Source organism: Capra hircus, unplaced genomic scaffold, assembly GCF_001704415.2.
Source record: "Capra hircus breed San Clemente unplaced genomic scaffold, ASM170441v1, whole genome shotgun sequence".
In the NCBI taxonomy this organism is placed as follows: domain Eukaryota; kingdom Metazoa; phylum Chordata; class Mammalia; order Artiodactyla; family Bovidae; genus Capra; species Capra hircus.
In genome coordinates this window covers 165,509-231,175 of record NW_017189829.1, presented here as the reverse complement: position 1 = coordinate 231,175, position 65,667 = coordinate 165,509, and the positions used below count along the sequence as shown (strand labels likewise).

Genomic DNA, 65,667 nt, shown 5'->3' with positions numbered 1-65,667 from the left:
ACTATTACAGGTAACAGGTGCTTATGCTGAAGTGCTCATGCCATCTCTGCAACCTCACAAAAAGGCAAGGGCTGCTCCTGCTCATGGCAAGGTCAGGGAAAGATGCCCAGCACTCAGAAGGATAGAAAGGCCTCTTGTAGCTGGGTGTTCACATAAACGGGGATTGGTACCCTGGCTCTGTGCCTCTGGTGGCTAGAGTCTATGTACCTTCCCTATGACCTTCTTGTTTTTGCTATCCNTTCCAGCTTGAAACATCACTCTTTGTACTCTTTGCAAAATGCATATATTTGGTATCAGGTCTAGAGGATGGATGGCTTAGTTTGATCCTCTAGCTACTCTCAGACCCACAGGCTTGGGGGACTGGGCAGGTTGGGATGTATTCTCACATGGAAAACAGAATCACGCTTCGATAGGGTAAATGAGCAGACATGCATGTCTCCAGTACCAGTGAGTCTTGGAACTTAACGGGTTCTTAGCATCTCACTGGCAAGCATTCGAATAAGTTTCAGGGACTTTCCTCATGCCAGCCAAGCAGCCCCTGTTTTCCATCTGTGCAAAGTGTGGCCGAGCCACCACATGAGTAATGGCCCTTGTATCTGAGTGTCCAATGTGCTGTGGGTCACCCACCGTGGGTCTGTGTCTGGGATTGCAGCCTGTGCAGCATTCACGTTTGATCAGAGAAGAAGGGAGGGTAACCTGTCCCCTTTTGTGGTTCAGCAGCAGCCACCCTCTTTTGGCTTTCAAGTGTGAGAAAGCACTCTCCAAACGTGTGGACTAAAAAGTCTGAACTGCCGTTGGTGCAACTCACTCAGGAGAAGAACGGCTTGCCTCCTCGCCAAGGATAAGAGTCTCGTATGATCTCTCATGTCCAGATAGTGGTTAACAGCAACAGCACCACTTCGGGAGAGACAGAGACACACAGACACAAACCTCTAATACACACACAGAAGTATTGCCCAAACAGTGCTTTGGCAGAAGCAAATAGACATAGAGCAAGCTCTGTACCCTAAGGCTCTGGTGTCCCTGAACAGTGGAGATCAACTGTAGCAAACGGTGGGTTTTTTCCTACTCCTCTAGTATCCGGACAGTAACAGTGTCTCATACCACGGAGAAAATTATCCAGCCTCTTGGCCCCTGCATATCCTTTGGATACTCAGAAAGAGCTCTGAGTTATTGACGGTCCCATGCGACACAGGAGTGTGCTGTTCGGATTGTGGAGCTGGAAACCATGGATGGAATTTTCAGAGCCATGTCAATGACGGCGCCTGGGGTGGTGGCAGATGTAAAACCCACTGTCTCCCTGGAGCAAAATCTAGCCACGTGGGGCTCTGGAGCCCAGGAACCCTGGGAGAGACCCTCCGGTCTAGGGGCGTGTCCATAAGAGTGCCGCCCACTACCCTCTTGACCATTGGTCTAGATTTGGGCTAGCAGCCTGTAAATGGCTCACAGTCTATGGCCCCGCCTGTTGGGCTGATCTTCCAGGGCCCATTCACCCTGTCCTGCACTGTCTGCCACCGCTTCTTAAGCCTCAGGCTACCCCCACACACAGCAGCCCTGCCTCCTGACCATCCTCCTCTCTCCCCACCCCCATAGAGCACCTGGCCCTGGCTGTCTCCTCACCCACTTCCGTCTTCACTCCAGCTCCTAGTCCTGATAACTTGTTTTAGGGCAGCAAATAGAATTGCAGGTGCGTGGGGGTGAAACAGGGAATAGCTCAATGTCACCTTGTTGGAATGCGGGGTACCCAAGATGGAACTTACCGTTTGTGCTGCTGCGCTTAGACACATGGTCCCTGCTGCATGCTGAGGCGAGATAAGTGGTGACTGAATGCTGAGGGAAGATAAGTGGTGACTCAGCATTGTCCAGAAAACACGAGGCACAACCAATTCCAGTTCCTGCTTTCTCACAGAGCAAATGTCACCAGATTTGGGATCTGGAGTGGGATTCCTGCCAGGAGTCCAAAAGGGGCTCATTTTAAGAGTCAGGGGAGGAACATTAGGGTGGGGATGGGTGGATGGGGGGGTGGGATGTGGTAGGGTAGTGGGATGGGGGTGGGGTGGGGGAAGTGGGAAGAGTCCCTGGTAGCTGCGTGTCCAAGGGGTGCCCGGGACACAGGTAGACAGGTGCACACAGGAAGCCACAAAGACAGTCTGAACTGCAGTACTTGGATGCAATCTCAAAAATGACAGAATGATCTCTGTTCGTCTCCAAGGCAAACCATTCAATACACAGTAATCCAAGTCTATGCCCCAACCAGTAATGCTGAAGAAGCTGAAGTTGAATGATTTTATGAAGACCTACAAGACCTTGTAGAACTAACACCAAGAGAAGACATCCTTTTCATTATAGGGGACTGGAACACAAAACTAGGAAGTCAAGAAACACCTGGAAAACAGGCAAATTTGGCTTCAGAGTTTTGCCAAGAAAATTCACTGGTCCTAGCAAACACCCTCTTCCAACAACACAACAGAAGACTCTGCACATGGACATCACCAGATGGTCAACACAAAAATCAGATTGATTATATTCTTAGCAGCGAAAGATGGAGAAGCCCTATACTGTTAACAAAAACAAGACCAGGAGCTGACTATGGCTCAGATCATGAACTCCATATTACAAAATTCAGACTCAAATTGAAGAAAGTAGAGAAAACACCTAGACCATTCAGGTATGACCTAAATCATATCTCTTCTGATTATACAGTGGAAGTGAGAAATAGATTTAAGGGCCTAGATCTGGTAGAAGAGTGCCTGATGAACTATGGAATGAGGTTCGTGACATTGTACAAGAGACAGGGATCAAGACCATCCCCATGGAAAACAAATGCAAAAAAGCAAAATGGCTGTCTGGGGAGGACTTACAAATACCTGTGATAAGAACAGAGGCAAAAAGCAAAGGAGAAAAGGGAGGATATAAATATCTGAATGCAGAGTTCCAGAGAATAACAAGAAGAGATAAGAAAGCCTTCTTCAGTGATCATTGCAAAGAAATGGAGAAAAATAACAGAATGGGAAAGACTAGAGATCTCTTCAAGAAAATTAGAGATACCAAGGGAACATTTCATGCAAAGATGGGCTCGGTAAAGGACAGAAATGATCTGGACCTAAGAGAAGCAGAAGATATTAAGAAGAGGTGGCAAGAATACACAGAAGAACTGTAAAAAAGAGATCTTCATGACCCAGATAATCATGATGGTGTGATCACTCATCTAGAGCCAGACATCCTGGAATGTGAAGTCAACTGGGCCTTAGAAAGCATCACTACGAACAAAGCTAGTGAAGATGATGGAATTCCAGTTGAGCTATTTCAAATTCTGAAAGATGATTCTGTAAAAGTGCTGTACTCAGTATGCTAGCAAATTTGGAATACTCAGCAGTGGCCACAGGGCTGGAAAAGGTCAGTTTTCATTCCAATTCCAAAGAAAGGCAAGGCCAAAGAATGCTCAAACTACTGAACAGTTGCACTCATCTCACATGCTAGTAAAGTAATGCTCAAAATTCTCCAAGCCAGGCTTCAGCAATATGTGAACTGTGAACTCCCTGTTGTTCAAGCTGGTTTTAGGAAAGGCAGAGGAACCAGAGATCAAATTGCCAACATCCACTGGATCATGGTAAAGTCAAGAAAGTTCGAGAAAATTGATCTATTTCTGCTTTGTTGACTATGTTAAAGCCTTTGACTGTGTGGATAACAAACACAGTTTACTGTGGAAAATTCTGAAAGTGATGGGAATACCAGACCACCTGACCTGCCTCTTGTGAAATCTGTATGCAGTTCAAGAAGCAATAGTTAAAGCTGGACATGGAACAACAGACAGTTTCCAAATAGGAAAAGGAGTAATTCAAGTCTGTATATTGTCACCCTGCTTATTTAACTTAAATGTACATAATGAGATTACATATGAGTATATCATGGACTGGAAGAAGTACAATCTAGAATCAAGATTGCCTGGAGGAATATCAATAACCTCATATATACAGATGACACCACACTTATGGCAGAAAGTGAAGAGGAAATAAAAAGCCTCTTGATGAAAGTGAAAGAGGAAAGTGAAAAAGCTGACTTAAAGCTCAACATTCAGAAAACGAAGATCATGGCATCCAGAACCATCACTTCACGGGAAATAGATGAGGAGATAGTGGAAACAGTGCCAGACTTTATTTTTTTGCACTCCAAAATCACTGCAGATGGTGATTGCAGCAATGAAATTAAAAGATGGTTACTCCTTGAAAGAAAAGTTATATGCAACTTAGATAGTATATTCAAAAGCAGAAACATTACTTTGCCGAATAAGATCCGTCTAGTCAATACTATAATTTTTCCCGTGGTCATGTATCGATGTGAGAATTGGACTGTGAAGAAGGCTGAGTGCCGAGGAATTGATGCTTTTGAACTGTGGTGTTGAAGAAGACTTTTGAGAGCCCCTTGGACTACAAGGAGATCCAACCAGTCCATTCTGAAGGAGATTAATCCTGGGATTTCTTTGAAAGGAATGATGTTAAAGCTGAAGCTCCAGTACTTTGGCCACCTCATGTGAAGTGGAAAAGACTCATTGGAAAAGACTCATTGGAAAAGACTCTGATATCGGGAGAGATTGGGGCAGGAGGAGAAGGGTAAAACTGAGGATGCAATGGCTGGATGGCATCACTGACTCAATGGACATGAGTCTGAGTGAACTCCAGGAGTTGGTGATGGACAGGGAGGCCTGGCGTGCTGAGATTCATGGGGTCACAGAGAGTTGAACATGACTGAGCGACTGAAGTCAGCTGAACTCATACCATAGTTAGGCTCAGTTCAAAAAGGAGGGCTTGAACACAGCCACATCCATCAAGAATAAATCTATTAAAGGTTTATTGAATAAGGCCCCATATATCAGAACAAGACCCTGATTCACTTACAGTCTGTCTATCCCATCAAGAAGTTTCCATAAGCATCTTATCCTTATCCAACAAATGGCAGACAGAATTAAGTCCACAATCACAGAAAACTGACCAAACTAATCAAATAAATTACAACTTTCTCTACCTCAAGGGAAATATGAGATGTGCAATGGTGGGTTACCAAGTATGGATTGGACATGGTGGAGATTTCTGGCAAAATGTGATCCACTGGAGAAGGGAAATGGAAAACCCCTTCAGTATTCTTTCTTTGAAAACCCCATGAACAATATGAAAAACTAAAAAAATAGGACACTGAAAGGTGAATTCTCCAGGTTGGTTTATGCCATATGTGCTTCAGGAAATCATTAAAAAGGAAGAGAAGGAGCCAAAGAAAAACAACACCTAATTGTGGATATGACTATGTATAGAAGTAAAGTTTGATGCTGTAAAGAACATTATTTCATAGGAACCCAGAATGTTAGGTTCATGAATGAAGGTAAATTGAGAGTTGTCAAACAGAAGATGACAAGTGTGAACATCAGACTTTCAGGAGTCAGTGAATTAAAATTCACTGGAATGGGCTAATTTAATTCAGATGACCATTCAAAAGCCAAGTGTGTACAATGAAATAGACAGGCATTGAGATAAAGCTTCATGTTCCTCTTAATTATTTCAGAATATAAAATGCAACTGTCAAGGTGAACATGAAAATTTAATATTGAAATAAGGGAAATGTAGGAATTTGTTGGCATCACCAACATAAATTGTAATCTTCATTATCCTTCATGGTCAGGCTCCTATTTGGTAGATCAGTTGTAATTAGTATGACTTTCATATAACGAAGGTGGTTGATGGGTGGACCTTGAAAGAGAGGTAGAAGATACATCAGTGATTGTTGACACTGGGAACCATGCCTGCCAGTTGCAGTTCAGGAAATATTGATCCTTTCAAACACACAAAGGTAATAGCCTCAAGTAATACACCTCCTCTAATACTTACTACTCGAATTTATTTTGCTCCTCACGTAACAATATATTGTACATCGATACCAAATACCCCTTCAAGTGGCTTCAGGATTTCTCTCTCGTTCCAAGTTGCTAGGAGAACTTAAAACTTAAATTTGTTACACTTAAAATGTCTTAGTATCCAGCTGTTCTCAACTTGAAAAAAATAGAAAAATATTTCAGCAGCATATTATCTCAATTTTAAAGTCAGTTTTAGCTACCTATGTTAACACAGTTAAATGGTCACTATATTAAAATATATGTATTTCCCATAATAATGGAAATTTATGGAATACCATGTTCAAAACACAGACTTCGTTTTCTCCTGCCAGATGGTCAGCTAGTGAAGCAGATCTTTGAAAAAGCCATTGCATTTTACAGGTACTTGGGGTGTTGGAACCCTGGTGGGGTCAGTTTTGCCGAGAAGCCAGCAATCACAGGGCAGAAAAGTTATGTCCCGAATGGGATCATCTTCTAGCTTGTGACGGCAGAAGCTTGAGTGGTTGTTCTGGCTAGTCTTTTTCTATTGCCTTATAGTAGGTCTTAGCATGTGGCAAGAGGGGAAAATTCAATACTGTCACCAATTCGCTGTTGACTGGGCCCTAAGGTCTTGCTTCTTTGTTAGTTTGGGATTTTTCAAAAGGCATTCCTTTCTACACTCTTGGTCATCACAGATCCATCATTCTATCTCCACAGAGTCAAAAGCAGTTTCCTCTGTGGTTGGCTTTCTAACCTCATGTTTCATCTTTCAGGTCATATGCACACTAGTTCACCTGCACTGCAGTATGGGGGATGCAAGACCACACCACACATTCTCTGATTCTCACTCTAGACAAACTAAATATTATCAGCTTCTTCACCTTGCTTCCTTTCAGTCGAAAGTAATTTAAGTTTAGTGAGGTGACTTACCTGAATCCTCAGTCTATTCCTTGCTTCTCCATCTCCCACCTCACGTCACAGGCTTGGTTCGATTCTTCTCGTTCTCCTTCTCCAGTCTTCCCTCCATTCTTCCCAGTTATGTCTACTTTTTATAAAGTCTCCTCTGTTGAGCAAGGTCTTCTGTTAATATACTTTTGATGCTCGGAAGGAATGTTCCCTTTATAGAAGGATTGTGATTCCTCCATGGAGAGAGTTGTACTCAATGTGCTCTTTTATTTTCTGCCAAATCGAAAGTACTGATTTTCTTTCTAGGCAAACTAGGTAATTCCTTTAGACATGCTGGTGAAACAACAAACATTACTTGACATGAATTAACCTGTTTGATGGAAGGTTACATATGTACTCACACAATTGGTACATCACTGACTTGAAAATGCAAATAAGCACATTTATTTTTCCTGAAATTTCTGCTAATGAGGAATTGTCATTAGCTTGAGGAAACATAGTTCTTTTCCAGATAAGAAATGGCGCAGGAATTGGGGTCAAAATCAGTTCCTGTAAATATCTTGCTATTTGTCCTGACATTTTTCTCAGAGCACAGATTCTTTATTTCTGTCCTGAAAATATAATTGTTTTAAGTAGCAGTCAAAGGTCAGAGACTGGCATGGGCATAATTTAATTCTTGTAAAAGAAGATGGCAAGTGTCCAGGAATGTAACAGTAAGTAGATGGTAGCTTGAAAAAGAGAAACTGAGGATAAATAAATAAATAAATAAATAATAACAGGCAGGTATATTTAGTCATACTCATGTAATAGGTAAACCTTAATTGGAGTTTAGATCATAGAAAAAACAAGGGGGTTTCATCAAGTCATCTACATCTACTTAATTGTCTCTGTTACTGGCTTAGACTATGTGTGAAAATGAGGTCATTCAGTTGTGTCTGACTATTTGTGATCCATGGAGTATAGCCTACCATTTCCTTCTCCTGGGGATCTTCCAGACCCGAGTACCAAATGATTCTGCCCCATTGCAGGCATATGTTTTATCATCTGAGCCACCAGGGAAGCCCTTTGACTGTGAGGGTCATAATATATTGTGAAAAATTCTTAAAGAGATAAAAATACCAGACCACCGTACCTGTTTCCAGGGAAGCATGCAGCCAGGTCAAGACGCAGCAGTTGGAATTGGACAAGGAATAATAAACTGGTATAAAATAGGGAAGGAAATACATCAAGGCCATATATCCATATATTGTCATCCAGCTTATTTGACTTTTGTTCAGAGTAATTCATGGAAAGTAACTTGCTGAAAGAAATTCAAGCTGGAAACAAAATTACTCTGAAAAGTATGAATAACTTTAGTTATAAGATGACAACACACAAATGGCTGAAAAACACTAGGAACTACAGAGACTTCTGATGAAGGGGAGATTGAAAAAGCTGGATTAAAACTCAATATATAAACAAACACACAGACACAAAAGCCATGGAATTTGTTCCCATCAGTTTGAGATATTTAAATTGTATACAGTTGAAATAGCGGCAGGTTTCACTTTCTTAACCTCCGGTATGACTGTGCGATGCGACAGCAGCCATGAAATTAAAGGCACTTGCCCCTTGGATGAAAATCTATGACCAAACTAGAAACCATATTACAAAACTGAGAGATTATTGAACAAGACCTGAATAGTCAAAGTTGAATTTCAGGAATAATGTATGGAGGAGTGAGCAGGAATACAAGATCTGACTGCCAAGATATGATGCTTTACAACAGTAGGGTTGGAGAAGACGTGTGAGAGATCTATGGTGAGCATGGAGTTCAAACAAGTAAAGCATGAAGGAAATCATTTCTCAGTATTTTCAGAAGGACTGATGCTGCACATGAAGAGCCAATATATTTCTCTCCTGAGACCAAGAGCAAAACCGCTGGGAGGAAACTGATACTGGGAAAAATTGGGTGCAGGAGAGGAAGGGAACAACAGAGGACAAGATGGCTGCAAAGCATCACTGACTCAAAGGTCTTGGGTTTGAATAAAAATCTGGGATATTTGAAGGGCAGGTGAGCCCAGGGTTCTTGTTATACATGAAGTCAGAAGAGTCTGACAAGTCTGAGTGACTGAACAATATAAAAAAATTAGGACTGGCATGCTTGGGAGATGGTTTGAATTGCATGTAATGTCTGTCATTTGAAATGTAATGATAAGTGAGATTCAGGACAATTGAAATAACACAGCTCCTGTCAGTTTCCTTGTTTTCCTCCCTCATATTGTACTTCCCCCAATGTCTTTTTAAAGCTTCCTAGAGAAGAAGAACACCTGCAGTGTCGTATGGTATCCTGAGATGGGACTCTTATCCCACCTGTCACGTCAATCTACATCCTTAGCCTTAGGTACAAAGAGGCATTGTCTATAAACATCTGCTAGAGCTGCCCATCTTCTCATGTGTTAACAGACATGGTATGTGATCTTAAGGATGAGGTGACAGTTAAACTTATAGCTTCTCAATCAACCTCTCTAATCCAGGGAGAAGCATCTTTGAGTTTTTTCTCCTTGTTGCCCTTAGGAATGCTTACAAGGGGTTCTATTACTGAGCATGGATGTATGTAGGAGACTGTATCCATTTTGACATTTCCGCTTGCCCCCTGTGTGAATAGACCATTCTTCTATTCTTAATGTCAGATGTTGACTTCAGATAAAGGTTAAGGATTGCGGAAATGTGTGAATGTGTAAAAGGGTTAAGGATTGTGGAACTGTGTTAATGTGTGAAAGTCCCATAAAACTGAGGACATGGAGTACACAGCTTTTCTCTTTGAACCAGATCTCAAGGCTTTTGGCTTTATAGATTTACACTATCAGTGCATCTCAAACGTTCATAAAATTCTTATATGATGATTGTCACACAGAGTTGAAGCCAGAAGTTCTGTATTGCCATCATCTTAGCAGTGTGGGGGGACTTGGAAACTTAAGATATTATGTAAGAAGTATGTGGGCCATATTATAACTTGCTTCTATTTTAACTGTCTGTCTGATACTCTTGGGAAGGGGGGAAACAAGGTCAACCATGTGGGAACAGAATTAGAAATTCCATCCTTAGGTTTTTTGATTCCTAAGAGTGTTTTTTGTTATCAGTTAGTGTGCAGCCTCCCGTAGGAAGATAGTATCCTATTATAGGGAGGCCTGGTTGAAACTCCAGGAGTCTAGTTAGCCTTCTCTGGTACCACCATATTAGCAGGTGGGTGTTTTGTTATTGCCAGACATAATTTACATCTAAGAGTACAATGTGAGAAATGCTAGACTGGAAGAAATATAAGCTGGAATCAAGATTGCCGGGAGAAATATCAATAATCTCAGAAATGCAGATGACACCACCCTAAAGGCAGAAAATGAAGAGGAAATAAAGTGAAAGTGGAGAGTGAAAAAGTTGGCTTAAAGCTTGACATTCAGAAAATAAAGATCATGGCATCCAGTTCCAACACTTCATGGGAAATAGATGGAGAGACAGTGGAAACAGTATCAGAGTTTGTTTTTTGGGTCTCCAAGATCACTGAAGATGGTGACTGCAGCCATGAAATTAGGACGCTTACTGCTTGGAAGAAAATTTATGACCAATCTAGATAGCATATTCAAAAGCAGAGACATTGCTTTGCCGACTAAGGTCCGTCTAGTCAGGGCTGTGGTTTTTCCTGTGGACATGTATGGATGTGAGAATTGGACTGTGAAGAAGGCTGAGCACTGAAGAATTGATGCTTTTGAACTGTGCTATTGGAGCAGACTCTTGAGAGTGACTTGGACTGCAAGGAGATCCAACCAGTCCATTCTGAAGGAGATCAACCCTGGGATTTCTTTGGAAGGAATGATGCTCAAGTTGAAATTCCAGGACTTTGGCCACCTCACGCGAAGAGCTGACTCATTGGAAAAAAAACTCTGATGCTGGGAGTAATTGGGCACAGGAGGAGAAGGGGACGACAGAGGATGAGATGGCTGGATGGCATCACTGACTTGATGAACATGAGTCTGTGTAAATTTCAGGAGGTGGTGATGGACATGGAGGCCTGGCATGCTGCAATTCATGGGGTTGCAGAGAGTCAGACATGACTGAGGGACTGAACTGAACTGAACTGAACTGAACTGAACTGAAGGTCCCACTTAATTTTTACTGAGTGGTTGGGAGTATACCATATTTTGTAACAATGTTAGGGTGGAGTAGCTTGGTTATTATCAAAACACTTTAAACGTCTTTAACTCATCCAGTTGTCTTTCACTTTGCAAAATGAAAGTAGACATTTGTGGGTGTTTATATGTTTGAATTAGCCAATTCTTCAGCCGAAGTCTCTCGCATAAAAGTCCAAAGCAGAACTTAGATGTAAACTCACAAACACATTCTTTATCTGATGTGCACACCCACACAAGCACAGTCTCAGTCTTATATGCTCAAAACACAATTGTAAAAGGAAAAGAAAACCCAAGGACTCACAGAAGGACACCTATGAACTTCACAGGGTACTGTTATTTTTTTTAGGCTTAAGGCAGGAAATTATTTTGTATTTGAATGATTTCACTCCAGTTCATTTTAAGTCAGAATGTTTTAAAATATATAACTTTGTTCTGCCTCTCATGGGATCTTAGAATATTTTTTCATGTAAGACTATTCTGTGATTTTCTAAAATGAAAACAATGCAGGGTAACAATATTGAAGTCACATTGACCTCATTAGGCCCTGAAGTTACACTTTTGTTTGTTATATTTTAAGCATCCAATTTCATCCTCTAACTTTCTACCATAAATATTTCTACTTTTTCCCCCAATTTGCTTCATTTACCTCACTTAAAGTTTTGTTTTTACTCTTACAGTTTTCAGTTCAGTTCAGTTCAGTCACTCAGTCGTGTCAGAGTCTTTGTGACCCCATGAACCGCAGCAAGCGAGGTCTCTCTGTCCATCACCAACTCCCGGAATTCACTCAAACTCATGCCCGTTCAGTCGTGATGCCATCCAGCTATCTCACCCTCTGTCACTCCCCTTTCCTCCTGCCCCCAATGTCTTTCAGATGTCTTTTCCAATAAGTCAACTTTTCTCATGAGATGGCCAAAGTACTAGAGTATCAGCTTCAGCATCATTCCTTCCAAAGTATACCCAGGGCTGATCTCTTTAGAATGGACTGGTTCGGTCTCCTTGCAGTCCAAGTCACTCTCAAAAGTCTTCTCCAGCACCTCAGTTCAAAAGCATCAATTCTTCTCTGCTCATCTTTCTTCACAGTCCAACTCTCACATCCATACATGACCACAGGAAAAACCATAGCCTTGACTAGCAGACCTTAGTCGGCAAAGTAATGTGTCTGCTTTTGAATATGCTATCTAGGGTGGTCAGAACTTTTATTCCAAGGAGTATTCGTCTTTTAATTTCATGGCTGCTGTCACCATCTGCAGTGATTTTGGAGACCACACCCCCACCGAAAGAAAAAAAAAAATGTCTCACACTGTTTCCATTGAACCACTTTGCATTATTTTACAATCAAAGTTTGAAACTGTTTCCATTACTTTACAATTTTAGGCATGAATTATATAGTAAATACATAAAGGACAGAAAATCTGAATTCATATACAATGTTTCCCTAATATATCGAGGTATATTCTTTATACTTTCAAGAATTAAAATTACCAATATGTTGAAGCCCTCTGGGAATTGATCACCAAGGTAAAGGATCACGTAACCAGGCTTCCTTTGGTTAGACAATTGAAGTACAGGTTAATAATATGCTTTCATGAGGGAACAAATACAGTAACTTTTCAACATGATATATTGAACATCATTATCCATTCCTTTTTCAAGTTATCACAGAGGACTAAATGAATTAATCTTCTTTTTGAGAAGGACCTGCCACTCAAAGCAGAATATGAAAAGAAGATAAAAGGGACTGAGAAAGGTAAATCAGTACATGACAATGGAATGGAAGATGGAATCGCCTTTAAGGTGATATTGTTCAAAGAATGCAAATTTGACTTCATAGTAAGACACCTGAAATCTAAAACAAGGCTATTTGACTTTGGGTTTGAAATGATAAATAAGTACCTCAATTTCAATAGCTCTTACAATGGGTCCAGAATGCTCACCTCTCTAAAACATAGTATTCTCACTTACATTTAATGAAACGTTTCATTGAAAGAAAAAGAGTGTACTTTTTGACCACTCCCTTATCTACACAGATTATTTTCACTGTCCAATAGCTTCAAGAAAGAGAACGTTGAACTTAACTTCGTGTTGTCCTATGGGGGTTACCATACCAAAGCAGGGACATAACTTGATATTGCCACGGCCATCTAAAGGAATGACCACAAATTTGAGATTGCCAATATTTCTAGGTAGCCTTCAGGAGAGTGTGGATAGTCCAACAAGCAGGGACTCTGCTCAGAGTATTTCAAAGTGAAATATGTTTAGACTCAACCATTGATTTTGTTTCTTGCTTACTCCATGGGGACCATGAATTGCCTCTCTGTTGCAGGATAGGAAAAGGACTGTCATGGGCTGATATATCATTATACCTGACTGGAAATTTAGAAGGCTCCACCATCAGTCCAGAATATCTGCTCTTGAAATGAAAAGACGCTTACTCCTTGGAAGAAAAGTCATGAGCAACCGAGATAGCATATTCAAAAGCAGAGACATTACTTTGCCAACTAAGGTTCTCATGTAAAGACTTGACTCATTGGAGAAGACTTTGATACTGGAGGGATTGGGGGCAGGAGGAGAAGGGGAAGACCGGGGATGAGATGGCTGGATGGCATCACTGACTCGGTGGACGCGACTCTGAGTGAACTCCAGGAGTTGGTGATGGACAGGGAGGCCTGGGCTGCTGCTATTCATGGGGTCGCAAAGAGTCGGACATGACTGAGCAACTGAACTGAACTGAACTGAACTGAATGGAGATACAATGTGGCTTTGAGAAGTAAATGTAGTAGTTGTAGCAAAGTCTTCAACGTGGCTATTAACTTGAGTGTACCTGCTATGTGAGTGCCAATTGAAAATGCTCAACGTTTTTAAAACTGCAGGTTGATCTACAACAATCTGGTCTGTTTATCTAACTGATATTGCTGATGGAGAAGGTAAGTCACATAGAGAAACAGTGCTTGTATTAGCAAATATCTGGCTGGTATGAGGCTTTTGTATGAAAGGCACATGTAAACTTCTGGAGGCTGAAAATGCACTCTCTCCACTCATTTCTGGAAGAAAATCAGAGTTATGATTATCTTTGTTGTCCCTTCCTTTAACATAATTCTTGTTATCTTGAACTAATGAAAATATTGGAGACACATTGTTAATCCCAACTCTTCTTAGCATTGTTACTAAAAGTTGGGATGGCTTGTTTTGAATTTTGATTTATAGTAGGTCTGTAACTAAAAGCAAACTAAATTACTAAATTTCGATTTATAGTAGGTCTGTAACTAAATTACTTAATTTCTTTACAAACCAAGGTAAACGTACGATCAAAGCTAAGCTATGAAAATGTATTCCTTTAGAGACACCAATTAAATAGCATCAAATAAACAACTCCATTCATAGTTTTAACAGGAAATATGTTAGAAAAAATTATGCTCCTCTACTAAAAATATGTTGTATATATACCGTAAATACTACTTTAAGTAGCTTCAGAGCTTGTATCTGGTTTCATGTTGCTAGGAAAGTTTTTTTAAACGTCCAATACTTTAAACTCCAGCTGTTCTCAACTTCAAAATATAAAAGTTTTTCAAAAAGTTTCTATATCAGTTTCAAATCCTGTTTTAGCTACATATGTGAACACACTTTCTAGGTCACATGATTTAATCTTACATATTGCCAATAAGTGAGATTTTTGGAATACCTTGCTCAAGAGAGATGTTTTCTTCTTCCAGAAAGTCAGGTAGTGAAGCAAATCTTTGAAAAGTTTGCATTCTTGACTAAACCCATAAAGGTTAAGCTGTCAAACTAAACTCATACTATTGGTTTCAAATATTCTGAAAGGCTCCTTGCTTTCCAAGACCCTTTTCTTAAGAAGTTCTTCATTGATCACTATCCATATGCCACTCTTATCCCACCAAATAGATTCAAGCTGATAATTTGCAAATATATCCCAATGTTTTGGGGGAAATGTGAATGAAAGAAAATCATTCAGCTCATCTGTTTCAGATACAGAATATGTGTAGCATGGCCTTTTGATCACAAGACTCTCAGACAAAGCCTGAAAAGTATATTCTTAAATCATAGATGTCAAAACCGAATCCCCAGTAAGTGTATAATCATGCAAAGAAGATCTAATGTAGGTTTCTGAACCAGTTGATTCAGCCTTAGGAGGCCCACCTTGAATTTTGGAAGAAATATGCGCCATCTCAGAGAAATTTTTCTTCAGATACTTTTCTCATTCTTCTGATTTCACACACTGCAACTTCAAATGCTGCTTGGCTGGCCTACAGAGAGATACTCTCTAGACCATCGCAGTAGTTCTCAAAGTCAAAAAGCTATGACATCACTAAGTCACTGGTCTAGCAATTGAAGGGTAACTGTGACATCACAAAGTCACTGGTCTCCTAGGAATTGAAGGGACATGTTCAACCAGGGTTTATTTCAGCATCAACTTAAAATACAGACTGCTTACAGAAATAGTAACCAAAGCCATGAAGCCTGCAAAACCTCATTCCTAAAGAATTTTTACTTGGAAAAATCACATCAATAAATCTACTTGATATCTAAAATAAATGGTATTTCTCACCCTTCTATACACACATTCTTAATATCCTTTACTGTTACCCAAGCAATCTTGGGTGTACTTGCTGCTGCGCAGTAAAATCAATAAATTGACCATGGGTTTTAGTGAAGGCCCATGTTTGTTATATGACCAGACAAGGTGTCCTAGCAGTCTTTGTTGCTTGAAAGACCCAAATCCAAAAATAAATACTATCAGGGGAAGGATTTTATTTTTTATATATTTGTTTATTTTTATGGGAGGGATTTTAATGACTATCACACACCACTGTTTTGGGGCATTCTACTAATGGCCTGTTACTGAGGATATTGGGTACACATCATCGACCATCTGGTTCCAATTACTCTGTGGTCTATGTGCGTGCATTTCAGCCTGGGTGGGCTTTAGCATCTCTAAAACTGTTCACAGGATATTGCTCAGAATGTTATTGATGGCCCTTGAGGAGGAACTAAAGACCTTTGACTTTGCTTAATGGATAAATCATTACTATTCTCTATTGCTTGATTCTGTTTTCTTTTTTCTTTTTTCTAGCTCCTTTGATCAAAATTACTCTTGGAACACGGGGAGATCTATAGGCTTCCAGCTCTTGAAGTGAATCAGCAACAATTTTGGCTATTTCCTATTGAGATGGAGCATGGAGTTGGAAATAATTCTGAGAACTAAGGTTGGTATCAATATTTTCTCTTATGGAAACATATCTGCCTGTTTTATATAGATATTTGTATATCTATATACATAAATATCTATGCATATAAATATGTGTATATATATATATTTCTATATCTGCCTATTTTTTCATTAAACCTGGACAAATTTTGAATATTGGTAGATATTTATTAAAAGGAGAGAGGAGAGTGAGATAAAGAGTCCTCATAATTTGCACTCAGCCAAGAAACATATTTTGAAATATTTCCACTTACAAATATTGAATAACTGAGTAGACTTTTGAAGCATTCTACATTTGGGTTTTAATTTTTTCCATGCTGTTATACCTAACAGAAATTGAAAGCCATTTTACTTGTTTTATATGCACACACATACAAACATGTGTATATTTGTGGACATGCCAAAATAAAATTTTAGGCAACTTTATTTAGGTGGCCAAACACTTGGCTTGTTCCCAAGACCTTAAATGAGCTGTTTGGGAAGCCCAATATTGCTTAATAAATTACTGGCTGAATACTTAAGATCCTGCTGCGGAAAGGCTCTCCTTTAATCTAGCTCGTCTTCCACTATTCTTTCTGTAATAAGAGATGGGGTTCATACAATATGAAGACACCTTGTGGCCATAAAATCGCAACTCTCATTTACTTAGCGATATTGTTGAAGAAAGCTGTTGCTCTCCCCACGTTGGATACCATTTTAAACATTCAAGACTGTAGTAACATAAGAACATGTCAAAACCACATGCACAATGGTCAGCCAGCTGGATTTGGGGTAACAGCTACCCACTTAATGGGTAGAATAGATGCCAAGTGCACTGTACATAGATCATAGACAGGCTCTTCTAACTAGGTAAACATAGCAGTTATCTGATTTGTACATAAAAATCACTTCTCCATAATTCAGTATGTAACGTTTTCTTTCATCACGTTCAACTTCTGGTACCAAATATTTCAATAGAAATCATTAATAAGCAAAATTTCTCTAGCTTCACACCACAGGGCTTCAGCTTCCTGTCTCTGTCCACATAATCTGTCTTGTACCTTGTACTCCTTAGATTTTTGTAGTAGCCACATTAGAGAAAATCTAACTAGATACCATGAACAGGCTTAATATATTTTATTAATGGAAAATATATTATACACTGTATATTTTGCAATATTTTACCCAGTTGTCACAGAAGTATAGCACAAATTCTCCAGCAGGAAACTTAAAACCAGTAGTATAATATATATAATGAGTAACTATCATTTTAGAATATTTTCAGAAAATAATTTCGGATCAAAAACAGTGAGGGAAAACAAAGGTACAAGAATACAATGATTCTCAATGTTCACAGGAAAACATAGGGCAAACAGTACATTTGATTTCTCTGCTGCCTCACTTCAGTTGTGTCCAACTCTGTGCGACCCCAGAGATGGCAGCACACCAGCCTCACCAGTCCCTGGGATTCTCCAGGCAAGAACACTGGAGAATTTCCTTCTCAGTATTACACAAAGTAAGACCATGACATCTGGCCCCACAGTTTTATGGGAAATGCAAGTGGAAAAGATAGAAGCAGTAACAGATTACCTCTTTTGGCTCAAAATCCACTGAAAATGGTGATGGCAGCTATAAAATTAGAAGACAATTGCTTCTTGGAAGAAAAGCTCTCACAAATTTAGAGAGCATGTTAAAAAGTGAAGACATGACTTGAGCAATGGAAGCACTTTGAGTCACATCTATGGTCTTTCCAGTAGATATGTACAGATGTGAGAACACCAAACTGCTCTGCTAGGGATGGCTTGTGAATGTCCATTGGATTGCAAGAAGATCAAGCCAGTCAAACATAAAGGAAATCAACTCTGAAGAAGCATTAGAATCATTGATGCTGAAGATGATTCCCCAAAGCTTTGACCACCTGAACAAAGAACTGACTCAATAGAAAAGACCCCGATTCTTAGGAAACAATGAAATCAGTAGGAGGCATGGGTGAGAAAGAAGGAGAAGGTTGTATACCTTCACCCATTCAATGGATATGATTTCAGCAAACCCTGGGTGATGGAAAGGGACAGACAGGCCTTGTGTGCTGCAGTCCAAGGGGTCGCAGAGACTCAGATATGGCTTTGTGACTGAACAACAACAAGAAGGTTTCAGTTAGTAAAATGGATCTCCCAGGATCGAGGTGGGGGTCTCATAATGATAGAGAAAAGGAGACACAGTCCACTTTCTCCCACACAAATCCATCAAAGGATCGACTGAACATGGAACAGCTTTTGGAAATAAATTTGAACGATGTTGGTGTTCCCTAGAAACCGAGAAAGAAAACCAGTCTCTTAAAAATGAGAGTCATAAGAGAAGAAAAGTTTTTAGGGATCGAGACCCCCCCTTGGAGAGGGAATTGTAAAGGAGGAAAATTAACACAAAATAGGAAATGCTCTCTCATAGGTTTCAGTGGGGGGAAAAGACAGAATGAGGGGAAAAAGAAGAAAAATATAGATTATGCCAAAACATGCAATTACTAGACGAGAAGTGTCTCAGATGCTTCTGTCTACTGCCATACATGAGGCCTTGGAGGGAGGCCTGTGATGTATCAAACACACTTTGTTTACAACCAGAATTTAGTGCCCTGAAGACAATCTGATGGGGCTAAGGTGACAAAGAAACATAAACCATGGGAACACTGAGAAAAAGCCATTTTAGAAAGGACCTTTCCTACAAGAAGTCTCTTAGGCCACATAGTGAACCATGGAACAGTCACAGAACAGAAGACTGAACTAGAAAATACCAAAGGAGACCAAGACAGCTTCCATTTAAGACTTTCCTACACGGAGGTAGACAGGAATGTGTACGACTGCCAGAGGCAGGAAATAGGTTGCTGGTATCTTGGTCACAGAAACATCCCTACCAAGTCTAAGCTGGTTGACATTTGCTAATGATGAATTCCTCGGTTCATGGACAGTTCACATAGGCCAAGATCATGACAGCCTGAGGTCAGCTACCATGAGGAGACGCATAGCACACCTGAGACTGTGAGCTCTGGCACAGGTAGCAAACTGTGTGGTTGAGATCAGAGTGCTGCATAAGAGGCATGGCCCACCTGGGATTGTGCCTTGCCCTCCAACCAGCCACCTGAGATCTTGTATTGTGGAGAGCAAAAAGCGCAGAGCCAATTGTGGTCAGTGCCCTTGCCAAGCACCTAATTGCATGCCTGGCTGGGAAGTGCATGAGACACAAGGCCCGGGTGGGATAGTGCCCTCATGTGTCAACCGGGAGGCTGAGCAGGGTGGACCCAGGAAGGACATGTCACCTTTGTCACTGGCAAGCCCAGTGTGATCAATCCACCTCAAGCACCCCCACATATCCCAGAGGTATTTGTTTTCAGTGTCCCACTTCACAGCCAAAACACTGAACAAGTGAGGTCGAATAAGAGGCTACCACACTCTCATTTCATGTTGAAAACCAGATACAAAGAGGCTTTCAAATAAAAGAATGAAATATAAACAAAGAAGCATAAAAGAACCCAGAAGTGACAGGTTCAACAGAATATGTCTTCAATTAATACAGAGACTGTTCAACTGAGGGAAAATAGTAGAATTTGACAACAAGTACAAGCTTCAACTAGGGACTACCTAACACTGTACTGACACCAAAAAACAAATTTTTTCTTCTTTCTTTTTTAATCTAAGGTATATTTCTATATGATTTCTTCAACTTTTAAAAATGTTAGTCCTTTTAAATACCCTAAACTTTTATTTCTATTAACTATTATTACCTTTCAAATCAAAACACATTAATCAATTTTTAAACATTTCTTTTATATATATGAGTGAATTTGCCCTTTGTTTTTTGTCCTTCTTTCTTTCTTTTTTTTTTTTTTTTTTTGCACTTTTTAAACGAGTCTAATTTTTATTCCTGGTTCTTAATTTTTGCTTTGGAAAAAATGCTATCAATGTTGTAAGTTTAGGAAGAAAGTCTTTAGGATCAGAAACTCTGAAACCGTAATCTCAGAAAACTAGCCAATCTTGTCAAATGGACTGCAGCCTTGTCTAACTCAATGATACTAAGCCATGCCATGTGGTGCTGCAAGGATGGGTGGTTCATAGTGGAGAGGTCTGACAGAATGTGGTCCATAGAGAAGAGAATGTCAAACTACTTCAGTATTCTTGCTTTGAAAACCCCATGCACGGTATGAAAAGCCAAAATGATAGGGTACTGAAAGAGAAACTCACCAGGACAGTTGGTGCCCAATATGCTACAGGAGATCAGTGGAGAAATAACTGCAGAAAGAAAAAAGGGATGAAGACAAAGCAAAAACAATACCCAGTTGAGGATGTGACTGGTGATAGAGGCAAGGTCTGATGCGTAAAGAGCAACATTACATAGGAACCTGGAAGGTCAGGTCCATGAATCACGGCAAATTGGAACTGGTCAAACAGAAGACGGTAACAGTGAAGGTCAACATTCTAGTCATCAATGAACTAAAATGGACTGGGAAGGGTGAATTCGATTCAGATGACCATTATATCTACTACTGTGGGCAGGAATCCCTTAGAAGAAATGGAGTAGCCATCATGGCCAACAAAAGAGTTTTAAATGCAGTACTTGGATGTAGTCTCAAAAATGAAAGAATGATCTCTGTTCGTTTCCAAAGCATATGATTCAATATCACAGTAATCCTAGCATTTGCCCCAACCAGAAATGCTGAAGAAGCTGAAGTTGAATGATTCTATGAAGACCCACAAGAACTTTTAGAACTAATATCCAAAAATATATATCCTTTTCTTTACAGGGGACTGGAATGCAAAAGCAGGAAGTCAAGAAACACTTGGAGTAACAGGGAAATTTGACCTTGGTATACTAAATGTAGCAGGGCAAAGGCTATTAGAGTTTTGCCAAGAGAATGCACTGGTCATAGCGAATACCCTCTTCAAACAACAAAAGAGAAGACTTTATACGTGGACATTACTAGATGGTCAAGACTGAAATCAGATAAATTCTATCTTTGCAGCCAAAGATGGAGAAACTCTATAGAGTCAGCAAAAATAAGACCGGGAGCTTACTGTGGCTCAGATCATCAACTTTTTTTTTTTCTTTCTTTTTTTTTTTTTTTTTGCCAAATTCAAAATTAAAATGAAGAAAGTAGGGTAAACCACTAGATCATTCATGTATGACCTAAGTCAAATCCCTTATTATTATACAGTGAAATATAGACATAAGGGACTAGACCTGATAGATTTAAGGGACTAGATCTGATAGACAAATTACCTGATGAACAGTGGATGGAGGTTCATGACACTGTGCAAGAGACATGAACTAAGATCATCCCCCTATAAATGAAATGCAAAAAAGCAAAATGGCTGTCTGTGAAGGCCTTATGAATAGCTGTGAAAAAAAAAAAAAAGAAAAAACAAAGAAGAAAAAAAAAATATATATATATATACATATCTGAATGCAGAGATCCAAACTAATAGCAAACAGAGATAAGAAATACTTCCTCAGGGATCAATTCAAAGAAATAGAAGAAAGAAAAGAATGAGAAAGACTAGAGTTCTCTTCAAGAAAATTAGAGATAGAAAGGGAATATTTCAAGCAAAGATGGGTTCAATAAAGGGAAAAAATTGTACGGATAAAACAGAAGCAGGAGATATTATGAAGAGGTGGCAAGAATACACAGGATTGTACAAAAAAAGAGTTTCAACACCCAGATAATCATGATGGTGCAATCGCTCACCGAGAGCCAAACATCCTGGAATGTGAAATCAAGTGGGCCTTAGAACTAGGAATAAAGCTAGTAGAGGTAATGGAATGCCAGTTGAACTATCTCAAATGCTGAAAGATGACGCTGTGAAAGTGCTGCACTCAATATGCCAGCAAACCTGGCAAACTCAGTAGTGGCCATAGGATTGGAAAAGGTCAGTTTTCATTCCAATCTGAAAGAAAGGCAATGGCAATGAACACTCAAACTACCACACAATTGCACTAATGAAATGACTTAGCAGCAGCAGAAGTACATGTTAGTAAAGTAATGTTCAAAATTCTACAAGCCAGGCTTCAGCAATACATGAACCGTGAACTTCCAGATGTTCAAGCTGGTTCTATAAAAGGCAGAGGAACCAGAGATCACATGGCCAACATCCGATGGATCATGGAAAAAGGAAGAGAGTTCCAGAAAAACACCTATTCTTGCCTTTTTGACTCTGCCAAACCCTTTGACTGTGTGGATCACATTAAACTGTGGGAGATTCTGAAAGTGATGGAAGTAACAGACCATCTGATCTGCCTCTGGAGAAACCTATATGCAGGTCAGTAAGCAACAGTTAGAACTAGACATGGAATAACAGACTGGTTTCAAATATTAAAAGTAGTATGCCAAGGCTGTATATGGTCACCCTGCTCATTTAACTTGTATGCAGAGTACATCATGAGAAGCACTAGGCTGCAGGAAGTACAAGCTCAATTCAGATTACCAGGAGAAATATCAATAACGTCAGATATTCAGATGACTCCAACCTTATTGCAGAAAGTGAATAGGAACTAAAAAGCCTCTTGATGAAAGTGAAAGAGGAGAGTGAAAAAGTTGGCTTCAACTCAACATTTTGAAAATGAAGACCATGACATCTGGTCCCATCACTTTATGGGAAAGAGATGGGGAAACATTGGAAACAGTGTCAGACTTTATATGTTTGTGGCTCCAAAACGACTGCAGATGGTGATTACAGTGCTAAAATTAAAAAGATGCTTACACCGTGGAAGGAAAATTATGCCTAACATAGATAGCATATAAAAATCAGCAACAATATATTGCTAACAAAGTCTGTCTAGTCAAGGCTCTGGTTTTTCCAGTGGTCATGTATGAATGTGAGAGTTGGACTGTGAAGAAACCTGAGGGCCAAAGAAGTGATGTTTTTGAACTGCGGTGTTGCAAAAGACTCTTGAGAGTCCCTTGGACTGCAAGGAGATCCCACCAGCCCATCCTTAAGATCAGTCTTGGGTGTTCTTTGGAAGCACTGATGCTAAAGCTGAAACTCCAGTACTTTGGCCATCTTATGTGAAGAGTTGACTTCTAAAATTCTCTGATGATTGGAGGGATTTGGATCAGGAGGAGAAGGGAACAACAGAGGATGAGAAGGCTTGATGGCATCATCATCTCGAAGAACATACATTTGAGTGAACTCAGGGAGTTGGTGATGGACTGGGAGGCCTGGCGTGGTGCGATTCATTGGGCCAGAAAGAGTTTGACACGACCCTGTACCTGAAGTGAAATGAGTAAGTGAATTTTTTTTTTCTGAGTATATCATTGGTAATATATTAAAGAAACAAGTGTACTATATATAGTAGAACCCGTTCAAGTTCATGTTTTAAGTCACTGCACTCCTGTCTGACACTCTATTACACAGGCTGTCACCATCGTGTATTATCAATCCATGGGATTATCAAGGTGAAAAAATAAAAATGGGTTGCCATCCTTAGTTTTAGGAGATCTTCCCAACCCATGGATCGATCCTGCATGTATTATGACCTCTGTGTTAGAAGGCAGGTTCCTTAGTACTAGTACTATCTGGAAAACCATGAGTTTATATACATCTACACATGTATATGCATACTTATATGTCGAAAGTTTAGATATATATTTTCCTGTCTAGAGGTAGCAGTGTATATTTTGCAGGAGGTATATAACTGTAGGTATTTACTTTTGCAGGATCTGATGATTTGCTAAAAGTGCTTTCACCTACTTTCACCTCAGAGAATTATATAATTTCCTTTGTGACATACCCTTTGAAATATGGGTTCTTTATGAATGTCTTAATTTTTCACACATTGACAAATTTGTAAACACATGTCCCATTTTTACATTTTAGCTTCACAGAAGTTTTCTGGTTTTCAGAAAACATACTTGGTATGATTGAAAATACTAAGTCGTGTTATGCCTTAATGTAAAGCATATTTTTGAGAATATTTCAAAGAAAGTTCAGGTACAAATGGAAATATATGTCTGTATATATATATATATATATATATATATATATATATATATGAGTAGAGATATTGAGCACTGAAGAATTGATGCTTTTGAACTGTGGTATTGGAGAAGACTCTTGAGATTCCCTTGGACTGTAAGGGGACCCAATCAGTCTATTCTAAAGAGATGAGCCCTGGGTGATCTTTGGAAGGAATGATGTTAAAGCTGAAACTCAAGTACTTTGGCCACCTCATGTGAAGAGCTGACTCGTTGGAAAAGACTGATGCTGGGAGGGATTGGGAGTAGCAGGTAAAGGGGATGCCAGAGGGTGATATGGCTGGATGCCACCACCGACACGATGGAGATGAGTTTGAGTGAACTCTTAGAGACTGTGATGGACAGGGAGGTCTGGTTTGCTGCAATTCATGGGGTCCCAAAGAGTCAGACATGACTGACAGACTGAAATGGACAGAACTGAACTGATGTCCTGTGAGGTAGAAGCCCACAGTCAACTTCTTTGAGAGTGTAAGAATCTTTCTAGAGATAGTAAGTTTTTCTGAGGTTGTAGAGAATAGAGCACACTGTGAAGCAAGAAATTTGCTAGCATTATCATTAAACAGAGGATGCTGCAGTCATCAAGTCATAAGCCATTGCATTCATCCATAAATGTGAAACCTGGGGGAACACTTGATGCAATCAAGTTGCCCACTATCAAGTCCTTAGTTATGGCACCTGCCACCTGAAGAACTGTCTTGAGACAGAAAGATTAGATACTAGCCCTGTTTAAGGTTCTTATCAAAGGAATTATTTCAAGGAGCCCAGATACTTGCATCTTCCCATTGGTAGAATATATCTGCATCTATTCACTTGAGGTGTCCAAGTTTTCTTTCATTAACCATAATATTCGGATATTCTCCATACCTGATCATTGTACCAAAACTTCTGTAAAACCTGGATCCTCCTCTCTTTCTTCAGAGCAATCTTTTTGCAATACTTGAGAAGTTGTTTCTCATGATTAAATCCTTCTTAGAATGAAAAGCCTGGTGAAAACATAATTTTCTGCTTTTGGACTATGCATTTTTCCCAGTCAGTAGCATACATTCTAGAATTGCAATATAAGAGATTTTTGTACAGTACCTCAGTTTTAACTAGGTACTAATGTTTACTAATTCCTACTTAGCATGGTTCTGAAAGTCAAAGGTCAGCTATTACTTGCTAATATTTGAGGGGATTCATGGTCTCAAAAATTGGTGACATCAGTTTATGAAAACATGTAACCATATATGTTTACTTTATGCTTAGGAAACCATTCTTTTAGAAATAATTACAAATTAGTGAAGTGAAGGGACACAAGTGTAGAGTCAGAACTTATTCTGGCTAACATAGCTCTGCATTTATTATTATTATTATTTGCTTCTGATTTGTCTATATGTAGTAAAACCATCCTGGGTACACATTTTAATTGACATGCACTGTGATGCTTTACTTGTCCCTAGCACAAGTTAGCCAAGGACTGATTTTCTTTCTTTACAATGTTGTATTAGTGTCTGCTGTGCAGAAAAATAAATCAGTTATTAGTTAATATAGCTGAGCCTCCCTTTTGAGCAGTCCTCTCATCTCCCTCCTGGGTCTCCTCTCCTACTCCAAAACCAAGTCCACTAGAGCACTCCATAGCAATAGCTATCTACTACATACTTAGTATGGTACATATGGCCTTGCTGCACTATGTCCACAAGTCTGTTTTCTATGACTGCCTCTCTTCCTACACTCCAAATGGGATATTCAGCACCTGTTTTCTGGATTCCATTTAAATGCATTAACATGCACACAAATATATTTACTTCTTTATTTGGTTGCCACAGACCTCAATCTCTGTGTGTGGAATCTAATTCCATGACCAGCAATCAAACCCAGGACCCCTGCTTAGAGTTCATGGTGTCTTAGCCACTGGACCAACAGGGCAGTCCCCTGTTGCAGATTTTTTCTTTTTTGTAAATGGTGACCATTTGGAATAGTATGAGGTGATATGCTGTTGTAGTTTTAATCCATCTGCCTTTGATAAGTTGAGGTAGTTTTTGCTATTTCAGGTTTTGGAGAGTTTCTGTCACAAACACTTGATGAATTATATTAAAAAAGTCACTAACTATTGACGTGATCATATGGTTTTACTCCTTCACTATATATTGATGTGCAGCTACTGAAGAATGTTTCCATATATGGAATAAACCCCACACTTAATAAACGTGTTCAGTCCTTTTATGGTATTGGTGGATTTTTTTATTTTGCTCGTATTTTGCTGAGCATATTTGCCTCTGTTCATCTATGTGATATTGGTCTCTAGCTTTCTTTTTCTGGGTCATCTCAGTGTTGGTATCAGGGTGATGGTGATCTTGTAGAATGAGTTTTGGTTTTCCTTACACTCTGGAATTTTGGAAGAGTTTCAGAAGTGCATGTGCTAGCAGTTCTCTGACTGGTTCATAACATTTCCATGTGAAGCCATCTGTCTTTAAGTTTGTCAACTGGAAAGTTTTCATCACAGTTTCAATATTATTGCTTGTAATTTCTCTCTTCATATTTTCAGTTTCTGCTTAGTTGAATTTCTGAGCATATATTTATGAATGAGATTCTAAATTGTATTGACTTATAGTTGTTTGCTGTAGTCCTTAATGATTCTTTGTTATTTCTGTGATATCAGTTATAATGTCATTCTTTGTCATGTCAAATTTGATTGATTTGTTTGTCCTTTTTTTCTTAAAAAGTCTGGACCATGATTTATCTATTTTCTTTTTCTCCCCTCCAAGAGACCCCTTTAAGTGATACTGACTTTGGCTATTTATTTTCATCATTTCCTTTCTTTAATTTGTGCTCTGATTTTTATCATCTATTTAAGGTTATGTTGATTAGTTGAGATGTGTAGTATTTGTCAGCTTCACTCTTTTACTGCTTTAGCATGCTCCATAACTTTTGGATAATCATGTTTTTAATATTATTTGCTTCTAAGATTTTTCTTTCATTTTCTTTCAGATTTCATGAGTCATTTCTTGGCCATGTAGATGTGTATTTATTAGTCTACATGGATTCATGTTTTTCACAGTCCTTGGCCGCAAAATCTAGTATGTAAATCATAGCATTGTGGTTATATATATATATATATATATATATATATATATATATATATATATATATATATGATTGATACAATTACCACTATCTTAAATTTACCAAGGCTTGATTTGAGATCCACTTTGTGATATATACTGAAGATATTTTATTTTAACTTTAGAAAAATATGTATTCTGCTGTGTTTCAGTAAAGTGTCCTATAAGTATCAATTAACTTTGTCAGGTCTCTTGTGCCTTTGAACACTTGTGTTTCATTGTAAACTGCATTTCTAAATTGGAGGATAATTTCTTTCCAATGTTGTGGTGTCTTCTGCTGTACATGGGTTTGTATTAGTGTATAGGAGACCAAAGTCCTTTTTTGTGCTGTTAATTGTTTATTGTTATTTATTCATTTTTTTCTAGGCCCTTCAGAAATATTTCTCATCCTTTCTGAATTCCATTTTTTGGGAATGCTTTATCACCTTTACTACCAAAATCATTTTAAGGGAGCCTGCCCATTTTTTCTTTCATTATGTTTTGAGTTTTTACCACATTCCTTTGCCCACAACACATTTCTCTGTCTTCACATTTCCCTACTCACTGTATTAATGGCTATTTCTTCACAAACTACTGCATTGTAATTATTGCTCCTCGTCTATACTCCAAGTCGATGAAGTTGATTGAGTGGCAAGTGTGGGCTTTGGAGCTGGAGAAACTGACAACTATGTTCTTGAGTCTGCAGCTGAGTCTTCCCTCTCTAATGTGTGACCATATATGTTTGGGTCATTTGTACGTGTCTATAGGATCAGTCAGACATTAGGCTGTCTATCTGCTGATGATTGGTTGTGTTTTTCTGTCTTGCTTGTGTGGTATAAGTCATCAGCCGTAGGTTGTACAGGCAGTTGGGTGCTATGCATCTGAGATTAAGAAAGAGGCCTTCTAGGAGAGTGTCACCAGTTTATATTCACTGTTGACAGGAATTATCTGGTGTCCCTTGATCCTGGTCTCAGGGTAAGAGGTTGTAGTGGAATGAAAACACATGGGATTCTTGGCTTCTGGAAGAGAGGAGTACAATCCAGGACGAGAGACAAGGCTGGATTACACAGAGCTTTGCATAGTAAAGTTTCATTAAAGTATAAAGGAAATAGAGAAAACTTCTGGCATAGGTATCAGAAGGGGGCAGAAATAGTACCCCTCTGCTAGTCTTCAGCTGGATGTTATATATTCACTAGCAGTCTGTTAATGAAAGAAAGGAATGTTTTAAAACTCAGAGTGGTACCAGGCCTGCTCACCCATAAGATACATTTTGGGATAATCTTGGGATCAGGCCATAAAATGATTAACTTGAATCTTGTAGAAGGACAGATGACAATACGACTAGTTTTGTTCACATAGGTTAGGGAAATAATATCTGAAAATAACATACTGGTTTGTCAAGTAGGTTCTGAGCCATTAGGTGGAATTGACTTGAGGACCAACTTTGGGGTAAAAGCAGAGTACATTAGCATAGTTTAAGACAAACATTTCCATAAGAAAAATGCATTGGTTATGTCGAGGTTTGAACATAGTTAGCTTCAGATGAAACCAGGTGTCATTATGGCAGCACAGTATTTTAAGAGAAACTTCCTTTTATATTTGTGTAGAAAATGAAAAAAAAAAATCTCTAGTTTGTTTCCTCCTGCCACTAAAGAGATATAAAAATGTCTGACACTTGCAGGCTATTTCCTCCATTAGGAGACCCCTGGCCTTCCTGGCTGTTACCCTCTATGGTGCTGAAACCCAGAATCATCACACCCGACTTATGCCCAGAGAACTACAATACCATAGTAATAGATTGAGGAGATTAAAAAAGCAACATAGATAAGTGGCAATAAATACACAGTAAATGAAAGGGACCACAAGCAACAAACACTACAGAGAAGACAGCAGATTCATAAAGAGAACCAATCAAGTAAATCTCAAGGCAAAAAACAACACCAGAGCAGAGTGCCAACCGAAGAATAAAGAAAGCAAATCTGACAAGATCAGAAAAGCCCCCACAGAATAACAGAAAACCACAGTTAATATAGAAATCCATACCTGTGCTAAAAAATGAAGTGATGTGACAGCAACAAAAGGCACAGAAAATAGGAAACCAAAGTAAAAGAAGAAATGCCTATGCAAAAATAAAATTTTTTTTGGAATTATCTTTAAAGGCAAATCAATGTGTAGTAACAAAGAAGCCTATAATTGAGAAAAATAGTGCACAACCAACACAGCAAATCAATGCATCATAAGAATATAACATATTTCCTAGTGTCTCATTTGTCAGTGTCCTTCCTCAACATCAGCCAGAGGACAACAACACCTCTTTGGGAAGTTCCCCAAAGATGGAGAGAACTGGACTCTGGATCTCTCTAAGGACACCTCAGACTCAAAACTGCTATAATTCCTGTGCACTCTTACAGCTGCCTGAGCCAGGGCTTTTTTTTTTAATTTTTTTTTGACCTCTTCTAATCTATTGATGTATTCCATAGATACAGGGTCTGTGTCATTAATCCTGTGCATTTAATCTTCAGCATGCTCAAATTGTTGGAAGATTCCCAATCCTCTTCTTAATGGCTCTGTCCCTGGGTTTCAGGTGTAATTTTCATCCTTCCTCACTGGTTTTCACCAAAGGAGTCTGCCCTGAGACACTTGTGGTGCACTGGGGTCTGCTGTGGTGAGCACAGGAGGTGGTACAGCTGCTTGGAATGCTGGAACAATGGTGGTGCCAAATATGAATAGGAGCCAGCAGCCATAGGCAGAAGAGATTTGGCCTTAATGGGATCCTTTTCTAGCCTGTGTTTGCAGGAGCATGAGTGGTACTTTTGCTCATCTTTCTCTATTGCCTTGTAGTAAGTGTTAACAGGCGGGAAGGTGAGGGTCTACCAAGCTATATCTGCCTCTTGAGTGTGCCACAGTACCTCCTCTTTGGCAGTTTTCTTGAACTGAAGGGTTTATAAAACCGTGCAGTAAAATAGCCAACCACTGAACTAAAGCCTCATTTTACTCTTCCTTTTCTTTAGGCTCCATAATCTGACACATATTTGATAGGTCAATTTTAATTAGCATGGCTTTCATATAATGATCACTGTTGATGAGTTTACTTGAAAGAGAGGAGGCAGATGTATAATTGATTGTTGGCACTGAGGACGATGAGTTGCCTCTCTCATGGAGGTTAGGAAAAGGACTGTCATATAGCTATCCCTAACTGCAAATTTAGAAGGTTCCACCATCAGTCCTGAATAACTGCTCTGTAATGGAGATTCGATGTGGTTCTGAGAAGTAGATATAATTGTAGTAACAAAGTCCTCAATGTGGCCGTTTACTTGAGTGTAGCTGCTATCTGAGTGGCAAGTAAAAATGCTCAGCTTTTTAAAAACACGTTGATCTACCACAATGTGGACTGTTTATCTGATATTGCTGATGGAGTAGGTAAGTCACATGGAGATAGGGCATTTGTATTAGCAACAATCTCTCTGGTATGAGGCTTTTGTATGAAGTTCAGTTCAATTCAGTTTCTCAGTCGAGTCTGACTATTTGTGACCCCATGAATCACAGCACACCAGGCCTCTCTGTTCATCAAAAAATCCTGGAGTTTATTCAGACTCACGTCCATCAAGTCAGTGATGCCATCTAGCCATCTCATCCTCTGTCGTCCCCTTCTCCTACTGACCCCAATCCCTGCCACCATCAGAGTCTTTTCCAATGAATCAACTCTTCCCATGTGGTGGCCAAAGTACTGGAGTTTCAGCTTTAGCACCATTCCTTCCAAATAAATCTCAGGGTTGATCTTCAGAATGGACTGGTTGGATCTCCTTGCAGTCCAAGGGACTCTGAAGAGTCTTCTCTAACACCACAGTTCAAAAGCATGAATTCTTCGGTGCTCAGCCTTCTTCACAGTCCAACTCTCACATCCATACATGACGACTGGAAAAATCATAGCACTGAATAGATGAATCTTAGTGGGGAAAGTAATGTCTCTGCTTCTGAATATGCTATCTAGGTTGATCATAACTTTTCTTCCAAGGAGTAAGTGTTTTTTGATTTCAAGGCTGCAGTCACCATCTGTAGTCATTTTGGAGCCCCCCCAAATAAATTCTGACACGGTTTCTGCTGTTTCCCCATCTATTTCCCATGGAATGATGAGATCGGATGCCATGATCTTAGTTTTCTGAATGCAAAGTTGAGCTTTAAGCCAACTTTTTCACTCTCCACTTTCAGTTTCATCAAGAGGCTTTTTGTTTTCTCTTCACTTTCTGCCATAAATGTGGTGTCATCTGCATATCTGAAGTTATTGATATTTCTCCCGGTAAACTTTATTCTGGCTTGTGTTTCTTCCAGTCCAGAGTTTCTCATTATGTACTCTGCATAGAAATTAAATAAGCAGGGTTACAATATGCAGCCTTGATGTACTCCTTTTCCTATCTGGAACCAGTCTGTTGTTCCACGTCCAGTTTTAACTGTTGCTTCCTGACCTGCATATAGATTTCTCAAGAGGCAGGTCAGGTGGTCTGGTATTCCCATCACTTTCAGAATTTTCTACAGTTTATTGTGATTCACACAGTCAAAAGCTTTGACATAGTCAATAAGGCAGAAATAGATGTTTTTCTTTAACTCTTGCTTTTTCCATGATCCAGCAGATGTTGGCAATTTGACCTCTGGTTCCTCTGCCTTTTTTAAAGTCAGCTTAAACATCAGGGAGTTCACGGTTCATGTATTACTGAAGCCTGGCTTGGAGAAGTTGAGCATTACTTTACTAGCATGTGAGATGAGTGCAATTGTGCAGTAGTTTGAGCATTCTTTGGCATTGCCGTTCTTTGGAATTGGAATGAAAACTGACTTTTTCCTGGCCTGTGGGCACTGCTGAGTTTTTCAAATTTGCTGGCATATTGAGTACAGCACTCTCACAGCATCATCTTTCAGGATTAGAAATAGCTACACTGGAATGCCATTATTTCCACTAGCTTTGCCCGTAGTGATGCTTTCTAAGGCCCGCTTAACTTCACATTCCCTGATGTCTGGCTCTAGATGAGTGGTCACACCATCATGATTGTCTGGGTCATGAAGATCTCTTTTGTACAGTTCTACTGTGTATTCTTGTCACCTCTTCTTAATATCTTCTGCTTCTGTTAGGTACAGAATATTTCTGTCCTTTATCGAGCCCATCTTTGCATGAAGCGTTCCCTTGGTATCTCTAATTTTTTTTGAAGAGATCTCAGGTGTTTCCCATTCTGTTCTTTTCCTCTATTTCTTTGCATTGATCGTTGAAGAAGGCTTTCTTATCTCTTCTTGCTATTCTATGAAACTCTGCATTGAGTTGCTTCTATCTTGCCTTTTCTCCTTTGCTTTTTGCCTCTCTTCTCTTCACACCTATTTGTAAGTCTTCTCAGACAGCCATTTTGCTTTTTGGCATTTCTTTTCCATTGTGATGATCTTGATTCCTGTCTCTTGTATAATGTCATCAACCTCATTCCATAGTTCTTCAGGCACTCTATTTATCAGATCTAGACCCTTAATTCTATTTCTCACTTCCACTGTATACTCATAAGGAATATTATTTAGGTCATACCTGAATGGTCTAGCTTTTTTCAGTACTTTCTTCAATTTAAGTCTGAATTTGATATAAGGAGTTCATGATCTGAGTGACAGTCAGCGCCTGGTCTTGTTTTTGTTGACTATATAGAGCTTCTTCATATTTGGCTGCAAGGAATATAATCATTCTGATTTTGGTGTTGACCATCTGGTGATGCCTATGTATAGAGTCTTCTCTTGTGTTGTTGGAAGAGGGTGTTTGCTATGACCAGTGCATTTTCTTGGCAAAATTCTATTAATCTTTGCCCTGCTTCATTCCGCATTCCAAGGCCAAATTTGCCTGTTACTCCAGGTGTTTCTTGACTTCCTACTTTTGCATTCCAGTCCCATATAATGAAAAGAATATCTTTCTTAGGTGTTAGTTCTAAAAGATCTTGGAGGTCTTCATCAGTTCAGTCGCTCAATTGTGTCTAACTCTTTGCGATCACATGAACAGCAGCAGCCAGGCCTCCCTGTCCATCACCAACTCCCAGAGTCATGACGATCGAGTCAGTGATGCCATCCAGCCATCTCATCCTCGGTTATCCCCTCCTCCTGCTGCCTTCAATCCCTCCCAGCATCAGAGTCTTCTATATTGAGTCAGCTCTTCCCATGAGGTAGCCAAAGTACTGGAGTTTCAGTTTTAGCATCATTCCTTCCAAAGAAATCCCAGGGTTTTATCTCCTTCAGAATAGACTGGTTGGATCTCCTTGTAGTCCAAGGGACTCTCAAGAGTCTTCTCCAACACCGCAGTTCAAAAGCATCAATTTTTTGTCACTCAGCCTTCTTCACAGTCCAACTCTCAAATCCATACATGACTACTGGAAAAACCATAGACTTGACTACACGAACCTTAGTCGCCAATGCAATGTCTCTGTTTTTGAACATGCTATCTAGGTTGATCATAACTTTTCTTCCAAAGAGTAAGTGTCTTTTAATTTCATGGTTGCAATCACCATCTGCAGTGATTTTGGAGCCCCCCAAAATAAAGCCTGACAGTGTCTCCAAGGTTTCCCCATCTATTTCTCATGGAGTGATGGGAAAGGATTCCATGATCTTCGTTTTCTGAATATTGAGCTTCAAGCCAACTTTTTCTCTCTCCTCTTTTACTTTCTTCAAGATGGTTTTTAGTTCCTCTTCACTTTCTGCATAAGGGTGGTGTCATCTGCATATCTGAACTTATTGATATTTCTCCTGGCAATTTTGATTCCAGCTTGTGTTTCTTCTAGTCCAGATTTTCTCATTATGTACCCTGCATAAGCTAAATAAGCAGGGTTACAATATACAGCCTTGATATACTCCTTTTCCTATTTGCAAACAGTCTGCTGTTCCATGTCCAGTTCTGTTTCTTCCTGTCCTGCATTCAGTTTTCTCAAGAGGGAGGTTAGATGGTCTGGCATTCCCATCTCTTTCAGGATTTTCCACAGTTTATTGTGATCCACACAGTCAAAGGCTTTGGCATAGTCAACAGAGCAGAAATGGATGTTTTTTCTGGAACTCTCTTGCTTTTTCCATTATCCAGCAGATGTTGGCAATTTGATCTCTGGTTCCTCTGCCTTTTCTAAAACCAGCTTGAACATCAGGAAATTCACAGTTCACTTATTGCTGAAGCCTAGCTTGGAGAATTTTGAGCATTACTTTACTAGCATGTGAGATGAGTGCAATTGTGCGGTAGTTTGAACATTCTTTGGCATCGCTGTTCTTTGGATTGGAATGAAAACTGACCTTTTCCAGTCCTGTGTCCATTGCTGAGTTTTCCAAATTTGCTGGCATAATGAGTACAGCACTTTCACAGCATCATCTTTCAGGATTTGAAATAGCTCTACTGGGACTACATCACCTCCACTAGCTTTGTTCATAGTGATGCTTTCTAAGGCCCACTTGACTTCACATTCCAGGATGTCTGGCTCCTGATGAATGATCACACCTTCGTGATTATCCGGGTTGTGAAGATCTTTTTTTGTACAGTTCTACTGTGTATTCTTGCCACCTCTTCTTAATATCTTCTGCTTCTGTTAGGTCCAAAACATTTATGTCCTTTATCGAGCCCATCTTTGCATGAAATGTTCCCTTGGTATCTCTAATTTTCTTGAAGAGATCTCTAGTCTTTCCCATTCTGTTCTTTTCCTCTATTTCTTTTCATTGGTCACTGAAGAAGGCTTTCTTATCTCTTCTTGCTATTCTTTGAAACTCTGCATTCAGATGTTTATATCTTTCCTTTTCTCCTTTGCTTTTCACTTCTCTTCTTTTCACAGCTATTTGTAAGGTTTCCCTATACAGTCATTTTGTTTTTTGGCATTTCTTTTCCATGAAGAGATCTCTAGTCTTTCCCATTCTGTTCTTTCCTGTATTTCTTTTCATTGATCACTGAAAAAGGCTTTCTTATCTCTTCTTGCTAATCTTTGAACTCTGCATTCAGATGCTTATATCTTCCCTTTTCTCCTTGGCTTTTCACTTCTCTTCTTTTTACAGGTATTTGTAAAGCTTCCCTAGACAGCCATTTTGCTTTTTGGCATTTGTTTTCCATGGGGATGGTCTTGATCCCTGTCTCCTGTACAAGCCACGAACCTCATTCCATAGCTCATCAGACACTCTATCTATTAGATCTAGGCCCTTACATCTATTTCTCATTTCCTCTGTATAATCATAAGGGGTTTGATTTAGGGCATACTTGAATGGTCTAGCTGTTTTTTTCTGTTTTCTTCAATTTGAGCCTGAATTTGGTAATAAGGAGTTCATGATCTGAGCGACAGTCAGCTCCTGGTCTTGTTTTTGTTGAATGCATAGAGTTTTTCCATCTTTTGCTGCAGAGGATATAATCAGTCTGATTTTGGTGTTGACCATCTGGTGATCTCCATGTGTAGAGTCTTCTCTTGTGTTGTTGGAAGAGGGTGTTTGCTATGACCAATGCATTTTCTTGGCAAATCTCTATTAGTCATTGCCCTGCTTCATTCCGTATTACTAGGCGAAATTTGTCTGTTACTCCAGGTGTTTCTTGACTTCCTAGTTTTGCGTTCCAGTCCTGTATAATTAAAAGGATATCTTTTTTGGGTGTTAGTTTTAAAGATCTTGTAGGTCTTCATAGTACCGTTCCATTTCAGCTTCTTTAGCGTTACTGATTGGGCCATAGACTTAGATCACTGTGATATTGAATGTCTTGCCTTGGAAACGAACAGAGATCATTCTGTCGTTTTTGAGACTGCATCCAAGTACTGCATTTCAGACTCTTCTGTTGACCATGATGGCTGCTCCATTTCGTCTGAGGGATTCTTGCCTGCAGTAGTAGATGTAATGGTCTTCTGAGTTAAATTCACCCATTCCAGTCCATTTCAGTTCACTGATTCCTAGAATGTTGACGTTTACTCTTGCCATCTCCTATCTGACTATTTCCGATTTGCCTTGATTCATAAATCTGACATTCCAGGTTCCAATGCAATATTGCTTTTTACAGCATCGGACCTTGCTTCTATCACTGGTCACATCCACAGCTGGGTATTGTTTTTACTTTGGCGCCAACCCTTCATTTCTTCTGGAGTTATTTCTCCACTGATCTCCAGTAGCACTTTGGGCACCTGCTGACCCGAGGAGTACCTCTTTCAGTATCCTATCATTTTGCCTTTTCATACTGTTCATGGGGTTCTCCAGGCAAGAAAACTGAAGTGGTTTGCCATTTCCTTCTCCAGTGGACCACATTCTGTCAGACCTCTCCACCATGACCCACCCGTCTTGGGTTGCTCTATGGGCATGGCTTAGTTTCATTGAGTTAGGCAAGGCTGTGGTCCTAGTGTGATTAGATTGACTAGATTTCTGTGAGTATGGTTTGAATGAGTCTGCCCTCTGATGCCCTCTTGCAACACCTACCATCTTACTTTAGTATCTCTTACCTTGTTCATGGGGTATCTCTTCACAGCTGCTCCAGCAAAGCACAGCTGCTGCTCCTTACCTTGAAGGAGGGGTATCTCCTCCCACTACGCTTCCTGACCTTCAACGTGTGATGGCTCCTCTAGGCCATCCTGTGCCCGCACAGCCATCACTCCTTGGACCTGGGGTTGCCCCTCCCATCCACCGCCCCTAGCCTGGGGCATGGGGTTGCTGCTCTCGGTGGCTGCCCTGGCCTCGGGCATGGTGTTGCTCCTTCCTGCTACCGCCCTTTGCCCTGGGTGCCATTTTTGGCCTCAGATGCGTGGTGGCTCCTCTATGGCGCCACCCCTGGCCTCGGACTCGGGGTGGCTTCTCTTCAGCTTCTTCAGCATTACTGGTTGGGGCAGACTTGGATAGCTGTGATATTGAATCGTTTGCCCTGGAGACAGACAGAGATCATTCTGTCATTTTTTAGACTGTATCCAAGTACTGCATTTCAGACTCCTTTGTTGACCATGATGGTTACTCCATTTCTTTTGAGTGATTCCTGCATGCAATAGTAGACATAATGGCCATCTGAGTTCAATTCACCCATTCCAGTCCATTTTAGTTCACTGATTCATAGAATGTCGAAGTTCACTCTTGCCATCTCTTGCTTGACTACTTCCAATTCGCCTTGATTCATGGGCCTGACATTACAGGTTCCTATGCAATACTGGTCTTTATAGCATTGGACCTTGCTTTTATTACCAGTCACATCCACAGCTGGGTATTGTTTTTGCTTTGGCTTCATCCCTTCATTCTTTCTAGAGTTATTTCTCCACTGATCTCCAGTAGCATTTTGGACACCTACTGACCTGAGTAGTTCCTCTTTCAGTATCCTATTATTTTGCCTTTTCATACTGTTGATGGGGTTCTCAAGGCAAGAATACTGAATGGGTTTGCCATTCCCTTCTCCAATGGACCACATTCTGTCAGACCTCTCCACCATGACTAGCCCATCTTGGGTTGCCCTGTGGGAATGGCTTAGTTTCATTGAGTTAGACAAGGCTGTGGTCCTAGTGTGATTAGATTGACTAGCTTTCTGTGTGTATGGTTTCAGTGTATGTGCCCTCTGATGCCCTCTTGCAACACCTACCATCTTACTTGGGTTTCTCTTAACTTGAACGTGGCGTATCTCTTCACAGCTGCTCCAGCAAAGCTCTGCTGCTGTGGCTTACCTTGGATGAGGGGTATCTCCTCACTGCTGCTCTTCCTGACCTAAAACTTTGAATGGCTTCTCTAGGCCCTCCTGCACCAGTGCAGCCACTATTTCTTGGACGTGGGGTTGCTCCTCCCAGCTGCCACTCCTGGCCTTGGGCTTGGGGTTGCTCCTCCTGGCCCCTGCCCCTGGTTTTGGGCACTGCCTCTGACCTTGGACATGGGGTAGCTCCTCTCGGCAGCTGTCCCTGGCCTGATGAGAGGTAGCTCCTCTTTGGCGTCACCCCTGACCTTGGATACGGGGTAGCTCACCTCGGTCATTCCTGCGCCATCACAGCCTGGCACTCTAGGCTGCTGCCCCTGACCTCAGACATGGGGTAGCTCCTCTCAGCCATGCTTAGTGTGCCGGCCACAGCCACCTGCACTTAGTGCGCTGGCAGTATCACAGGATAATTTAAAAATGAAATCTACATATCCATAGACTTGAACAAAAATAAAAACAAAATAACCCAAAACCTATGGGAAACTGCAAAAGCAGTGCTAAGTGGAAGGTACATGGCGATACAGGCTTACCTCAAGAAACAAGAAATAAGTGAAATAAATCAATTAAGTGTACACATAAAGCAACTAGAAAAAGAAGAAATTAAGAACTCCAGGGTAAGTAAAAGGAAATAAATTGTAAAAATCAATACAAAAATAAATTCAAAAGAAACAAATAGACCATAGCAAAAATTTTAACAAAGCTAAAAGCTTGTTCTTTGAGAAGAAATATTAATTGGAAAGCCATTAGCCAGAGTCATCAAGAAACAAAGGGAGATGAATACAATCAACAAAATCAGAAAAGAAATGGAGGAATACCAAGAGACAATACAGGAATACAAATAATCATAAGAGACTATTATCAGCAACTAGATGCCGAGAAAATGGACAACTTGCAAGAAATGGACAAATTCATAGAACTATATAACTTTTCAAAACTGAAGCAGAAAGATATAGAAAATCTTAACAGACACATCACAGCCATGGAAATGGAATCGGTAATCAGAAAACTTCCAGTAAATAAAAGCCCAGGACCTGACTGCTTCACAGCTGAATTCAACAACAATTTTGAGAAGAGCTACCACCTATTCTACTCATAATCTTCCAGGAAATTTCAGAGGAAGGGAAACTTCTAAACTCATTCTGTGATGCCAAACTCACCCTAACACCACAACCAGACAAAGATGACAAAAAAAAAAAAGAAAGATAGAAAACTACAGGTCAATATCAATGATGAACATAGGTGCAAAAATCCTTAACAAAATCCTAGCAAAGAGAATCCAATATAATATTAAAAAGATCATACCTCATGACCAAGTGGGCTTTGCCTCAGAGATCCAAGGGTTCTTTAATATTCACAAGTCAATCAATGTAATACACCAGATTAACCAATTGAAAGATAAAAACATATGATTATCTCAATAGATGCAGAGAAGACCTCTGACAAAATTCAACATCAATTGATGATAAAAACCCTCCAGAAAGAAGGAATAGAAGGAACACACCTCAATCTAATAAAAGCTATATATGACAAACCAACAGCAAAGATGACCCTCAATGCTGAAAAATTGAAAGCATCCCCCCCTAAAATCAAGAACGAGAAAACAGTGCCCATTCTCACCACTATTATTCAACATAGTTTTGTAAGTTTAAGCCATAGCATCAGAGAAGAAGAAATAAAAGGAATCCAGATTGCAAAAAGAAAAATTAAAAGTCTCACTCTGTGCTGATATCATGATCCTATCCACAGAATGCCATAAAGACTCCACCAGAAAATTACTAGAGCTGAGCAGTGAAGGTAGTAGTTTCAGGATATAAAATTAACACCCAGAAATTCCTTACATACCTATACACTAATGATTAGAAAACAGAAATACAATAAGGAAACATTCCCATTCACCATTGTAATGAAAAGAAGAAAATACTTAGGAATAAATCTACCTAAGGAAACAAAAGACCTATATATAGAAAGCTATAAAACACTGATGAAAGAAATCAAAGAGGACATAAATAGATGGAGAAATATACCATGTTCTGCAGGAGTCCAGCTGCAGCAGACAGAGATTCAACCAGAAAGGGTGAGCTGTGTTGGCGAGAAACTGAGGGAACCTCTCATTTTTCTTGGACTGCCTGTTTATTTCAAGCTTATGATTGTCTTTTTTACTTCTACAAAAGCATTAGACCAGAGGTTTGATAGTTTTAGTTCCCATTGACCCAGATTTATTTTTCTCCAAAAATCATTGTTGCCCCTCAAAAGGAGTTCCTTCCACAGCAGTTCTCTCATCTACTTTCTTCATGTGTCCTTGTGAATACGCTGCAAATTGTGCTAATGTCTGGGCTGCATACAACATTTCTCAGTTTATTTCTTATTTTTCTAAGTCCTGTTTTCCCCTAGTATTCTAAGCTCACTATTTCTGAGAGAGGGCTTCTAGCTACTAATATCTCTAAAATCCCTAATTTCTATGAGCTATATTAGACTATGCTAACATTACAGCAATCTTTAAATCTTTAGCTTCTAACTGTTTTAATTATTCTTAAGTTCTAAATTCAGCAAACTCCTTTGCCATAAACATTTTTTTCACAAATGGGTTTCAGATAGCAATCCCTCCCATGGCTTCAAGCTGTGGCCTGAGTGCTCACCCTGGGACAGTCTTTTGTAAAAGTCCTTAAACAAATGTCAGTGATTGACTTTATGAATTATTCTTTGAGCACAGCTGAAGAAGGCCTTCTCATGTTCCTCTGAAAAAATAATAAGCACCTTAATATTCTCTTCAGTCAACTTATGGAAAGGAAAAAAAAATGAAAGTCAGAATCACAAAGCCTACCTCTTTCATTCTGGGTCCATGCATACGAACAAAGGGAGGGGGTTTAGGGCCGGGCCCTCATTTTGTCAGTAATGGTTAACATGGCTCCTGACAATGTTCATGGATTGGAAGTATCAATGCAGTGAAAATGAGTATCCAACCTAAAGCAATCTGTAGATTCAATGCAATCCCTATCAAGCTACCAACAGTATTTTTCACAGTACTATAACAAACACTTTTACAATTTGAGTGAAAAAAGCAAAACCCTCAAATAACCAAAGCAATCTTGAGAAAGAATAAACCTGGAGGAATTAACCTGGTTGACTTCAAGCTATACTACAAAGCTTTAATTTTCAAGACAGTATGGTACTGGCACAAAGACAGAAATATAGATCAATGGAACAAAATAGAATGCCCAGAGATAAAGACATGCACCTATGGACAACCTGTCTTTGATGATGGAGATAAGTATATACAATGGAAAAATTGACAATCTCTTAAAATGTGGTTCTGGGAAATCTGGTCAACCACTTGTAAAAGAATGAACCTAGAAATGAGGTGCCATCACATGCCGGTTAGAATGGATATTATCAAAATTCTACAAAAAATACATTCTGGAGACTGTGTGGAGAAAAGGGAATCCTCTTACACTACTGGTGGGACTACAAACTAGGACAGACACTATTGAGAACAGTGTGGAGATTAGTTAAAAAAACTGGAAACAGAGCTGCCACATGACCTAGCAATCCTATCGCTGGACATACACACCAAGGAAACTAGAATTGAAAGAAACACATGTAACACAATGTTAATCACAGCACTGTTTATAATAGCCTGGACTTGGGTGCAACCAAGATGTCCTTTGGGAGACATATGGATAGGAAATATTTAGTATGTATACACAATGGAATATTACTCCATCATTAAAAAGAGTTCATTTGACTCAGTTGTAATGAGGTGGATTAAACTGGAGCCTAATATACAGACTGAAGCAAGCCAGAACAAACAACAATACTGTACACTAATGCATATATATGGACTTTAGAAAGATGGTAACAATGACCCTATATGTGAGATAGTGATATAGACACAAATGTAGAGAACAGTCTTTTAGATTCTCTAAGAGAAGGTGAGGGTGTGTTGATTTGAGAGGATAGCATTGAAACATGTATATTATCACAAGTGAAACAGATATCCAGTTCGGGTTCGATGAATGAGCCGAGGTGCTCAGGGCTGATACACTGGTATGATCCTGAGGGATGGGATGGGGAGGAAGGGGGAAGGAATGTTCAGCATCAGGAACACATGTAAACTACGGCTTATTCATGTCAATGTATGGAAAACAAACTACAATATTTTAAATTAATTAGCCCCCAATTAATATAAATAAATTTTTAGAAATGTACTTAAGATAAAAAAAGGCCTGCGGGGCTTCTCCAATGATACAGTAGCTTAAGAATGTGCTTCTCAATGCAGGGAATATGGGTTTGATCCTTTGTCGGAAGAGATCATACATGCTATGAAAGCAGATAACCCTGTTTGCCCCAATTTCCTCACCTGGGAACCCTAGAGCTTCTGCCTTTTGACAGAAGAAAGTAACATGAGAAGCTAGTTCACTGCAATGAAGAGTAATCCCCACTTACTACAACTTGAGAAACTTTATGCACAGCAATGAAGACTCAGTACAGCCATAAATAAATTCTAAAATTATAAATAAATAAATTATAGATTTTTAATCTTCCATGTAATATGAAATGCTTGTAGTTTTTTAAATATCCAGAGGTTGAATTTACTACTGGAAATATGAAATTCCTATATTTCAAATATAAAATCGAAGGGCATTGTTCCTAAATGAAATATGCATTCTCTATATTTCACATATAAGTATCTTGATATAGATTTTACTATATGATTCCCTAAGTTTCACATAGGAAAATATAGGTGTCAGTTCTGCTTAAAAGTTGGAATTCTCTATAAGTCATATTTGAAATTCAGGATGATATGCTTCCTACTGGAAATGAGGAATTCCCAAATTTTGTATGAAAATCTGGATTTAGACTTTCATAAACAATGCAAATTTCTATATTTCAAATCTTTACCATTGAAGCTACAAGAGAACTTTATTATTTTTAGGAAAACCTGCACAATTTTCTAAATTTAACACCCAAAATAGATGCCCTGTTCATGACAACTGACTGTGATGTAAAAACTGGAACTCAGGAGATACGTGTGGTAACGGGCAAATTTGGGCTTGGGGTACAAAATGATGTGGAACAAAGGCTAAATGCAGATATTGCAAATGCAAACGTTAAAAATGGAAACAGCAACAGTGTTCTTGGGCTCCAAAATCACTGGGAACAGTGATTACAGCCATGAAAATAAAAGACTCTTGCTCTCAGGAAGAAAATCTATGACAAACATAGGCGCAATGTGCTGAAAAGTAGAAACATCACTTGGTGGACAAAGGTCCATGTAGGCAAACTAATTTTTTTCCCCCGGGGTTATGTACGGATGTCCATCTTGCATGACCCTACACAGCATGGCTTAGTTTCACTGAGTTGGACAAGGTGGGGGGGGGGGGGGAGTCCATGTGATTGATTGGTTAGGGTTCTGTGATTGTGAATTCAGGGATTTTGCCCTCTAATGCCCTCTCTCAGCATTTACCGTCTTACTGGGGTTTCTCTTACTTTGGAGGTGGAATAAATCTTCACTACTTCTATAGCAAAGCACAGCTGCTGCTCCTTAATTTGGATGTGGGATACCTCCTCTTGACTGCTAGCTGCTCCAGTGCCACAGAGACAGAGCTCACTGCTCTAGCGAATTAGGAAAACTCAGTAATGGCCACAGGAATGGAAAATGCAAATTTTCATTCCAATCATAAAGAGAGGCAATGCCAAAGAATACTCAAACTACTGCACAATTGTCTTCATCTCATGCACTAGTAAAGTCATACTCAAAGTTCTCCAAGGCAAGCTTCAACAATATGTGAACCGTGAATTTCCAGATGTTCAAGCTCGTTTTGGAAAAGGCAGAGGAAGTAGAGATCAAATTGCAAACATCCCTGAATCTCTGAAAAAGCAAGAGAGTTCCAGAAAAACATCTATTTCTGCTTTATTGACTATGCCAAAGACTTTGAATCTATGGATCACAATAAAATGTGGAAAATTATACAATAGATAGGACTATCAAACCACCTGACCTGTCTCTTGAGAAATCTGGATGCAGCTCAGTAAGCAACAGTTGGAACAAGGCATGGGAGAACAGACTGGTTCCAAGTAGGAAACAGAGGAAGTTAAGGCTGTATTGGCACCCTGCTTATTTAACTTCTATGCAGAAACAGCGGGTTTTTTGAAGTAGAAGCTCGAATAAAGATTGCACAGAGAAATATCAATAAATGCAAATATGCAGATGACACCGCACTTATGGCAAAAAAAAAAAAAAAGTGGAAGATATAAAAGTCTCTTGATGAAAGTGAAATAACAGTGAAAACAATGGCTTAAAATTCAACATTCAGAAAACTAACATCATGGCACCTGGTCCCATCACTTCACGGCAAATAGACAGGGAACAATTGCTATAATTTATCTATTTTGTTGGTTGACGGTGGGTCCAAATCACTGCAGATGGTTACTGTAACCATGAAGTTAAAAGATGCTTCCTCTTCGGAAGGAAAGTTATGAGCAACCTACACTGCCTATTAAAATACAGAGACATTACTTTGCCAAAAATGGTCTGTCTACTCAAGGCTATTGTTTTGCAAAGTAGTCAGATATGGATGTGAGAGTTGCACTATATAGAAAGCTGAGAAGAATAATTAATTCCTTCGAACTGTGATGCTGGAGAAGAGTCTTGAGAAACCCTTGGACGCAGGAGATCCAAAAATTCCATCTTAAGGAGATCAGTCCTGTGTGTTAATTTGAAAGATTGATGTTGAAGCTGAAATGCAAAACTTTGGCAACCAGATGAGAATTGCTGACTCATTGGAAAAAAACCCTGATGCTGGGAAAGATTGACGACAGGAGGAGACTGTTGGATGGCATCACAGACTCAATGGGCATGAGTTTGGTTAGACTCTGGGAGTTGGTGATGGACAGGGAAGCCTGGACTCTTGTGGTCTATGTGGTCACAGACACGGATAGGACTGTGAAAATGAGCTGAAATGATCTGAATTGATGTATGGCTGTGAAAGCTTGACTATAAAGATGGCTGATTGCCAAAGACTGAGGCTCTGAACCTGTCTTGCTGAAGGTGACTATTGAAAGTCCCTTGGACAGCAAGGAGTTCAACCCAGTCAATCCTAAAATAAACTAACTGTAAATGTTCATTGGAAGGACTGATGCTGAAGTTCAAACTCCAATAATTTGGCTAAAGGATTCAGGAAGAAAGATTGACACTCTATCTTGCCCTGAAACATTATTGACTCTGATGTGGGAAAGACTGAGTACAGAAGAAGAGGACAAGAGAAGTTGAGTTGGTTGGACATGCTGGAATCTCTTGACTCAACAAAGATGAGTCTGAGCAAAGTGCTGGAGACAGGGAAGTGCAGGGAAGCCCGGAGTGCTGCTGTCCACGGTGTTGCAGAGTTGGAACTTGCCGGTCAACTGAAAATCAGCAACAACTCTGTTTCACATATGCCAATCAGGAGGTTTTCAAACCTGAAATATGGAATTCTCTATATCCCCTTAGGAAAATACAATGCTTCTTTACGAATTATGGGCATCTCTCCATTTCATTTGTGAAAGTCTATGTGGCTATTTTACTTCTTAAACTATGAGAGATTCAGGCACCAAATTTTAGTACAATATGTTTACATGTAATATAGAGTATTGCACATCTCAAATGTGAAAATCAGGGTGTACATGTCCTTATGGGATATGTCATTAGAAAGAGTGGGTGTCCATTTTCTGACATTTAATATGAAATTCTCCATATTTCCAAGACAAAACTGAGCACAACTTTTGTTACATGAAAAAAAGTATTTTTTTTTTCTTTTTGAAAATCTGGGTTGTCACTTTCCATATGATTGATGGAATCTGCGGAATTCATGCATAAAAAGGAGTGTTCCAGAAAAACTTACATTAATTATGGAATGCACATTATTTCATATATAGAAATCAAGCCATATGTTTTCTTGCATGAAATATGATATTCTCAAATGAATGCTAAAGTTTAATACCAAACAAAATTCTGCAAAATAATTATCCTTCAGTTAAAAATAAACACTAAAAAAGTTGCCCAAACATGGTATTCTGTATATTTTATATTTCATCATCTAGATTTAGATATTTATAGCTGAAATAGGAAATTCTCTGTATTTCACATATGTAAATCTGCAAACAGAGTCTCCAATATGCAGTTGTGAATTCTCTATATTTGATGTAAGAAAAACTGCTGAGAAATCTTGTACATGGAAGAGTGGGATTTGTGTTCCTTTCACATGTGGAAACCAGACTACACATTTTCTTCTAAGATATGAACTGTACATATTTCAGATATGAAAATTTGAGTGGAGCAATTTCACATGAAATACGCCTCTAGTCAAAGCTGTTGTTTATCTAGAAGTCATGTATGGAAATGAGAGATAGACTATAAATAAAGCTGAGCAGGAAAACTAATAGTTTTGAACTGTGGTGTTGGAGAAGGCTCTTGAGAGTCTCTAGGATGGCTTGGGTAAATCTAACCAATCCATCCTAAAGGACATTACACCTGAAAATTATTTGCAAGATTGGGGGTAAAGATGAGACTCCAATACTTTGGCCACCTGATGTGAAGAACTGACTCATTGGAAAGGACCCTGATGATGGGAAAGAATCAAGGCAGGAGGAGGAGGGATAATAGAAGATGAGAAGGTTTGATGGCATCACTGAATTAACAGACATGAAGTTGAGTAAACTCAGTGAGTTGGTAACTGACAGAAAGGTCTGGCCTGCTGCAGTTCATGGGGGCTCAAAGATTTGAAAATGACTGAGGTACAAACCTGAACGGAACTGAACATGCCCCTGTCCATCAGAACAAGAACCAGCTTCCACCTTTAGTTAGTCTCTCCCATTAGAAAGCTTCCAAAAGCCTCTTATACTTATCCATCAGAGGGAAAAGAGAATGAAAATCCTAATCATAGAAAACCAACCAAACTGATCACATGGTCCATAGCCTTGTTTAACTCAGTGAAAATATGAGCCATGCGTGTAGGTCCACCCAAGAGGGACCAGTCATGGTATAGGGTTCTCACAAAACGTTTCTCTTGGTGAAGGGAATGGAAAACCTCTCAAGTATCCCTGCTTTGAGAAACCCATGAGAAACACATGAGCAGAAAATTGTAGCATACAGAAAGAGGAACTCCCAAGGGTGGCAGGTGCCCAATACGCTATTGAAGATCAGCAGAGAAGAAACTACAAAATGAATGAAGGAATGGAGCTTGATCCAAAGTAGCACCCAGTTGCAGATATGACTGGTGATGGAATGAAGTCTGATGCTGTAAAGAGTACTGTTGCCTAGGAACCTGGGAGGATATGTCCATGGATTAAGGAGAATTATAAGGGGTCAAACAGGGGATGCCAAGAGTGAGCATTGACATTTTAGGAATCAGTGAATTAAAATGGATTAAAATGGGTGACTTTGAATCAGATGACCATTATGTCTACTACTCCGGGAAAGAAGCCCTTAGAAAAAAATGGAGTAGCCATCATACTCAACAAAGAGTCTGAAATATAGTACTGGGAGGCAATCTCCAAAATGACAGGATGATCTCTGTTTATTTCCAAAACCAACCAGTCAATATTGGAGTCACCCAAGCCTATGCCACTAATAGTAACGCCAAGTAAGTTGAAGTAATATAGTTCTATGAAAACCTACAATAACTTCTAGAACTTCCAGCCATAAAAGATGTCATTTTCATCAAAGGGAAATTGAATGAAAAAGTAGGAAGTCAAGAGACACCTGGAGTAACAGGAAAATTTGGCCTTGGAAGACAAAATGAAGCCACTCAAAGGAAATAGAGTTTTGCCAAGAGAACACACGGCTTATAGAAAACAGTCACTTTCAGGAACTCCAGAGAAGACTCTACACATGGACATTACCAGATTTTCAATGCTAAAATCAGAAATGTTCTTTTATTTGCAGCCAAAAAAGAAGAGATTATATACAGTCAGCAAAATATAAGACTGGGATCTATTATGGTTCAGATCATGACCTCCATATTGCCAATTTCAGACTTAAATTGAAAAAAAGTAGGGAAACCACTAGACTATTCATGGATAACCTAAATTGTACCCCTTATGATTACACAGTGAAAGTGACAAAAAAGATTCAAGGGATTCGATCTGATAGAAAGAGTTCCTGAGTAACTACAGACAGAGGTTTGTGAAATTTTAGAAAAGGTAGTGACCAAGACCATCCTCAAGGAAAAAAAAAAAAAAAAGAAAAGAAAAAAATGCAAAAAGACAAAATATGTGTCTGAATATTACTTTCAAATTACTGAGAAAAGAAGGGAAGCTAAAGCAAAGGAGAAAGTGGAATATATATCCAGAGGGCAGACACATGGAAACCATCACCACAGAAACTCATCAATCTAAGCACACTAGGACCACAGCCTTGTCTAACTCAGTGAAACTAAGCCATGCCTGTGGGACCACACAGGACAGGAGGGTCATGGTGGAGAGGTCTGAGAGAATTTGATCCATGGAGAAGAAAATGGCAAACCACTTCAGTACTCTTGCCTTGAGAAACCCATGAATAGGATGAAAAGGCAAAATGATAGGATACTGAAAGAGGAACTCCCCAGGTCAGTAGGTGCCTAATATGCTACTGGAGATTGGGGGAGAAATAACCAGAAAATATGAAGGTAGCCAGAGCAAGAACAATACCCAGCAATGGATGTGACTGGTGATAAAGGAAAGGTCCAATGCTGTAAAGAGTAATATTGCATAGGAACCTGGAACGTTAGGTCCAAGAATCAAGGCAAATTGGAAGTGGTCAAACAGAAGATGACAACAATTTGAAGTTCTAGGAATCAGTGAACTAAAATGGACTGGAATGGGTGAATTTAGATGAGTATTTTATCAACTACTGTGGGCCGGAATAACTTAGAAAAAAATGGAGTAGCAGTCATGGTCAACAAAAGGGTCTGAAATGCAGTACATGGATGCAATCTCAGAAACGACAGAATGATATCGCTCCATTTCCAAGGCAAACGATTCAACATCACAATAATCTAAGTCTATGCCCCAACCAGTAACATTGAAGAAGCTGAAGTTGAATGGTTCTATGAAGATCTACAAGACCTTTTAAAACTAGCACCCAAAAAAAGTTGTCCTTTTCATTATAGAGGACTGGAATGCAAAAGTAGGAAGTCAAGAGACATCTGAAAAAACAGGCAAATTTGGCCTTGGAATATGGAACGAAGCAGGGCAAAGGTTAATAGAGTTTTGCCAGGAGAACACGATGGTCAAAGCAAACACCCTCTTCCAACAACACAAGAGAAGATTCTACCATCACAAGATGGTCAACACTGAAATCAAATCGATTACATTACTTACATCCGAAGATGGAGAAACTCCATGCAGTAAGCAAAAACAGGACTGGGGGCTGACTGTGGCTCAGATCATGAAATCCTTATTGACAAATTCAGACTTAAATTTTAAAAAGTGGGGAAAGCCACTAGACAAATTACGATATGACCTAAAATGAATCCCTTATGATTATGCAGTGGAAGTGAGAAATAGATTTAAGGGACTAGATCTAATAGATAGAGTGACTCATGAACTATGAAATGAGGTTCATGACATTGTACAGAAGACAGGGATCAAGACCATCCCCATGTAAAAGAAATGCAAAAAAGCAAAATGGCTGTCCGGGGAGGCCTTACAAATAGCTGTGAAAAGAAGAGAAGCAAAAAGCAATGGAGAAAAGGAAAGATATAAGCATCTGAATGCAGAATTTCAAAGAATAGCAAGAAGAGATAAGAAAGCTTTCCTCAGCGATCAATGCAAATAGAGAGGAGAAAACAGAATGGGAAAGACTAAAGATCTCTTCAAGAAAATTAAAGATACCAAGGGAACATTTCATGAAAAATGAGCTCGACAAAGGACAGAAATGGCATGGACCTAAAAGAAAGAGAAGATATTAAGAAGAGGTCGCAAGAATACATAGAAGAACTGACAAAAGAAAAAAAGGATCTTTATGAACAAGATAATCACGATGGTATGATTACTCACCTAGAGCCAGACAGCCTGGAATATGAAGTCAAGTGGGCCTTAGAAAAGCATCACTATGAAAAAAGTTAGTGGAGGTGATGGAATTCCAGTTGAGCTATTTCAAATCCAGAAAAATAATGCTGTGAAAGTGCCACACTCAATATGCTAGCAAATTTGGAAAACTCAGCAGTGGTCACAAGACTGGAAAAGGTCAGTTTTCATTCCAATCCCAAAGAATGGCAATGCCAAAGAATGCTCAAACTACCGCACAATTGCACTCATCTGACATGCTAGTAAAATAATGCTCAAAATTCTCCAAGCCAGGCTTCAGCAATACATGAACCGGGAACTTCCAGATGTTCAAGCTGGTTTTAGAAAAGGCAGAAGAACCAGAGATCACATTGCTAACTACTGATGGATCATCAAAAAAGTAAAAAAGTAAAAGTATTCCAGAAAAAAAACATCTATTTCTGCTTTATTGAGTATGCCAAAGACTTTGACTGTGTAGATCACAATACACTGTGGAAAATTCTGAAAGAGATGGGCTGACCACCTGAGCTGCCTCTTGAGAAACCTATATGCAGGTCAGGAAGCAATAGTTAGAAATTGACATGGAACAACAGACTGGTTCCAAATAAGAAAAGGAGTATGTCAAGGCTGTATACTGTCACCCTGCTTGTTTAACTTATTTGCAGAATACAACATGAGAAACACTGGGCTGGAAGAAGTACAAACGAATCAAGATTGCTGGAGGAAATGTCAATAAGCTCAGATATGCAGATGACATCACCCTCGTGGCAGAGGATTGAAAGAGGAAAATGAAAAAATTGGCTTAAACCTCAACATTCAGAAAACGAAGATCATGACACCTAGTCACATCACTCCATGGGAAATAGATGGGGAAACCGTGGCAACAGTGTCGAGCTTTATTTTTGGGGGCTCCGAAATCACTGCAGATGGTGACTACAGCCATGAAATTAAAAGATGCATACTCCTTGGAAGGAAAGTTATGACCAACCTAGATAGCATATTGAAAAACAGAAATATTATTTTGCCAACAAAGGTCTGTCTAGTCAAGGCTATGGTTTTCCCAGTGTCATATATGGATATAAGTGTTGGACTGTGAAGAAAGCTGAGAGCCAAGTAATCAATGCTTTTGCACTATGGTGTTGGAGAAGACTCTTGAAAGTCCCTTGGACTGCAAGGAGATCCAACCAGTCCATTCTACAGGAGATCAACCCGGGAATTTCTTTGGAAGGAATGATGCTGAAGCCAAAACTCCAGTACTTTGGCCACCTCATGTGAAGATGACTTATTGGAAAAGATGCTGATGCTGGGATGGATTGGGGCCAGGTGGAAAATGGGACGACAGAGTATGAGATGGCTGGATGGCATTAGAGACTCGATAGATGTGAGTCTGAGTGACTCTGGGAGTTGGTGATGGCCAGGGAGGCCTGGCATGCTGCTGTTCATGGGATCGCAAAGAGTCAGATACGGCTGAGTGACTGAATTGAAGTGAGCTAAACACAGATTTCCAAAGAAGAGAAAGGATAGATAAGAAAGCCTACCTCAGTGAAGAATGCAAAGAAGTAAAGGAAAATAACAGAATGAAAAAGATGAGATCTCTTTAAGAAAATTAGGGATTCCAAGGGAACATTCCACGTAATGATGGTCAAAATAAAGAAAATAAAAGGCACAGACTTAACAGGCATGGAATATATCAAAAAGGGTGTAAATAACACACATTAGAACTATACACAAAGGATCTTCAACATTCAGATAACAATGATGGTGTGATCACTCATCTAAAGCCAACCATCTTGGAACGTGAAGTCAAGCCATCCTTATGAACTACCAGTATGGAGAAAACTAGTGGAGCCAATGGAATTCCATTAGAGCTATTTCACAGACTAAAAGATGATTCTATAAAAGTGCTACACTCAAAATGTTAGCAAATTTGAAAAACTCATCAGTTGTCGCAGGACTGGAAAAGTTCAATTTTCAGTCCAATCCTAAAGAAAGGCATTACCAAGGAAAGTTCCCACCACCACATATTTGACCCCATGTGAAATGGTCAAAAGTATTGCTCAGCGTTCTCCAATCCAGGCTTTCAAAATTCCTGAACAATGAACTTGCACATATTCAAGCTGGATTAAGAAAATTGTGAAGAACAAAAGGTCAAATTGCCAACATCCATGGGATCATCAAAAAAAGCAAGAGATCTTAAAAAAAAGAAAAAAAAGAAAGAAAAGAGAAAAAGAAAAGAAAGAAAAAAAATCTACTTCTGCTTCATTCTTTATACAGAAGTCTTTGACTGTGGGGATCAAAAATAATTGTTTAAAAAGCAAGGTGGAATTCTCTCCACCTCATGTATGAAAATCTGGGTGGTGATTCTCTACCATTAAATGTGGAAATATGTATATTTCACAAGTGAAAATTTTGGCAATATCTTTCTGAATATAAGGAGAACCAGTATAAAACTTAAATTCTCTCTATTTCACAAATGAAAATCTGGACATCACCGTTTATTCATAAAGGAGAAAGTGTTTGAATTTCTGAAACATATATCAAAACAAAGAATTTGTTCCATGAAATGCGTAATGTTCTATATTTGCTGTATCACCACTTAGGTGCTAGTTTCTATCTAGTTTGTTGGACTTCTCTATATCATATTTTAGATCAGAAAGGAGATTTTCTTATAAAAAATCATAATCTCTGTATTTCATATGAAACGCTGCCTCTTCAGGTACAAAAACAAGCATGTTCCCTGTTTGCCTGTTTCCCTGTGCCTTGAAGTGTAGTTTGTGTCTACATATGTGAGTTTGTTGCCTGTGTGTGTGTGTGTTTTCTGTGTGGATGTGTGTCTTTCCGCAGGTGATGAAGCAATGAAGGTGACAGATCAGAAGACGTGTAGCAAGCAGAAGGATCTCTGTTCGTTTCCAATATAAACCATTCAATAGCACAGTAATCTAAATCTGTGTACTCACCAGTTATGCTGAAGTACCTGAAGTGGAACAGTTGCATGAAGACTTACAAGACCATCTAGAACTTACATCCAAAAAATAAGTCATTTTCGCTATAGAGAAATGGAATGCAAATGTAGAAAGTCAAGAGATACCTGGAGTAACAGGCAAATTTGGCGTTGGATTGCAAACGGAATCCAGTCAAAGGCTAATAGAGTTATGCCAAGACAACACACAGCTTATAGCACACACCCTGGTCCAGCATATAGCACACAGCCGAGTCCAGCAACACAAGAGAAGACTCTACACATGGTGAATCACCTGATGTTCAGGACCGACATCACATTGATTCTTTTGTTTGCAGTCAAAGATGGAGAAGCTATATAAAATCAGCAAAAACAGGACTGCGAGCTGACTGTGGCTCAGATCATGAATTGCTTATTAAGACTTAAATTTAAAAAGTAGAGAAACAATTTGCATTGTTCATCTACAAAAATCTACATTCAGATTTTCATACAAAATTAGGGAATTCCTCATCTGCAGTAGCAAGCATTATCATCCTGAATTTCAAATGTGAATTATAGAGAATTCCAACTTTCAAATACAATTGACATCTATATTTTCTTATGTGAAATGTAGAGAATTGTATAGGAAAATCTACACCAAAATACTTATATGTGAAATGCAGATAATTTATATTTCATTTATGAATAGTGCCTTTGATTTTTATATTTGAAGTATACGAATTTCATGTTTCAAGCAGTCAGTTGAACATCTGGATATTCAATGAAATACAGGAATTCATATTACATGGAAGAAATTTAAAAATTTAGAAAGTATTTATTTATAATTTTTAGAATTTATTCATTTATTTATGGCTGCACTTTCTTCATTGCTGTGCACAAAATTTCTGAAGTTGCAGTAAATGAGGACTACTTTTATTGCAGTGAGCTAGCTGCTTATAGTACTCCCTTCTATTGCAAAGCAGAAGCCCAAGGACACCCATGTTAGGTAGTTCAGGAAAAAGGGGTTATCTACTTTGGTAGCATGTGCCATCTCCTCAGACCAAGGATCAAAACTATGTCTCCTGCGTTGGCAAGGAAATTCGAAAGCCCCTGGATCACTGGAGAAGTCCAGCAGGCTTTTTTTTTTAATTATTTTAAGTACATTTTTAAATTTTTATTTGGGGGCTAATTACTTTAAAATATTGTAGTGTGTGTTCCGTATGCTGACATGATTCAGCCGTACGTTTACATGTGTTCTTCATGCTGAACATTCCTTCCACATCTGTCCCTATCCTATCCCTCAGGATCATCTCAGTGCACCAGCCCTGAGCACCTTCTCTCATGTATCAAACCCAAACTGGAGATCTGTTTCACTTATGATAATATACATGTTTCAATGCTATGCTCTCAAATCATCCCACCCTCACGTTCTCTTGCAGAATCCAAAAGACTGTTCTGCACATCCGTGTGTATGTTGCTGCCTCATATATAGGGTCATTGTTACCATCTTTCTAAAATCCATATATATGCATTAGTATGCTGTATTGGTGCTTTTTTTTGTTCTGGCTTACTTCAGTCGGTATAATAGGCTCCAGTTTAATCCTTCTCATTAGAACGGATTCAAATGAATTATTTTTAATGGCTGAGTAATATTCCACTGTTCATATGTACCCAAGATTTCTTATCCACATGTCTCCCAATGGACATCTTGGTTGCACTCATGTCCAGGCTATTATAAACAGTGCTGTGATGAACATTGGGGTACACATGTTTCTTTCAATTCCGGTTTCCTTGGTGTGTATGATCACCAGTGGGATTGCTAGTTCCTATGGAGGTTCTGTTTCCAGTTTTTTATTTTATTTTTTTTTAACTAATCTCCACACTTTTTGCCATAGTTCTAATCCTAGTTTGCAGCCCCACCAACAGTGTAAAAGGGATTCCTTTTCCCCACAGCTTCTCCAGAATTTATTGTCTGTATACTTTTGGATAGTATCCATTCTGAACAGTATGACATGGTCCTTCATTACAAGTTTCATTCTTTTGTAGGTGGCTGACCAGTTTTCTGAGCACCACTTGTTAAAGAGATTGTCTTTTTCCATTGTATTCTTGCCTCCCTTGTCAAAGAGAGGTTGTCCATAGGTGTGTGGCTTTATCTCTGGGCGTTCTATTTTGTTCCATTGATTTACTTCTGCCTCTGTGCCAATACCATACTTTCTTGATGATTACAGCTTTGTAGTATAGCTTGAAGTCAAGCAGGTTGATTCCTTCAGGTCCATTCTTCTTTCTCACAAATTCTTTGGTTAATCGAGGCTTTTGCTATTTCCATAGAAATTGTGAAATTAGTTGTTATAGTTCTGTGAAAAACACTGTTGTTAGCTTGATAGGGATTGCTTTGAATCAATCTCATTTTCACTATATTGACACTTCCAATCCAGAACATGGTACATTTCTCCATCTATTTATGTTCTGTTTGATTTCTTTCATCAGTGTTATATAGTTTTCTATATATAGGTCTTTGGTTTCCTTAGGTAGATTTATTTCTAAGTATTTTCTTCTTTTCGTTACAATGGTGAATGGGAATGTTTCCTTATTGTCTTTCTCTTTTCTAATTGTCGGAGTGTAGGTATGCTAGGGGCTTCTGGATATTAATTTTATATCCTGAAACTTCATGATATTAGCACTAGTAATTTTCTGGTAGGTCTTTAGTATTTTCTATGTAGACGATCATGATATTGGCAAAGAGTGAGAGATTTAATTCTTCTTTCCCAATCTGGATTTATTTTGTCTCTTCTCTGATTGTTATGGTTAAAACTTCCAAAACTATGTTAAATAGTAGTGGTGAGAATGGGCACTTTTTTCTTGTTCTTGAGTTTAGGAGGGATGCTTTCAATTTTTCACCATTGAGGGTCATCTTTTTTGTGATTTTGTCACATATAGCTTTTATCATGTTGAGGTATGTTCATTCTATTCCTTCTTTCTGGAGGGTTGTTATCATAAATTGATGGTGATTTTGTCAAAGGCCTTCTCTGTATTTATTGAGATAATCATATGGTTTTTATCTTTCAATTTGTTAACGTGGTGTATTACATAGATTGACTTGAGAATATTAAAGAAGCTTAGAATCCTGTGATAAAGCCCATTTTGTCATGATGTATGATCTTTTTAATATGGTGTTGATTATATTTGCTAGGATTTTGTTAAATATTTTTGCATCTATGTTCATCAGTGTTATTGACCTGTAGTTCTTTTTTTGTGTCATCTTTGTCTGGCTTTGGTGTTAGGGGGGATGGTGGCCTCATAAAATGAGTTTGAAAATTTCCCTTCCTCTCCAATTTTCTGGAAGAATTTGAGTAGAATAAGTGTTAGCTCTTCTCAAAATTTTTGGTAGAATTCAGCTGTGAAGCCGTCTGGTCCTGAGCTTTTGTTTGCTGGAAGATTTCGGATTACAGGTTCGACTTCCGTGCTTGTAACATGTCTTTTAAGATTTTCTATTCCCTCCTGCTTCAGTTTTGGTAAGTTATACCTTTCTAAGAATTTGTCCATCTCTTTCTACTCATCCACTTCATTGGCACATAGTTCCTGATAATTCTCTCTTATGATCCTTTGTATTTCTGTATTGCCAGTTAGAATTCCTCCATCTTCATTTCTGATTTTGTTGATTTGATTCCTCTCCCTTTGCTTCTTAATTACTCTGGCTAATAGTTTTTTAATTTATTTATCTTCTCAAAGAACCAGCTGTTAGCTTTGTTAAATTTTTTGCTTAGTCTATTTCTTTTCAATTTATTTCTGTCCTAATTTTTACAATTTATTTCCTTCTACTTGCCCTGGCATTCTGAATTTCTTAGTTTTCTATTTGCTTTATGTGTACACTTAGTTGATTTATTTAACTTATTTCTTGTTTCCTGAGGTTAGCCTGTATTGCTATGGTCCTTCCATTTACCACTGCTTTTACAGTGTCCCATTGGTTTGGGGTTATTTTGTTTTCATTTATTTCTGTGCATATGTTGATTATGTGTTTTAACTCTTCTCTGATTTGTCAGTTATACAAAAGTTTGTTGTTAAGCATACATATATTGGGATTTTTTGAGTTATTTCGTTTTGTCTTATTTCCTTTAACTGGTATCCAAACTTGACTCACTGTGGTCAGAAAAGATGCTTGAAATTACTTCATTACTTTTTAAATTTACTGAAGCTAGATTGATGGTCCAGGATGTGACCTATCCTGGAGTGCGTAGTGTTTAAAAGTTCAACAATAGAGGAAATCCATATTTCATGTAGCAAGATATATGCTGAGATTTTCAATTTTAAAATATAGAGAAGTGATTATTTCATGTAGGAAAAGCATGACCTACCTTTTCCTGAATGATATATAGAAAATTTGATATTTGATGGGTTAAATCTCTGCCTAGATTTTCATATGTGCAATATAGAGTAGTCCATGTTTAATAGAGGCATATCAGTGCCCCAAATTACATATGTGTAAAAATAAAAATTGAATATTTTGTTTGCTAAATCAATAGCCAGATGCATATAATTGAAACAAGCAAAATTCCACAATACATGGATAAAACATAAGACCCTGTTTTCACATGAATAAAACATAAAATTCCTAATTTCAAGTGTGAAAACATGCAAGCATATTTCATATGAAATATAGAGAGTTCCAGTTTTGTTTCCTAAATCTTTTGCTGTCATTTTCCCAGGTGAAATACGGAGTATTTCATATTTCCCAGAGGAAAATTATATGCATGTGTTCATATATGAAATACTGAGTACTGTGTTTCAAATCCTGAAAGATGATGCTGCAAAAGTGATGCACTCAATATACTAGCAAATTTGGAAAACTCAGCGGTGGCCACAGGACTGGAAAAGGTCAGTTTTCATTCCAATCCCAAAGAAAGGCAATGCCAAAGAATACTCAAACTACCACACAATTGCACCCATCTCACACGTAATAAAGTAATGCTCAAATATCTCCAAGCCAAGCTTCAGCAATATGTGAACCGTGAACTTCCAGATGTTCAAACTTGTTTTAGAAAAGGCAAAGGAACCAGAGATCAAATTGCCAACATCTGCTGGATCATGGAAAAAGCAAGAGAGTTCCAGAAAAATATCTATTTCTGCTTTATTGACTATGCCAAAGCCTTTGATTCTATATCACAATAAACAGCGGAAAATTCTGAAAGAGATGGGAATACCAGAACACCTCAGCTGCCTCTTGACATGGAACAACAGACTTGTTCCAAATAGGAAAAGGAGTATGTCAAGGCTGTATATTGTTACCCTGCTTATTTAACTTCTGTGCAGAGTACATCATGAGGAACGCTGGACTGGAAACACAAGAAACACAAACTGGAATCAAGATTGCCTGGGGAAATATCAATAACCTCAGATATGCAGATGACACCACCCTTTTGGCAGAAAGTGAAGAGGAATTAAAAAGCCTTTTGATGAAAGTGAAAGTGGTGAGTGAAAAAGTTGGCTTAAAACTCAACATTCAGAAAATGAAGATCATGGCATCTTGTCCCATCATTTCATGGGAAATATATGGGGAAACCAATTTAAATACTGCCAGACTTTCTTTTTGGGGCTTCAAAATCGCTCCAGATGGTGATTGAAGCCATAAAATTAAAAGACACTTACTCCTTGGAAGAAAAGTTATGGCCAACCTAGATAGCATATTGAAAAGCAGAGACATTACTTTGCCAACAAAGGTCCATCTAATCAAGGCTATGGTTTTTCCAGTGGTCATGTATGGATGTGAGAGTTGGACTGTGAAGAAGGCTGAGTGCTGAAGAACTGATGCTTTTGAACTGTGGTGTTGGAGAAGACTCTTGAGAGTTCCCTGGACTGCAAGGAGATCCAGCCAGTCTATTCTAAAGGAGATCAGCCCTGGAATTTATTTGCAGGGAATGATGTTGAAGCTGAAACTCCAGTACTTTGGCCACCTTATGAGAAGAGCTGGCTCATTGGATAATAATCTGCTTCTGGGAGAAGTTGGGGGCAGGAGGAGAAGGGGACAACAGAAGCTGAGATGGCTTCATGGCATCACTTGCTCGATGGACCCCGAGTCTGAGTGAACTCCGGGAGTTGGTGATGGACAGGGAGACCTGGCGTGCTGCGATTCTTGGGCTTGTGAAGAGTTGGACACGACTGAGCGACTGAACTGAACTGATGCTTCATGTAGCAACATTTTGCCCACATGTCAGTATGTGACATTCAGCGAATTCCATATTTAAGAATGGACTTCTCTCTATGGATAGAAATTTACAGATGAAGCATTACTAAATAAAGAGATACAAAGGGACAGCATCATGCTAAGTGCCATAACTCATCAGTGCCACAAAAATTGATGTCTGCCATTTACTGTCCAGAGGCCCTTTCAAAGTGGTTGTTTCCTTCCAGCCTCCAGGTTAGAAAACCCAGCCTATCCTGTCACCCTAACACTGTGGGGCCAAGAGCAGTGACAGGATCAGCCAAAGCCATCCTCTGCAGAGTCCTGATACCCAAGCCAATATTTCAGAGACTAGATCTATTAGACAGCATGCCTGATGATCTATGGATGGAGGTTCATGGCGTTGTACAGCAGACAAGAATCAAGACCACCCCTAAGAAAAAGAAATGCAAGAAAGCAAAATGCCTGTCTGGGGAGCATTTAATCCATTTTGAGTTTAGTTTTGCATATGGCATTAGGAAGGGTTGTGGTTATTCTTTTACAGCTGGTTGGTCATCATTTCCAGCACCGCTTGTTAAAGAGATTGTCTTTTCTCTATTGTATATTCTTGCTTCCTTTGTCAAAATTATGATGTCCATAGGTGTGAGGATTCATCTCTAGGCTTTCTACTTTGTTCCATTGAGCTAGATTTCTGTCTCCGTACTGGTTTTCTGGTGTATTCTGAAGTCAGGCAGGTTGATTCTGGCATTTCCATTCTTCTTTCTCAAGATTGCTTTTGCTATTATAGGTCTCCTTGTGTTTCTGTACTTACTGTGAAAGTACACATACTGTAAAAGTATTAGTTCTCTGAAGAATAACATTGGTAACTTGATAAGGGTTGCATTGAACCTATAGATTGTATCATATACTTTGTATGTTCATTTTCACTATAATGCTTCTACAAGTCCATCAACCTTGTAAAACTGTCCATCGGTTTATCTCATTTTTCATTATTCTTATCGTTTTACAGTTTTCTATGTACACATATAATTATTTTTGTTTCTTTATGTAAATTTGCCCCTAAGTATGCTATTATTTTCACTGCAATGGTGAACAGGATTGTTTGCATGGTTTCTCTTTCTATTATCTTGTTCATATATAGCAATGCAAGGGGCTTCTGTGTAATAAGTTATAACCCACAACATTTTCGTATTCATCAATTTGCTCTAGCAATATCCTCGTTGTGTCTTTAGGGCTTTCTATGTAGAGAAAAATGTCATCTAAAAACAGTGAGGGTTTCCTTTCTTTTTTTAACATCCTAGATCCTTTTTATTTCATTTTCTTCTCTGCTTTGGCTAGGATTTTCAAATGCATGTTGAATAGTTGTGAGAATGAACACCCTTGTCTTTTGCCTGATTTTAGAGGAAATGCTTTTAGTTTTTCACCATTGAAGATACTGTTTGCTGTGGTTTTGGTCATGTAAAGCTTTTATGGTGTTGAGATATGTTCTTTTTATACCTCTTTCTGGAGAGTTCATATAAGAAGGTGCTGAAAATTGTCAAAGACTTTCTCTGTATCTATTGAGATAACCTTATGGTTTTTAAACTTTTACTTTAATATGGTGTACCATATTGATTGATTGATTTACAAATATTGAAGAATCCTTGCATTGCTTGGATGAAGCCAACATGTGTTTCAGGTAATGATGTATGACTTTTCCAATATGTTTTTGGATTGAAGTTGCAGGAAAATTTCTATATCCAAGTTTGCCAACATGTGTAGTGATATCGGCCTGTAGTTTGCTTCCTTTGTTGCATCGTTGTCTGTTTTTGGTATTAGGGTGATGGTGGCCTCATAGACTGAGATGGGGAGTTTAACCCCTTTGCAATTTTCCTGAAGTGTTTGAGTTGATTAAGTATTTGTTCTTCCCTAAAACTTTTTTGGTAAATGATATTTAAAAACATGCAGGATTCATCTGTGAAACTATCCAGTCATTATTTTGTGATTGTTGAAATATTTTTGATTCAAGCTTTAATTTGCATGATTCTGATGCATCTCTTAAGATTTTCTACTTCCTGCTCCTTCAGTTACAAACTGTTATTCTTTCCTAAGTATTTCTCCATTTCTTCAATGTTGTCCATTCATATAATTTCTCACAGTAATCTCTTATGACCTTTTGATTTCTGTGATTTCTGTTGTGATTTCTCCATTTTAACTTCTAATTTTATTATTGTGATTCTTCTCCAGTCCCCCTTTATTTTTCTTGATCACTCTGCCTAATGCTTTATCTTTGATTTTTGTCTTTAAGAACCAGGTATTCATTATATTGAATTTTGCCATAGCCACATTGGTTTCTTTTTCACTTATTTCTGCTCTGATTTTTATGATTCCTTTCATTCTACTAATTTTGGGGAAACGCTTTTGTTTTTCTGTTTGCTATAGAAGTAAAGGTAGGCTGATTCTTTGATGTTCCTCTTCTTCCTTCAGGCAGGCTTATATGCTATGCATCTCCATAACGCTGCTAGTTACTGAATCCGAAGCTTTTGGGTAATCGTCCTTTTATTTTCATTTGTTTGTATTTACATTTGATTTCCATTTTGATTTCTTTTGTGATCTGTTGGTTATTCAGATATGTGCTATTTAGCCTTCATATGTTTGGGTTTTTAATTTTATTTTCCTTTGCAGTTGACACCTAATCTTACTTCACTGTGAATGAAAAAGGTGCTTGAAATTATTTCTTTTTCTTTTGTTCTTTTTGAATTCACCAAGGGTAGTTTTATGGGACAGGATTCTGTCTATCCTGGAGGATGTTCTGTGAGCACTGGAGAAAAGGTGATTCCATTACTAATGAGTGTTATGCTTATATATAACAAAGGGGTGTATCTAGTCCATTGTGCTATGTAATGTAAATGCAAGCAAGTTGGAAAGGGGAAATTAATAGTAACACAATTATAATGGGCGACAATTATACTCCATTCACACTTATGTACTTTGCAAGCTAGAATCATGGTTTTGGGGTTCTCACAAATCCAGAGGGGTGGCAATGAGACTGATGGCCATAGATGAGAACTTTTTGTCATGAATAAGGTGACCTTATCACATCTGGCCAGCCCTCTGTGGTAAAGGCCCAGGTGGCTCCAACCATTGTGGGAGTCCTTATGATCCTCTAAGCTCCCCAATGGCTGCTGCAGCCTATTGTCTTGATTAGGGGAGGTTAACAGAGGCATGATTACCATGATGTGCTTGCTTTGTGTCATCACTTAAGCAATAGGCAACAATGTCTTGACCACTGCCTTTTGCAAAGAGCAGTCCTCGGGATTGGTCAGGTCTTATTACCCTCAAGATTTAGAAGGAAATCAGTGGGAAGAATAAAGAGTACTGTATCCTTTTGACAATGTCATGCTGCCTTCCTGATGTGCTTACTTTCTTCTACCACTTTCTGTAATTTATGCCCCTTCCATTATTTCCAAGGAATCTTTACACATATAAGAGAAAAAATGATAATCCTGGCTGAATCTATGAGGAAACAGTGAAAAATCTTAGGGAACATTAGAAAATGTGAGGATTATCAGCTGATGGTAAGAGAGTTCTTTACCATTTTCCTTTAGCTTAGAACCTAAGTAAGGTGAGTTCCATTAAGTCACTCAGTCGTGTCTGATTCTTTCTGATGTCATGGACTGAAGCATGCCAGTGTTCTGTTTCTATCAACAACTCAGAGCCTGCACAAACCCATGCCCATCGAGTCAATGAGCATTTCACCTTCTGTCTTTGGCCTCTCCTCCAGCCTTCAATCTTTCTCAGTATCAGGCTCTTTCCCAATAAGTCAGTCCTTCATATTAAGTGGCCAAATCATTCAGTTCCAGTTTCAGCATCAGCACTTGCAAACAGTATTCAGGACTGATTTCCTTTAGAATTGACCCCTTTGATCTCCTTTCACTCCAAGGGACTCTCAAGAGTTTTCTCCAACACCACATTTCAATAGCATTGAATCTTTGAAGGTCAACTTTCTTAATAATCCAATTCTAACCTCTACATAGCTTTGACTGGACTGAATTTTGTTTGCTTTATAATATGCTGTCTAGCCTGGTCATAACTTTCCTTCTAAGGAGAAAGCATATTTTAATTTCATGAAAAAAGTCACCATCTGCAGTGACTTCAGAACCCTCCCAAATAAAGATGCTCACTGTTTCCACTCTTTCCCCATATTTATGCCTTGAAAGTGATGGGACCGGTTACAATGATTCTCATTTGAATGTTGAGCTTTCAGTCACACTTTTGACTCTCCTTTTTCACTTTCCTCAGGAGGCTCTGTAGTTCTTTTCATATCTGCCATATGAATCATGTCATCTGCATATCTGAGGTTACTGACACTTCTCCCAGCAACCTTGATTACAAACCCTGTTTCACCCAGTGTGGAATTTTGTATGGTGTTCTCTACATGTAAGTTCAATAAAGAGGGTGACAATATATTGCCTTGACATGCTCCTTTCCCAACTCAGAACTAGTCAGTTGTTCCATGTCTTTTTCATATGGTGGCTTCTTGACTTGAACACATATTTCTCAAGAGGGATGCAACACGCTCTAGTAGTTCCATATTTTGAAGAATTTTCCACATGTTTTTGTGGAAGTCAAAGTCTTTGGCATAGTCAAATAGATGTAGATGCTTTCCTGGTGTCCTCTTGCTTTTTTGAGACCCAGCAGGTATTGGCAATTTGATCTTGGATTCCTCTGCCCTTTCCAAATTGAACTTCAGCATCTGAAAGCTCATGGTTCACATTCTCTTGAAGCCCTGGCTTGGGGAATTTTGAGCAGTACTTCGCGAGTGTGAGAGATGTGTGCATTTAAGTGGTAGTTTGTACAATATTTGGATTGCTTATTTTCTTTCCTTTTTTTTTTTGCAGATGGAATGAAAACTGATATTTTTCAGTCCTCTGGCCACAGCTGAGTCTTCCCAGTTTGCTGGCATATGGAGGGCAGCACATTCACAGCATAATCTTTTAGAATTTGAAATAGCTCAACTGAATTCCATCATCTCCACTAGCTTTGTTTGTAGTTATGCTTCCTAAGTCCCACTTGACTTCTCACTCAGGACATTTGGCTCTAGGTGAGTGATCACACCATCGTGCTTAACTGGGTCATGAAGATCTTTTGTGCATAGTTTATCTGTGTATTCCTGTCACCTCTCTTAATAGCTTCTGCTTCTGTCGAGTCTGTACAATTTCTCTCCTTTATTGTGACCCTCTTTGCATGACATTTTCCCTTGGTATCCCCGATTTCCTTGAAGAGATCTGTAGGCTTTCCCATTGCATTTATTTCCTTTTTTTTTTTTTAATATTGATAACTGCGGAAGGTTCCTTCTCTTTGTTATTCGTTGGGACTCTTCATTCAAATGTGTATAGTTTAGTTTTCCTTTTTCTCTTTTTGTTTAGCTTCTCTCCTCTTCTCCATTCTTTGTAAGGCCTCTTCACTTTGCCATTTTGCACTTTTATTTTTTTACTGGAGAATGTATTGAACACTGCTTTCTGTACAATATCACAAACCTTCACCCATTGGTCTTCAGGCACTCTATCAGATAGAATTTCCTGAATGCATTTATCACTTCCATTGTATAATCATAAGGGTTTAGATTTTACAAGTGTAAAATATATTACTGCACTATTTCATCTAAGGAAATTTTCACACAGACTTGCATCAAAAAAATACAGAAAACTCTGTTTGTTATATGGGACATACATGAAATATAGCTGTTTGATGTTTGACTGCTTAGTTCAAATCTTAATTTCTGAATCCTTGAAAATTCCCTATTACATGTGTACAAATCTGGAAAAATTTCATATGTGAATAATTGAGATTTCATATTTCATATGAAATTATTTCTCTCAAGATTTTTGAATGTGAAATACACAGAATTCAAAATCTCATAACTGAAGACCTTAATTCAAACTTTCTTGATGGAAACATAGAGAATTTGATGGTTCAAGCACGAACATCTGTTGCCAAATTCAACATTTCTTAGAGGAAATTAATGAAAGTTTTTAGAGGAGCTATCCCACGTTGATGGTCAGGAATGGTGGCGGTAAGGAGACACCCCTAGTCCAAGGTAAGGAGCAGTGGCTATGTTTTGCTGCAGCAGCTGTGAAGAAATACCCCTTGCCCAAGGTAAGAGAAATCCAAGTAAGATGTTAAGTGTTGCAAGAGGGCATCAGAGGGCAGACACACTGAAACCATACTCACAGAAAACTAGTCAATCTTATCACATTAGGATCACAGCCTTGTCTACCAAGCCATGCCTGCGGGGCAACCCAAGACGGGCAAGTCATGGTGGAGAGGTCTGACAGAAGTGGTCCACTGGAGAAGGGAATGGAAAGACGCTTTAATATTCTTGCCTTGAGAACCCCATGAACAGTATGAAATGGCAAAATGATAGGATATCAAAAGAGGAACTCCCCAGGTCTGAAGGGTTAATAGGGTAGCAGAGATGTGCCTGCAAACGGGTCTCTCTGCTCAGGCTGAGCGTCAATGCATACGAGGGGTTCTGCCAGAGTCTGGACACAGCCTTGAGTATAATGGTCCCTTTCAAATGAGGGAGCATTCCCTTCTTGAGATAAGAAGGAGATGAGGGCTTTGGGCAGACTCTGCAGTAGACAGGGATTTCACTC

At 39.0% G+C, this 65,667-nt stretch overlaps 1 pseudogene; it reads right to left on the bottom strand.

Moving 5' to 3' along the window:
* Window positions 1–13,221: 13,221 nt before the first annotated feature.
* LOC108634696 lies at window positions 13,222–15,115 on the bottom strand (annotated as a pseudogene).
* Between the last annotated feature and the right edge of the window lie 50,552 nt (window positions 15,116–65,667).